General features: G+C 35.7%; 1 long non-coding RNA gene across 1 annotated transcript; it reads left to right on the forward strand.

Moving 5' to 3' along the window:
• The first annotated feature begins 27,064 nt into the window (after nt 1-27,064).
• On the forward strand, nt 27,065-28,189 carry LOC141665313 (uncharacterized). The gene is made up of 3 exons (XR_012552074.1): nt 27,065-27,437; nt 27,565-27,932; nt 28,000-28,189. It is a non-coding gene; the product is annotated as an uncharacterized LOC141665313 (long non-coding RNA).
• Nucleotides 28,190-72,089: the final 43,900 nt, after the last annotated feature.

The following is a 72,089-nucleotide window of genomic DNA, read 5'->3' on the forward strand; positions in this document are numbered from 1 at the left end:
CTGGTAAATGCTGATACTAAGAAAAAGGTGGTTAGACCATTACAGATTCCTAAGTCTGTAAAACAGATCCTGGTAAATGCTGATCCTGATACTTATAGATCTGTTTACTCTGATGTCCAACCAACTCCAAACACCCAAAATCCATCAACCTCAGTACCTACCACTCATACTACTCAACCTACCCTCAGAACTTATCTCAAATCCTATCTCTCCACTTCACAGACTGCTCAACCTTCTTCTTCAGCACCTACTGTGAAGCCTACATCCTCTAAGCCAAAGAGAACAAAGACTGTTCCTCAAACACCTCAAAAGAGGAGGAGAATTACTTTGAGAGATGAATCAGATTCTGAGGAACAGATTCCTTCTTCAGAACCTGTGGTAGATGAAGCCAAGAAAGCAACTTCTCAGAAGGATTCTGAAATTGGGGGTTCTGGGCTTCTCAAGAGGCTTAGACGAATGGTAGTTCCTGAAACTCCCAAGGAATCCAAATCAACACGGAAGTACAAGAAACAGAGGGCACAAAGGCCAGTTTCAGATGATGAGGAGGAAGCAGCTAAGGAAGGGGATCAGGAATCTTTGATCTCACAAGACAAGGAATTTGCTCCAGTCACTTCTTCTCCATCAACTCCATCTCAGGAAGCTGTATCTGACAAGGCTAACTCACCATCTGTGTCTCTTGTTGATCCAGGCACAAGTGCTGAAATTGATATTCAGAACCTGGTTGTGCCTGAAATACTTTTCTTAGAAGCTCCAACAGCAAATAATCCTTCCACAACACCTGTTACTGATGCTGTTCACACTCCAGAGTTATCAACAACACCTTCTCTGCATCAAGATGCTGATGATCAGATTTTAGGTGAGCATCAGGATATGGCTGTTGATCAGAACTTAGTATCAGATCAGCAATTAGAGGATGCTGAAGCCTCCATTGCTACTCACACTGTTGTCTTATCAGAAGATACTGATTCTTTAAGTTCTGATGCTGCAAATATTGGAGATACTGGTGAAGCTGTTCCAACTGTAGATGCTGATGAAGCAGGTCCTTTAGGACATACTCCTCCACTGACTCTTCCTAAGTCTGAACTGGTAAAGGAGTTTGTTATCAGGGATGCACCAGTGCCTTGGAGTGAAACTCCTGCAGGTCAGGAGTGGACTAAGGAATGGAACTCAGTTTCATGTGTTCCAAATGCTTTACATCTTGCTGAGCACTTGACTAAAGCTGATGAAATTTTAAATTCTGATGATTTTAAAACCCAGCTTAGAGTCACTGCATTGAGTACTAAACATCTACAAGGTCTTCATTCAACTACTCATGCAGAGCTACACAAGATTTAGGAGAACTTTATCAAACAGGAACAAGTTTGGAAAATTGATAAGAAAAAGTTCTTTCAACCTACCATTGACAGGATTGCTTATATTGAGAAAACTCAAGAGAAACAACAAGCTCAGATTGATCAAATTCTGACAAATCAAGCTTCTCAGCAATCGCAACTTACTGAAATCCAGACCTCAGTGGAACTACTTATCTCTCTTTTACTACCTGCTGATGCCAAAAAGGGGGAGAAGGTAATTAAGTCCAAATGCAAAACCAACAAGACACTGCAAGGAAAGGATGATGGAAAAGATGACCAAGGAAACTCTGGAATGGGTAGCGGTCATAGTCAAGGTAGAAGGTTTACATCAAGACAAGCTAGTCACAGAACAAGTTCTGATACTGGGAAAAGAATAAGTTCTGCTGCTGGTAAAAGGATAAGTTCTGATGAACTTCTAGATCTTGATGAGGAAATGTCAAGACAGTTATTTCTTCAAGAAAATCCAGGAATGGACTTGGAAAGTTTAAAGGAAGAAGAAGCCAGACTTAAATCAGAGAGAGTTACATCTAAATCTGAAGCTTCCGGTAAAAAGTCACTTCCAAAACTTAAAGGCATTGTGATCAAAGAAAGGACACATACTGAAGCAATATTGGCTAGATCACAACCACAGATAGATCCAAGATCCAAGGGTAAAGAAAAGGTTGGTGAACCTATCAAGGGTTATGTACCTCCTGAGGAAGAAGAAATTGCTGATGAAAAAGATGATCTTGCTCTGACTTCAAGAAAAGTTCTTAAAACAACCTCTGACATGGCTCAAGTTGTTCAGAGTCAAGAAATTGTAAGTTCTGATATTCAGAAGAAGCAAGTAACCTCTGACAGAGCTCAAGTTAACTTGATATCAGAAAATAGATCAAAGACACTCCTACCAGGATTCACTAAAGCAAAACAGACTCAATCTTTGAAGACTACTGCAAGTGGTTTTGAAGCAAGAGTAGTTACTGGAAAGGAAGCTAAAGATAAAACTGGATTGGGAAGTGCTGATGAAAGAAGAGTACACAACACTACCAATGATCCAACTTCCTTGAGTGAACCAGGTATTGGAGCAACTCCTGAGAGATTGAATCAACTGGAATCTGTACAGATGGTTTACCATACCTACTTGAAAGAATACATCATGTTGTATTTCATGACAGATGGTAGGGTTTATCATATAAGATAAAATGCCATTCCTTTGAAGTATTTTGAAGAATTGGAGCATGTACTTTTCTTACTTCAAGTGGATGACAGAATAACAGAGACTGCTGCAAACTACTTAAAAGAACAGATTCAGAGACAGAAAAGGCTTTATTCTGTTAAGTCTGACAGCATATATGTTCCAAAGTACAGAGATCACAATGGTGATATTGTTGATATGAAGCCTAATACTGCACAGATCAGAACGTATCTTGATATTAAGGGACTTGAATTCAATCTTGAGTCTGACAAAGCTTATGTCATAAGACTAGATCAGGAGTTGAGAAAAGCAAAGATTAATGATCTCAGAGCTGCAATCTTTCAAACTGGTAAAGATACTGCAGAGCTTAAAAATGTTAAAAGGAGAATGATTGATGAACTAAGATATGCTGAGAAATATTTGTTGAAGAACTATCTCAGAACAACTCATAACATCAGAGAGATTAGAAAATGAAGAAGCCAAGTCAAAGATCTACAACTGCTTAAATTCTGATATTTATACAGATTAAAGTTGTTATCAGAAGTTGAAATTGGTAAAAACTTTAAGGACTGTAAGTTGTAGTTATCTAGTCTATTTCTCATGCATTTGTACTTAATGTTTTTGACATCATCAAATATCTGTTAAACTTGTATATTTTGTTAATTTACAAGTTGGGGGAGATTGTTAGATATATTTGATAATGTCATGGCTAATATGTTTTATGTTTAGCTTTCAGATCTTACGTGAACAGGATAAATCAGTACTTAACTGTGGATCAGTACTTATACTGGAAGTCAGGACTTAAGGATATCAGTACTTATATTATCAGGAGATAATCATCAGAAGATAGATATCAGAACTTAAGTGCTGAAGGACAATCAGATAAGGACAGTAGCTGATTAAAGGAAAGAAGATCGAGATAAACATAAGAAGAGATATGCATGAAGAAGGAATTCCGTGAAGAATGGAATACTTGGAAGAAAAGATATCTGATTGATATATTTTAGGAAACAGAATTATATTCCATATCAATTAGCGATTATCTTGTAACTGTGTAGTATATAAAGACAGAAATAGGGTTTACACTATAAGTGTTATCATTATTAGAAAAGATTATTCATTGTAACCCTTGTAGCTCTCGTGATATTTGTTCATCACTGAGAGGTAACAGTTCCATACTGTAACAGAGTTTATTGTTTCAATAAAGTTTGTTTTCTGTTACTTAAGTTCTTAAAGTTCGATTTGAGTGTACTATACACTGTATTCACCCCCTCTACAGTGTGTGTGTGACCTAACATCTTCAAAGATGACTTTGGATAGTTTGCCCTTGGTTTATGAATTATCTCAGCCTTTTTAGTCTTAATGCAGGAAGATTGTCCTTTCTCCAGATAGTTCATGCTCATCTCATTCACATTGATTGGCTTGACATGAGAGTGATGGATGGATGACTGATCTGGTTCCTTGACTAATTGAAACTTTTTCTATATTTCCTCATCAATCTTTTTCCAGTTGATTAGAGTCAACTCTTCTTTATCAGCATCTTTCAAATTTGCTGCTGCTGCATTTATAAGATCTATACCATCTGCAACTGGTGGCTTGGAGATAGTAATTGAAGGTACAATTACTTTGTTGATTTGAACTAAAATGTTCTCCCCCTCAGTTGGTCCTTTCTCCCCCGTACTTGATTCTCTCTCCCCCTTTTTGTTATCATTAAGTAGAGGAGTTAGGCCTTGTGCTTTAGCCAGTTGCATGAGAAGATTTGTCTGAGTCTGTTGATTTTGAAGAAGTAGAGCCACTGAATTCTCAATAACTTGAACTCTGGTCTCCAGCTTGGCTATCTTCTTGTCAGAATCTGATTCTCTTCTCAACCTTAGTACTAGATCATGCATGGTACCATATGGCATTATTGAATCCAGCTTCTCAGAGTTGTATGTCTTTAAGTCAGCTATCTCCTTTTTCAATTCATCCACACTGATATTCTGTCTTGAGTGTTGGATCTTCATTAAGTGCAAAGAGTCTAGATGAGCTTTAAGAACAGCCTTGGTGCCAGCATCTGAAGCTTCCTGAAGGGCTTACTGAATAGCTGTTACTTGTTTTACCAAAGACACCTCAAATTGTCCTGGTGTAAATTCCTTTGCCCATGCCCATTCAGGTAAACTTAAAGCAGAACTTGGGCCTTCAGCTCCCCCTAAGTTCATGCTACCATTCAAAGAACTAGAGTCATCATCATCAGAATTTACTCCAAATTCTTCAGATGGCTCTCCAGCTTGAGGATGCATCATGTTTACAGCAGCTTTATCTCTTTGAAGAGATTCTTCGGTGTGCACTAAGTGTAAAGTCTGCTCTGCCTCCACATTGCCCTGAGCAGCCAACAGTTGATAGGGTGAAACAGGGTGAGTAAAAGTGTTAGCATCCAAGGAAATGTTATCAATTACAGCTTTGTAATGTTGCTGAAATTGTCTTTCCTTTTCAGCATCATCCACAATCATTGACTCACTAGCAATGGCTGGTTCCATCCTTATTTCTCCAGTACCTGCTTTTCTCTCATGTTCTCTCTTTTGTTGCATCAGGGTCTCACCTTGGCTCCCCACCCTCACACCCTCACCTTCACCTACTAAGGTGGGACTCCTCTCACTCACTTTTGCCAATCCTGAATGAATGGATTGCTGAGATTCACTCTTTTCCTCTCCTTTTTCCTGGGAGCAACCCAGCCTCTCACTCAATACACTCTCCTCTCTCAGTCCTAAGAGTGATTGTATTACCACCAAATCTTCTGCACTTGAAATTATTGAAGTTTGAAGTTGTGCAGAGACACTCGACGGATAAGTGATATCTGTCGGGTGAGTGGTAAAGCTATCCGACGGATAACTGCTGTTAAGCTTATCCGTCGGGATACAATCACTACTCGACGGATGAGCAATATCCATCAAGAGAGTGGAAATGAATGAGGTGGGAAGAGAAACTATTGTTGACTCTGTGTTGATTGAAGTTATTTGAGGCACAGATGTCACAATAGAATCAGAAAGAATTGGCAAGTGAGCCAACAAATCATCTAAAAGATGATGCTCACTAGCACTGGATTTTAGCTTCCCCAACAGAGTTAAAGAAGGGGAATCAGGAATTGAAGTGTTTATCATATCCACTTCCAGTGAGTTGGTTGGTGAGTATTGTGTTTCAGTGGCTTCTATAATGAGAGATTTTGGCTGTGACTCCACATTTATTGGAGCCACATCAATCTGAATTTGAGAAGGTGCGGGGACTGTGTCTTTAGCACCAGTTTGCACTAATTGTGTGCCCTGTGCATCCCCAGTTGTTTTGGATTTCTTCTTTCTAGTGTAAGTTTGGTGTGAGCTTGTGTCCCTAACCCTCTTGGCATGTGCTCTTGGATGAGAGCTTTGTTCAATAGCCACATCCTTTTGGGAGGATGCAGCTAGAGGTGAGCTTCTGTCCTTTTTAAGCACTGCAGTTTGTTGGGAAACTGCAGTGTGGCTAGGCTGGGATTCACTCATCTCTCCAACCTTATCCTTGGGGTTTCTTTGATGTTCACCCCTTCCCTCACCTATCTTACCCTCCTTCACACTCCCCTCTTTGGCTTTGGTAGATTTTTCAACTGGTACCTTTTGAGAGATACCAGAGGGGGTTTTCTTTGATTTGGATTTGGGAATTGCAGTTGTTTTGGCAGCTTTGGCAGGCAACTGTTTGGTCATTTTCACAGTTGCCATAGCTATGCCTGAAGTCAAAGAAATAGAAGAGATTGGAATAGTTGAGGGTATGGATAAACTTACCTTACTTACCTGAGGTGTCAGCATTACAGGAAAATAGAACATTGGCACATCCTTGTGATGGTTGGCTCTGTTCAAGTCTGCAATGATTCTTCTCTCTTGAACCCAACAAGCTAATTTGTTGTTTGGGTTCTCAAGTTCAATCTCTTGACAAAGATGGTTAGCCAAAAGCATAAAAAAAAATCTAGCATAGTAAATATTCTTTCCTCTTTTGGCTAAGTCACCTAATTTAAAACCTAACTCATACACAACAAGGTCACTGAAATTATAATATTTGTCTGTAACTAGCATGTATAGCATGTTAAGCATGGAAATGTTCACAGAATCAAAATTACTGATTTTTCCAGAAAAGACTTTAGTTACTACATCACACAAGTAACTCCATTCCTTCCTAAGACCTAGTCTTCTAATTTCACTTAGTTTTGCAGTAGGAAGTGCATAATGAATGGAATTAAGCATATTGACAATATCAGTGTCAGTGTGTGGTGCTGTTACATTATCATCAGGAATCTTGAAACATGCTTTTATTACATCACTATTGATACAGAAATCATTACCTTTGATGGTCAGAGTGATGGTTTTGTCAGTAGAGTTGTAGATTGCTGTTATCCACATTTCCTCAACAACTTCACAATAGATTGTGGGTGATTCCAGCATAGCAAAACTTAACTTGCAGTTCTTCACGAAGTCCATTATCTTATGATAGTCTTCAGATTGCTGAATCCCCTTATTGACCAAGGCAGTGAAGTTGTTCTTCTCATAGATGAACCCAGTCTGTGACATGATCTTTACTACGGGTGCCATTGTTAGAGAAGAAAAGCTTGAAGAGAAAGAGGATTTTTGCTTGAGAGAGAATGAAATAACACAGTTGAATTTGAGAATGATAAAAGAAAATGATTAGAATGAAATAGGCTTTTATACTTTGCTCAGACTCAACGGATGAAAATAATAAAGAGAAGTAAATTACCCAATAGAAATTGCCTAAAACGACCGTTTTAAAATAAGCTTTTAAAAATTCCACCCATTATCCGTCGTGTAATGCTTATAAACTGTAAGTATACTCGATGGATAATGTTCAGGGAATTAACGGTTCAGATTTAGATACTTCGACGGATGAGGATAAAATGTTATCCGTCGAGCTTTAAAATATTCCAGAAAAGTAATTGATTTTTATTTACAATTTTAATATCGACGGATGACTCAACCCGATGGATAATGGTCATCCGTCGAGATACAAATTTTGACTTAGCCAAAATTTCATCCAAGACTAAAAATCAACTAAATTTCTGGCTTCTTTTCAAATTGCAAGAATAATACAGATAAATTCAAGAGTAATTAAGCATACCTAACTCACTTACCAACCTAGAAAAGGTGGATTCATCCAGTGGCTTGGTAAAAATATCTGCAAGTTGCTTCTCACTTGGAACAAAATGTAACTCTATAGTACCATTCATTACATGTTCCCTTATGAAATGGCTATATGCTTTGTCCTTGAATGTTGCACTGGATTTTCAGTGATGGCAATTGCACTTGTGTTGTCACATAAAATAGGAATCCTTTCAACTTGCAAACTGTAGTCTAGCAATTGATTTTTCATCCATAAAATCTGTGCACAGCAACTGCCAGCAGCAATATATTCAGCTTCAGCTGTGGAAGTAGAAACTGAATTTTGCTTTTTACTGAACCAGGACACAAGCTTGTCTCCTAAAAATTGACAGGTTCCTGTTGTGCTTTTTCTATCAATTCTGCAACCTGCATAATCTGCATCTGAATAACCAGTTAGATCAAAACCAGAATCTCTAGGATACCAAATGCCAAGGTTTGGTGTTCCTTTGAGATATCTGAAAATTCTTTTAATAGCTATCAAATGAGACTCTCTAGGATCAGCCTGAATTCTAGCACACAAACATGTAGCAAACATTATATCTGGCCTACTGGCTGTTAAGTACAGAAGTGAGCCAACCATGCCTCTATAACTTGAAATGTCCACAGACTTTTCAGTAGTGTTTAGTTCAAGCTTAGTTGCAGTGGCCATGGGAGTTTTTGCAGATGTGCAATCCATTAGATCAAACTTCTTTAAAAGATCAAAAATATATTTAGTTTGACTAATGAATATTCCATCACTAACTTGCTTAACTTGTAAACCAAGAAAGTAAGTTAGTTCTCCCATCATACTCATTTCATACTTGCTTTGCATCAGTTTGGCAAACTTTTTACAAAGTTTCTCATCTGTAGAGCCAAAAATAATATCATCTACATAAATTTGAACAAGTATGTTAGAGCCATTCACATTTCTGAAAAATAAAGTTTCATCTACAGTACCTCTTGTGAAGTGACTTTCCAAAAGGAACTTTGATAAAGTGTCATACCAGGCTCTAGGTGCTTGCTTCAGTCCATAAAGTGCTTCCAGTAGATAATAGACATACTCTGGGAAATTTGGATCTTCAAAGCCAGGAGGTTGACTTACATACACTTCTTCCTCCAAATCTCCATTCAGAAAGGCACTTTTGACATCCATTTGATAGACTTTGAAATTGGCATGGGCTGCATAGGCTAAGAAGATTCTGATGGCTTCAAGTCTTGTAACAGGAGCAAATGTTTCATCAAAATCTATCCCTTCTTGCTGACAATAGCCTTTAGCAACCAATCTTGCTTTGTTCCTTACTACTATGCCATTTTCATCCATCTTGTTTCTGAATACCCATTTGGTGTCTATTGGATTCTTTCCTTTAGGCTTGGGTACCAGCTTCCATACTTTATTCCTTTCAAATTGGTTTAGCTCCTCTTGCATAGCTAAAATCCAATCAGGATCTAATAAGGCTTCTTCTACCTTCTTTGGTTCTTCCTTAGACAGGAAGCTGCTGTATAGACATTCTTCTTGAGTTGTTCTCCTGGTTTGAACTCTGGAAGAAACATCACCAATAATCAGTTCAAAGGGGTGATCTTTTGTCCATTTTCTTGGTTGAGGTAGATTAGCCCTAGATGAAGAGACCTCAATGTTGTCTTGATGTGTGATTGAGTTTTGATTGCTAGAAACTCCCCCTGAGTTTGTGGATCTTTGATTTGAGATTGGGGTGCTTTCTATGGGTGATCTGCCTTGACTTCCTGCTCCTTTTGATAACCCGACGGATGGTGAATTTTGAGTATCGACGGATGAGGCAGGTTGTCTTCCGACGGATAATACAGATTGCCTTCCGACGGATGAAGCATTATGTAACTCGACGGATGTTGAGTTTTGTGCTTCATTTGTAGTAGATTTGTCTGCATTATCCTTAGACACTTTTTCTTGATCACTCTCATCATCACTTTCATCACTGACCATCTCAACATTGTCGAATTTGAGGCTCTCATGGTAATCTCCATCTTTTAGTCCTTCAATCTTTTTATCATCAAACACAACATGTATAGATTCAACAACAATGTTGGTTCTTAGATTGTAGACTCTATATGCTTTACCAACAACATATCCAACAAAAATTCCTTCATCTGCTTTAGCATCAAACTTCCCATTTTGATCAGTTTGATTTCTCAGAATATAGCATTTACAGCCAAAGACATGAAGAAAGTTCAGAGTTGGCTTCTTGTTTTTGAACAATTGATAAGGTGTCTTACATTTTGCTTGATTAATCAGAGAGATGTTCTGAGTGTAGCATGCAGTGTTGACAGCTTCAGCCCAGAAATATGTTGGTAATTTTGATTCTTCAAGCATTGTCCTTGCAGCTTCAATAAGAGATCTATTCTTTCTTTCCACTACTCCATTCTGTTGTGGAGTCCTTGCTGCTGAAAACTCATGCAAGATCCCATTTTCCTCACAAAATGCTCTCATGACATAGTTCTTGAACTCAGTTCCATTGTCACTCATGATTCTTCTAACTTTGAAATCAGGATGATTGTTAACTTGCCTTATGTGATTGATGATGATTTCACTAGCTTCATCTTTGGACTTTAGGAAATAGGTCCAAGAGAACTTTGAGAAATCATCTACAATTACTAGGCAAAATCTTTTCTTTGAGATTGACAATACATTGACTGGTCCAAACAAATCCATGTGAAGCAGTTGCAGAGGTTCTTCAATTGCTGAATCAAGTTTCTTCCTGAAAGATGCTTTAATTTGCTTCCCTTTTTGGCAGGCATCACACAGTCCATCCTTTGTAAACTCCACCAGAGGAATGCCTCTAACCAGCTCTTTCTTTAACAGCTCATTCATGGTCTTGAAGTTCAAATGGGATAGCTTCTTGTGCCATAGCCAACTTTCATCTTGACTTGCTTTACTGAGAAGACAAGTTACAGATTCTGCTTTAGTTGAGTTGAAGTCAGCTAGATACACATTTCCTCTTCTCACACCAGTGAGAACCACTTTGTTGTTTTGATTATTAATCACAACACAGGTTTCTTTGTTGAAGGTTACTGAGTTGCCTTTATCATAAAGCTGGCTGATACTCAACAGATTATGTTTGAGACCATCCACTAAGGCAACCTCTTCAATGATGATATTGTCCTTTGAAATCAAGCCATATCCCACAGTATAACCTTTGCTGTCATCTCCAAAAGTGATACTTGGGCCAGCTCTCTCTTCAAACTCTGTGAGCAGGGTAGAATCACCAGTCATGTGTCTTGAACAACCACTATCCAAGTACCAAAGATTCCTTCTGTTTCCCTGCACACATCAAAATCAAATCAAGTTGATTTTGGTACCCAAGTTTCCTTGGGTCCTGCCTTGTTAGCTTTCTTCTTCTGTTTCTTAGGTCTTAACTCATTTGACTTAGGAATTTCAGATTCTTCCTTAGTCATTTGGGTTGGGCCTTTGAAACCACTAGATGCAACAAAATTATTATGCATGTTATGGCTAACAGGAAATGTCATGCTTGGTGCAAACATGTTATTCCAGTAAGGCATGCTAAATGGCATTTGAGGCATATTGTATGCAGCATAATATGGATTAGGTGCAAATGGCATGTTAGCAAACTGTGCATTCATGTTCTGTGTAGGCATAGCATTAACAGGTATAGGAGGCATGTCATTCATGTTAGAGAATTGAGGCTGAACAGACATGGGAGTAGGCATGGCAGATTTGCAATTATCAGACAAATGATTTACACTACCACATTTGACACAGATTTTTCTAGGAGCATATTTGTTAGGTGTTTAGTTATTATGTTTGTTAATCCCTACTTTACCATTCCTATTGTTTTTCCTTTTAGTCTCTGTTTTTACCTCTATCTTCTCAAGTCTGTCACTCAACTGTTTGACGGTCATGTGACCAACATTAGCCTTCTTCCCTTTCTTGGCTTGACTTGACTCCCCTGAAACAAAGTTCTTGGAAACAGACCCATACTTTTCATTTAGCTTGGTTAATTTGGCTTTGCTAATGGGTTTGCTCACAGCCGACGGATTAGGATTTTTATCATTCGACGGATAACATATTTTGTTATCCGACGGATAGTCCTCATCATCCGTGGAGACATCTGTCAGCAATCCATCTACCAAAATAGGTTCTAGTTTCTCCTTATTCTTTTTCCAGGCTTCATCGCAAAAGGACTCAATTCCTTGAACCTTGGTGATTTGAGCATGAACATCTCTGGATGTTTTCCATGCTTTAATCACCTCCTGTTCACGATCAAGCTACTTCTTTAAAATTTCTTCCTTTTTCAAGGACTCAGTTAATTCCTCCTTAGCAATTCTACACTCAATTTTTAGTTTCTCAAACTCAACAAACTGAGACTCAAGCACATTATTCCTCTCACTCAAAAACAAGTTATTTTCTTTGATTTTAGCATTTTCTTTAGTGAGGAACTTAAGTGTAACACGCAAATGATATAATTCTGTAGACATGTCATTTATTGCATCATTACACTCAGCTTTAGATAAATATGCAAGGTTTGTAGTAATTACCTGATTGCTTGAGGAACTTGTCTCTGTTTCATCAGATTTGGCCATAAGGGCTAGATTGACATAGCTGACATCCTCATCTTCATCCAAACCATCAGCTGCCCAGTAATTCTCTTGTGTAATAAAAGCCCTTTCCTTCTGTTTGAGTAGATCAAAGTATTTTTGCTTATAATCCACAGACTCAAATCTCTTCTTACTGGAATCTGACTTTCTACACTCATTTGCAAAATGCCCTGCCAAGCCACATTTGAAACACTTGAATTTTGACTTATCCACCATATTTCTATTTGGCTTGGCAGCTCCAAAGTTCTTCTTGAACTTGAGCTTGGCAAATCTTCTTGAAAGGAATGCTAGGTGCTCATCAATGTCCTCCATGTCATCTTGACTCAAAGAATCTTCACTTTCTGTAGCTAGCCCTTTACCCTTGCTTTCACAGGCCTTTGAAGTTGATTCCACAGCTTCCATCTTCACTTCCTTCTCCTTTTCCAGTTTAGCCACTAGTGCAATGGATCCTCCTTTCTTCTTTCCTCTCTCCATTCTTTCATCCTGCTCTATTTCAAGCTCATAGGTCTTCAGAATGCCATACAGTCTCTCCAAAGTAAACTCCTTATAATCTTGAGAGTTTCTCAATGAGACTGTCATTGGTTTCCATTCCTTTGGAAGAGATCTGAGAAATTTCAGATTGGAGTCTTTAGTCTGATAGACTCTTCCATGCAATTTAAGAGCATTTAGTAGCTTTTGGAATCTACTAAAAATGTCAGTGAGTGACTCACTTTCTTCATTGTGAAAATGCTCATATTGCTGAATCAGGAGCTGCATTTTATTTTCTCTTACTTGCTCAGTACCATCACAGATTATCTGTATTGTGTCCCAAACTTCCTTGGCAGTCTTGCAGTTGATGATGTTATCAAACATATCTGCATGAACACCATTGAACAGAATGTTCATGGCCTTTTTATCTTTCCTGACTTGTTCAAGATCAGGTTCAGACCATTCATGCCTTGGCTTTGGAACAGATGGTTCATTTCCTGTTGCAGCTCTCATTGGAACATGAGGGCCTCTTTCTATGCAGTCCACATAGGCCTCATCTTGAGAAAGCATATGAAGATGCATCTTTACCTTCCAATGATGGTAATTATCTTTATCAAGAAAAGGAATCTTGACTCCAACATCTTTCTTGTTCATCTTGCTGTATTGTTTTGATCTTTAAACTCTTTGTAGATTAAGAGCCTGCTCTGATACCAATTGTTAGTCCTTTAACAATATAGTAAGAATTACAGAAGGGGGGTTGAATGGAATTCTTGAACTTTTTCTTGAAATAAAAATGTTCAACTCGATTATAGATATATTTGTTTTGATTAGCACAATGCGGAATATAAACTTTAATGAATCAAAACAAGAGTAATTAAAAACAAGAGTCTTTAAAAACTTTCTGGTGGATTTAAACAATTCCACCAGAGATATATTTAATATATCGAGAGGACTCTGTGTGCAGAAATGCTCACAGCTGCTTATACAAAATAGAACTACTAAGAACACAGGAAATGCTAAAGATAGTGCTTACAAAGATTTCTCTGTGTTTGTTTCTTAGCTCTCTTAGTTGTTTTTCTATTTGCTACTCTCTTGGTTTATATATTACCAAGATTACAAAGTCAAAAGAACTGAATAAATATAAAATCTAACAGTCTTGATCTTTGCTGCTTTTCGTCCTCTATTACCCAGTTAATGGGCTTCCACAGTGTATTTGTATCCAACTCGACGGCTGTGTGTCAGCTTTCACTGTTCAACTGATGTTTGAATCTTGATATGATCATCTGTCGACTTTCAGATCATCTGTCGATGACTTACTTGATCATCCGTCGACTGCTATTTTAAACATCCGTTGAAAGTCATTTGATCATCCGTCGAAGCTTTGTTAAGCATCCGTTGATAGCTATTTTGGCACTTGACTTCATTTCACTTATACAGAATTACAAGACATTGCTTATGTACAGTTAATCAACCTATTCTGCATATCTAGTTAAAGTCAACATGACTTATATACTACTACAGATTCTATACAAAGGTGCATACAACACTGTGCTACAAACTTATTATTACATAAGCTACTCACTCGATGGATAATAAGTTACTCATCCGTCGGGACTAAAACGAGTTATCCGTCGGGACTATAATTCTTATCCGTCGAGTGCTACATTATTTCACTAAGTAAAATTTACTTAGATGTTTTGTTTAGGTAATCATCAAGTACACAACATATTCACAACAGCTTTGAATAAATCCTCGAGTAGAAGAGTCCACTTGGGAGTTAGATTCAGATATGCTTGACAAATATCCTCACTTGTATAGTTTGATCAGATTCTGAGGACATAATCTATTTAAGGGGGAAGGATATAACGACTCGTATATTTTTATTATTTAAATGTGTAATTATTGAATAATTAAATAAATAAAATAAGTTCATGGGTTCTATCAGCTGGATATTATTTTGTTATTAATTATGTGTGATCGTTGGTGTCCAAGGATCATTTGTGTAATTCGTCGTGGAGCTGTGTTATTTTGTTTTTATATTTAAAGGTGATTTTACTCAAGATTTATTTCCATAAATACTTGGGTTATCTCTAAAATTATTTTAATTGCTTTATAATTTTATATATTATTTTTAGGATTTTATTAAATTTAGAAATCAATATTTTATTAATTATTTACCCTTAAATAATTTTCTGACTGCATTTATTTGTAAAATAAATATTAAATTCAGAAATGCTTCAAAACTTACGAAACTCATATTTATTGAAGTTTGGAATATTCTGAGAATTTTAAAATTATTTTGGAAATTTTTGGGATTAAATTCACCCGCACGTTGGTTCGTTTAATCGTTAAATGCAGGTTCGAGTTGTGTTTTAAAAGTGATTTAAAAATTATGAAAACTTTATTTTATTAGTTTTTAATTATTCTGATAATTTTAATATTTATTTTGGTAAATTTTTCGGATATTATTTACTATGCGTGTATTCAGTAAAAATTTCAATTGCGGACTAGTGATCGAAATCCGGGACACGTATCTATTCATTTGATACGTGTCGAATTGTTATAAAAGGGCGATACACGTGTTGTACAGAGTTTGGCTGAAAAAAATATAAAATAAACAACCCCCACCCCCTTCCTTGTTATCTCCAGATCTTGTCTCTCTCTATTACTATCCATCTCACTTTAATCTCTTTGTCTCGACTTTCTGCTAAGCTCGATCGGTTTTTTTCTTTCCTCTTCTTGCCCGTGTGCCCTGAGGTTCCCGGTAATTATTTTATGGCCGCCCCTATCCTTTTTCCACTTCCTCCGCCGCCACCTTCCCTCGCTTTTTCGGCAAGGTGATTGTTGTGGCGCATGTGGTTTGCGTCTGTGCATATATATATGGTTGCTGTGTGTATCTTGTGTCTGTTTCCCCCTGTTTCTCTGTTTGTGGTGTTCGGATTTCGGCCGCTGTGTTGCCGTGATTCCGTTTCAGTTGTGTGTATGTTAATTCGGGTTTCTTGGATTTTACGGGAACTAATTGATTATTGAAATGAAATAAATTACGTGTAATTGGAATATTTTAATTGGCAAAATTCGCGTCGGAAACCCGATATAATCGGGTACCCGTGAATTTTTACCACCCTCGGCGATGAGCCTTGGCGAGCCGACGGTGGACTGTGATGACGCGATTCTGAGTCCTAATGTAAATAAATAATAAATGTAAAATTTAATTTATAAGTTCGAAGCGAAATAGTAGTTAAAAATTATTATTTGAGATTATTGGGATTGTGATTGTAATTGTTGGTTGGCGTTGTTGTGAATTAGGACGTCGATTTATATTTTGACGGGTAGTCCGATAAACAAGGGAGACGGTGCTCGATTTTTGGGAAATAATTCCAAAAGAATTCGGGAATGTATCCAGAAAAATATCGGGAATATCAGTCGAATGTGTCTAACTATATAATTATAAATATAACTATTTTACAATAGTGCTTGCGTGTTGTGATAAATGTATTGTAAAGATTCGTCAACCAAATCTTCTGAATCGATAGTTGTATATAATTATCAAAAAAGGTTATCTAACCAAGTTGTGAATGCGAACCTGATCTGTTATGTGTATTATAGTAATACGAATAAGTACGAGTCGAGATTGTTATCGTTTGGGTAGGATTGATAGCGAGGATATGTCAAGCATAAATGAATGTCTAATATAGAGTAGTTCGAGTCTGTAGGTTCTAATCGGAAGGCCTGAAAGTTGACGTCGGACTAAAGATAACCTAGTGATCAGTCGACAAGCGCATCGAAGTTCCAAGCGAAGGACCTGAGCGTTGAAGTCGGATCAGGATAATCTACTAATTAGGTGATAAAGCCCGAACGTCTGAGTCGATCCAAAATCAGTCAGTGATAGTAGTAAAGATCTGCAAGGCAAGTACTCCTGACCATACTCTTATGGTTCAGTATATATAAATGAAATATTGTTTTATTTTCGAACAGGAACAAAAATGTTTTAAGTTACGTATCTCATGTATTTGAAAAATGTTGTTTAAAATATGTTTTGGGGAGAAGTAACTTCTGAAAGTACCTATCTCTAAAAATGTGATAGAAATGGAAAAGAGGTATGAATAGTGTGCAGTTACAAAATTGTTTTTAACAAGAGCTAAGTATAAGTGATTTTGAAAACTGGATAAAATGAATCAGATATTGGATAATATTGCATAAGTGGCTAATTCGGTTGCGCACCCTATCTTCACCGATTAGTCCAACACAGTTAATCAGAGACCTAGCTAGTCTCTGCGGATCGGGTTAATTTTTGTGAAAGCCTAATCAGCTTTCCTAGACAATTTGTGTGATAGCCCGACTAACTATCCTAGATAACTTGTGTGGAGGCCTAATCAGCCGTCCCTAGATAACATCCAATACATATCTGATTACGGTTTGTGGTTCCCGTAATGGAACAAATGGTTTTGTGGTCCCCGTAACGGGACAGATGGGTTGTGGTTTCTATAATGGAACGGTGGTTATGGTAATGAAAATTAGCATGCTAAAATTTGACTATGGTATTTATATAAAGCACACGACTAATGATATTGTTTTACAGAGCATGCTATTTGTTAATATCCAATTTAAACATGTTTTACTTGTTTTCTAACAAGTTATGAATTCTATTCCTATAACTGTTTTGTCATAAAGTGTTTTACTTGTTATTCATATAGTGGTACTGCTGAGCAATTGATTGCTCACCCTTGCAGAATGTTTTGTATATATGTGTTACAGATTCTTAGGAGACTCTTCCTTCGTCGTCAGGGTAGAGTTCTATTTCTTTCCATTCCAGACTCCTCTAAGGTAGTTATGTCAGACCAAAGATGGTCTGTTGAGTTGCTGTACTAAGACAGTATTGTCAAGAGTGGTTGTAATAAGTTGCTCTGGTAGTAATTGTAACCTAGGTCATACTTAAACCTGGAAAAGATCTTGGTAAAAGGGTCGTGTTTATGTTCTATCATTGAAGTGAATTATATTATGTTTGTTATTGATGTTGTTGATTACGTTAACTCCTGACCCCGGGGTTGAAGCCGTCACATATATGAGTTAGAGTTTCTTAATTCTGAATTGATTTTGGAATTATTAGTACACTGATACAAGAATCATAAATGCTATAGATTTCATGCGTGTTTGCAAGTTCATAACATTATATTGCTATGCAATTAAATGATATGGCTACATAGGTGTGATCCTTCAAGATGGAACTTGATTATTTGGTGATTAATTTTTAATCATTGTTGAGTGATGATAAATCATCAATTATTATTGTTTAATCTTTAAAAATGGAGTTATATTACAAACTTATAATACTGGATAAATAGTGGCCCTACTACGTATCTATTTAATTGGAGAAAATAGTCTACAAGTATAGGTTTGTGACAATAAATGTGATGCAAACTATGTAGTTCTAAACATCTTATTTTAGTAGATTTATTTGTTAACAAAATGCTTTTAGTCTATATGGAGACTTTGGAAAGCTATTAAAGGAGGCATAAGTTGTTTTATTATGTAATGTGTCTCGTTAATTAACAATAGTTTGATTGAAAAAATTTGTTCTAGTATTCTCATTTGTGTTGCACCGGATATTATGAAATAATATGTTTGTTGTTAAACAATGTAACGAGTTATGCAGTTGAAGTGAACCAGATTTATAATTGCTCGGGATTCTCCACATTAAAAAAACTAATGGGCCTGGAGTAGAGGTTAAGGGTCGGCACATAAATTATATTTTTCTGGTTAAATTTTTCCTCCAGTTAGTAATTTCACGTATTGTTGTCGGTCTACTGTGGCAGTGAAACACGAGCCTATTATAGTGATCCATGTGATACTTAATACGACGAATATTGGTATCAGCTATTTATGCTGAACTTCAGAAAGAATCTGAAAAGTTGTTGACCATAACGCATCGCTTGATCAAGGATCACTGAATGTGAGTTTATTGAAAATTTATGTTCTTCCTTGGGCCTCTTCTGGTTGTACCAGTAGGTGAGCCAGAAATGTAGGTTCGTGTGAACCATGTAATTTTTTGAGAGAAATTCGGTAATTGAATTTTTAATGACAAGAACTACGGGAAGTTTCTTAAACATGATATTAAAACCTTATGGGTTTTTAATGAATGACATAAAACCTATTCAGATGAGAGGTAATGACACGATATGTGTTTACTTTCTGGTTTGGTAGTAAAACATTTGTCACTCGTACTTGTAATCGAGTCAATATTGAAGCTAAATAGAGAGATGTGTGCTCTATAAGCTCAAGGGTAAACCTAACTTAATACAAATAATTAAGATGGTAGTGAATAAATTTAATGATGAATAATCACCGGGGGAATTCTGTTTGCAACGTGAATATTCATGATGTCGTTGCACCTTACTCACATTAAATAAATGGAGTAGATGCAGGCTTGAGTTGCGCTCTGAGGGAGATGCAAAATGGTTTTGATAAGCTTAAACTATCACTGAATTTGAGGATATTAGTTACGAAGGGGTGATCGTTACTTAAACAAGATACCACGGAAGGAAATAATTAAATTTCCTATTAGTTTTGAAATGTTTCTGACATTCCGTGAAATATTAAAATTGTGGGGGTATATAGAATAGAAAATTATTGAATTTTCTATGAATAATGGAATGTAATGGAACATTCTTGAAAATAATTAAAATGTGGGGGTATCTCAAAACTTGATACCAATACCTCTCTTGGTAACATGAGATTCAAAATTAATTGAGATATTTTGGATGGATACATAGACAATGATTGAGTCTAATAATATCCGATATATGAATCTAATTTGTGAGATTCGTAAGAATACTATTACAGAGTTTACAAATGCGTATGCGATAAGCTAACAGTTCCTAGTAGATCTGTAATTAAAATTCATCTAAATGAATTTACGAGTTATTGGATGAATGTGAGGATGAACCTGTAGAGAGCAAAAGACTTGGGTAATTTCTAGTCCCGGATGTCTTGATAATTTGCTTGAAGGTAAACCTGTAAGTTTAATAGAAGCAATCCGCTTCTCATATAATTCCTTGATAAGTGAATATATCAAGAGAAAATGTGAATAATATTGAGAAGTCAATAAATCAAGATTTTCTAGCACGTGTACTAGAAAATGGATGTATGTTTTCTCTATGTCCTTTGGTGGGGAAAGGATATTAAGAAATGGTGAGAGTGATTCTGTTTGACATAATCTTGTTTAAAAATATATGGATCTTCTTACGAGATAGAAGCATTATCACCCAGATGAATTTTCAAATTGGGAAAATATATATGGGTCGGAAAGAAGTAAAAGGTCATACTGATAATAAAATATTATAGTCAAAAGTGATGACCTTATATACTTTATGAAATATTCTCGAGTTTTGAGAATAAGGTTCATTAAGATGATACTAAAATTATCGTATTATGAAATTTAAAAGTGTATCGATGAACATTGAGACAATATTTCTAAAGAGATATGTGGAGAAAGATCTATTTACGCGAACCTCGGGGTTGCTCTAGATAAAGCAAGAGTAGAAAGTCTGTATTTTCGGTGATCATGTTGAGTGAAACAACATAGACACGAAATAATGGCATATTAAATTTGTTATTACTGTGATAAGCAATGGCTTCCAATAAATGACATGGTTGCCATTTTGAGGACGCTCAAAATTGGTAACTATGTGAATAAGGATTTCCAGTTTAAGGACACTTAAACTCGGCAATGATGCAAACTGAAATGGCTGGTTTTTGGGATGCTAAAAGCTAGTAACATGAATAACAAGTGGAAGCCTTGAGTAATAACTGGTAAAGGTATTTCATAAATATGAAAATATATTAATAAGAGACGTCAAACTGATTCAAAATCAGAGAATCGACAAGTGTGCACGTGTTATTTACACATGATATACAAGTCATAATTGATTGCATGTGAGTGATCTGATCATTACGAGAAGTAATGACAAGAAGATCATCTCTGAAAATCTTGATGAGATTGAAATGTTTTGATTTGAAGATTACAATATTCGTGACTTTGAAAGTCTTAGATGATACATGTCACATGTTGGTGATGTGAATCTTGAAGAGATCAACGAAGCTAAAGTTGTCATAGTTAGAATGTATTTGTATTTGTCCAAGCGTAGATGAACAAGGATCTCTCAAGAAGGATTGCAAGTCTGTTGTACTTTTTAAAATTGTACAAAATCACATAGGCTACACAGTTGGTAAATTGAGTAGATGCACGAGTACAATTAAAATTATTCACTTGGAAGTGATTGCAATGGGATTTAAGGTGTATGATATGTGCTCGTGAGCTTGAACTGCGATACGAAAGATATCTAATTGTACTATGTGAATATAGTATGTAAATTAGATATTTGACTTTAAGAACTTAAAAGTCATTAGAGAATACATTTCACACTTAGCAGTCGTGTCATGGAAATCCTAAACATAACTCGATTCATGATGGAATACGAGTCTGGTGCATAAAATAAATGCAGTTAAAAGGCTGAATAGCCACTTTATAAGGATATTCCTAAATGACAAGGAAAACGTGTCTTCAATATGCATATATTGTGTAATTAATCTGCGAATTGGGAGATCACATTATTGTGTATGAAATGGTATATCTCACATCTGTGATGAGGACATAATACCATTAAACAACTATTCTCGACGAGACTTATCATGATTGACTATGTAAAGTCAAATGATAATGTTTGGATCCACTAACCAGATGGTTAAACGGAGTGCATCTGTTTAAGCCAAGGGAATCTAGTTAGACCGGGAGATAGTTGTAAAATCATCAGGAGGAATGGGCCTTGCCTATTGCTTAACGGCATCGTGGTAGACACCCAACCTTGCTGACTGGAGATCCTTATAACTTGGTTCAATGGGACAACTAAATCATGATGACCAAATCACTGTGGGGATAACCCCTGACCTATTTATATGATGATGAAACAGTGAGACCCGTAAAGTACGAGGTTAAGCTTTATGCTTTTAATGATCTTTGATGAATACATGGTTTCAAGTTTGAATATATAAAATTCGGTTGAGTAAACACGGGTTACTCTATAAGATAAAGATCACCTATGTGAGAAAGAAGTGAGGCCGCTTTAAAGGAGAATTGCGAGGCACAATTCTTTAGAAACTCTTGCAGAACCAGGACGATGTTCCAGGGCCAAAATGGACATAATCATGAGAACTAAATGAGGGAAAGATATAGTGATTAGTATATTATCGTTTCCACAAATGGTCGAACAGTTCAAGGACATCGCGTCATACTGTCTACCAGTAAAGTCGATATACTTATTCGAGCGAAGGTTCAAGGAGCATTCTCTACCGATCGTATACTATATTTGACCGCATGAACCATCACCAAGTCAAGCTCCGCGTTTGTCTGTATATGTGCTGCGTGCTACTGGACCATCAATCTCATTTGTGGGGTATTGTTGGAAAAACTTAGTATTTTAGACTAAGTTGTGAATTATTTTGAGACTCTATATGAGTGAGACACATTATGTGTCAGTGGTGTATATTTATTGGAACGTATTCTTCTCTTCAAGGGGATTCCAACGCATATTTACACACTCAAAATGAGTAAAAGGTGAACGAGAACTGATGTTCCAAAATGTGACCTTTTAATGTGAAAAGTGAGTTTTGTACCACATCGAGAGTAGCACAAATCTATTCCTTGATTTTTCTTTTAAATACCATGTACCACATCGAAAAGAAACACAAGTACTTTCAGGCCTCTTTTTATAAATAGAGTCTTAGGGTACCGGTTTTATTAAGTCAAAGAAAACAAGAGTCGTCTCTTTAATTCTCGGTCTCTTCAGTCTTAAATTTTCCAAATATTCTGGTGATAGTTCTCAGGCTCAGTTCAAGTTCGTTAAGAGTATTTTCGATTTATTGATTATACTGGTATCTCGTTTTATCCTGGGAAGCAGGTCGCTAACACACGGATGGTGCGGGGCGAAACTGCTTTAAGGAGACAGTTTTCTGGACTCGAGATTAAATTCAATCTCTGTTTATTTTCTCGAACCCTTCTCTTAATTTAATTGTGTTAATTCTTATATGCCTATGTGATTTAAGAATTAGCTATATTTTTTTGAATTAGTTATATATTCGATATATATAATAATGTCTATATCGTAAATGATTGATAACAATTCTTTAGTAGTGGTATTACCAAAATGTTCATAAAAAAAGCCAGTTGGTGGTAGCATTTCTTAGACGCCTTCTCCAGCCTTCGAGTACTTTCATTTGAAATAAATTTTGGAATCATATGGAAAGAATCAAATCAACCGAAAATCAGGGGCGGACCCAGGATGTTGAACTCGTTTGCGCTTAAAAACTTCAAGACTTCTGGCAAAAAAAAAAAAAAAACTTCAAGACTAGTGTAGAAAAAAATTTGATTGGCCTAAGAGCAAGTCACATACTATCTGTTCCTTACCTATATAATAAAATAATAAGTGTTTCAACACCAACAATAATTCTTATATACATTTATTATTATTATTATTATAATATATTTGTAAAGAATTGGACAAAAAGAAAAAGAAGAGAGAGAAAAGAAGACAAAAAAAGGGATAAATAAATTTTTTATTCATAAAAATAAAATAAAAGATGGTTAGTGGATCCTTATTAATAAGATATAAAATGTTACTCTTAATTTTTTAAGAGATTACATTTGTTGGAGGGAATTAAACATCTTTTCGAACAACCTGCTAATACATGTTCTTTTTCCTTTCTTCAAATTTATTTTTTTGCTAACTAAACTTTTAGTTATACATATATAATAATTTACTAAATATATTTAATTAAATTAATTTGTTTAGTTCTTACCTTTAATATTGTACTTTGAGAAGAAAAAAACGGTTTAAAATAGCTACATTTGGGCTTAGGATTTTTCATTTTAGTATTAATATTTAAATAATATAAATACTAAATTATGTTTCGTGCGTTATCATCTATAAGTTGTGAAAACATAAAATAAATTAATACATTATTATTACATGAAAAGTTGAACTATGAGAGAGAGAATAAATATAAAGCTACATTTTTTTAAATTTCTTTTTGAAGAATATAAAGTTTAAAACAATATTTGAAGAATATTGTGTCTAAAATATATCATTCTTATTATTAGGTTTATCATCCATCAATATAAAAAAAATTATTCAAAGTTCCTTTAATATAATCAATTTGAGATTCTTTTATTTTGGTAAATTAAGCCCAAAGAAATTATGCATATATAGAGCATTAGTATATGAATGGGTAAATTTGCAAAATCAATTTACACACAGTTAACTTCAGACTTTTGTAATTCACTCAACTAGATTTGCATTAAACACCAACTCTGTCATCGGTGAACACAAAGCACTGGGCTACAATCAAAAAATTAACGGGCCTAAACCTAAATTAAGGACCACATGTCTACAGTTGAATTGACCTGGGCTGGAGCCCACCAGAGCCCAGCCCACGGTCCGCCCGCTGAAATAAAAATACTGGACTTCTACGAACTATATTTGGTAATAGGCAAATACTAGATTATATTGCAAGTACCAGGCATATACTAGTTTATAGCCCGCACACGGCTATTTCAAAAATTATTTAATAAAATAAATAAATAAATTTATAATTAAAATTAAACAATATAATTATGAAAGATTAAGTTATTTATATAATAAGTGTATTGCATCTACATATTATGATAAATTTATTTAAGAACTAATTTCGTTACATATGTTATTTTTATGTTACATATTTTATGAAATTATTTCTATAAATAGATCTGTCAAAATTTAAAGTTTACTTCAAATTTGTATTAAAAACTTACCATAAGTAACACAATTCATATTTATAATTATATTGCAAAGTTTCTATAATTAAAATGGGTCATAATAAATATATGGATATTTTATAAATCAAATATGGATACCAAACCTAAAAATGAATAGTCCGCCGGGTCAAATTAAAATTAAAAATTATATTCTAGCCAAAATATGGATATCAAACCTTAGAAAAGAATTATCCAACAATTTATAATATATAGATTATATTAAAACACCAACCTGAAAGACAGTCCTTCGTGTGTCTTCTTTTTTTGAGATGAGTTCATAAAAACTATGGGTACACGTACGCCTTCACGGCTAGAGATGCACAAAAGGCCCACCGGGTCGGGCCTTGACCGGGACTTAAAAAGTCCGGGCTTTGACCGGGCCGGGCTTTTCGGGTTTTGACTTTGACCGGGCCGGGCCGGGCTTTCCGGAAATTTCAAAGCCCGTTTGGGCCCTCGAGGCGGGTCTAACCGGGCTTTTTTTCGGGCCGGATCGGATCGGGCCGGGCTTTTTTCTAATTTAAATCGGATCTAGTATTATTAGAGATTCCGAAGAATACATGTGTTAGCAACTAGATCATCGTAAAAAATGTATTAGTTTACATGGAATATTTTAGGAAAACATTACTTCGTTGAAAACATTTAAGTTCGGTAAAAAATAAACATGTTTATATGATATATTTTATCATTGTTATGATAACAATGATAACAATGATATCATTGTTATGATAACAATGATATCCAAATATTCATGACAATGATATCCAAATATATATAATGTACTTATTATATTTTCTTTCATTATTTATGCAACGAAGTATATAAATAATATTATTAATCACAAATATGTAAATATATATGTGTTTAAAGTATTATTTATATGTATAGTAAATGTGAATTTATAAATATATAAGAAAATATATTAGAATAATCAGATTATAACCGTGCTTTTTCGGGCTTTTAATCGGGCCGGGCTGGGCCGAAGCCCGGGCTTTTAACCGGGCCGGGCCGGGCCGGGCTTTGCCTAAAAATATAGGGCCCGTCGAGGCCCGAAGCCCGGACCGGGACCGGGCCGGGCTTGACCGGGCTTTGACCGGATCGGGCCGGGCCAGATTTTCGGGCCCGGACTTTTTGTTCATCTCTATTTACGGCTAATCTTCCATATCTACATTATTTTTTTTTTTTTATTTTTTTGCAAAGTTACATGTTGCAACGCGAGATTTTACAGTTGGATGTTACCTCACTCCAATATCTATGGTAATTAACAAAACTCCTTTTATCGGAAATTTAATTTATATTATTTATAATTTTTTAATATTAAAATCATTTTTTATAAAAATTTATTTGTAAAAATTCTGGAATTATATATATACACAGTTTTTTAATATTAATATTTTGTTGTTTTTATTGTTATATACATATTTTCATGAAATTTTATATTTTTCTAAATTTAAAATCTTCAAACTATATATATATACACACACACTATTTCAACCGCTCTAAATTTCAGCCCTCTAAATGTATTATATTATATGTAAATATTCTTTGTTTTCTTGTAAAAATTGTAAAATAATATTTTAAATTCCATTCACAATTTTTTTTTCTAAATTATCTCCAAATTAATAAATTTTTTTATTTATTTTTCATACAATTATAAGAATAATTGCTAGTTATACTTTTATAAGTATAATTAGAAATATGTCTGAATCTCGTTTATTTTTGCAAAATGATTCGCAAATTAAGAATATTTTTACACTATATCTAATACAATTAAAAAGAATAATAACTAATTATACATTTAAAAAGATTTAAAAATATTATTACTTATTTCTAAATTATTTAACTATCTAGAAATGTATTGAATATTTACATTTTTTCATATTAGTTTAAGGTTTATCAATATGTATCATGCTATGTATAGGCTTTGTTTTTTCGTTTCAAATTAAATTAGTGCTTTACCATGACGAGCAAATTATATCAACAAGACTCCCTTAGTTCAATTATATATAAGATATAATAAAGAAGACATTTTTTAGCTTTTCTTCTTTGATTCATGTCATTCACATTTTGCTATTCAATTGAATTCTACCATAGGTTTATCCTCCCAAATGTTCCTACTCCCAAGCAAAATAAAGATCTCAGAATTCTAATAATAGACAGACATTAAGGAATTTAATGAACAAACAAAACTCCATTGTAAGATAATTAAGATCAAAGCACTTGGTTAACAAAGATTAACAAGTCAAAGAACCACCTAACCATTTGATTGATAACCTAATGAAGCAAACTATCTGAACAAAGCAATGATGTTTAATTTATTAGGACTATCGAATGTCTAGAAAGTGAAGATCTGGGATCACATTTTAAGTATTGCTTACGAGGGATTGCTGATGACTCTACGGATACTTATATAAACTTTTTGAAGTTGTTAAACAACTTTGAAGTGCCTAACTTTGCATTATATGTGATTTGTCGCAAGGGCCAAGTTCTCATATAAACACAGTTTCACAGACGACTAGTGAGAAGTTAATTCGCATACATGAAACACTCCCCCTGTATGAATGTAGTTTTCCATTATGTATATTATAGAATGTGATAATAGAGTTTTATCCCCTGAGATTACAAAAATGGCTGCAGAGGCTGTGTTTTGTAGAAATCTTTCACGCTAATTATTGTTCTTCATGGGATGCAACCTTATATTAATATATTATGAAGAAGTAGTAACGCTTTGTTGATGAGGGCAGCGCTGAGAAGAGTAGGAGCAGGAGGAGTAGATATAAGGAAGGCTGAGCAGCTACGCAATGTGTATCATTGTACCTGGTGGAGAAAGTACCACTATGGCCAAGCTTGCTGAGTTGAATAATCTGGTTTTGACCTTAATTTACATAATGCTGACCTTTTGTTGCTGGGAGTTTGTTGTTTTGGTAATTGTTTGTGAATGACAATTTTATGCCCCTGCGTTTTAAGTTGTAAAACGTTTTACAATCATTTCAGGACAGAAATCAGGAGGCCAAGAACTGATTGGAGGATTTGCTTGCACGATTTACCAAAAACTTCTTCCTTGGTAGTACGGTAAAGGTTTCACTTTGAACATTTGAATACAGACGCTATGTAGCGGTAGTTTAGTTTCATATTATAGCCATTCCAAGCAGTTGCATGGATCGATATTATAAACTAAAATGTAATAGTGTAGTTCAGTGTTCTTGACTTGTAATTTCTAGTGAATAAATTAATGCGATCCTATAATTTATTTTTGTTCTGCATGAGGATGCTGGGTCTCCAAAGAAAGCAGTTGTGGCTCTGAAACGAATAAACATACTAGTAACTGCCTTCCATCCTGAGCTGAGTGCAGAAACTCGTTGGTAAATCCTACAAGTAAAAGTAATATAATTCGTAAACTTTAGTTTCTAAAACATGAATTCTATGCAGGTCTTGTTATTTCTGGAAAATAATGGAGGTTGATAATGCCGCCTCAATTGGACTATTCCCTGTGGAGGTCAGGGAAGCAATAAACAACCAAAAGTTGATCTTCGTGTCGTCGACCGTTATTAGCAAAAAAACACTGTGATACTGAACGGTATACAAATAGGTATCTTTGTCATAATCATAGTTTAATCTTTAACCCCACACACATTTTCACTTTGTTAGTTGCCTTTGATTATAATGGTGTTTGATTTCGCTGTAAAGTCATTCGGAATCTGACATGAACAGTTGGGTTAATTGCAGAGCATATATACTGCTTCTTACTATCCATGTTACCCGACTCGCTGTATCCTAATTGGACATGTATCTAAGCGTCAGATTAGGCAATGTTGTGAAATGCTTTGTATGTTTTTAACCCATAATATTGTGTCAAGTAGTTCACATAATTTTGTGACCTGATCTATAATGTATCCTGTCATAATAAATTTACCTTTATTATTCTTCTTCAAATCACAACTAGCACCAATTATTTCTTATAATTTGAGTTATATAAAGTGTGTTTCAATCCTGAATGCCTTTACATGTGACTCTATGCAACCTGTTTTCTGTGTACGCGCTAAAGATTTATTGATCGAGTAAGATGCATCATTAAGAATGGAAGGGCAAGAGTGCAACATGAGGTAAATTCTTATTTGCTTGTTTGTATAACCTTGAACATTTATAAAGAGTTCCTGAATTAGGTCCTCTTCTCCAGAGCATAATCCAGAATTATCTGATCTCATGCTTGTTGTCTATCATGATCTGTGTAAGATCTTGTGTATTAAATACCACTTAATGTTATTTATGGTTAATATACGTTTGTCAGCATGTAATTGTCTGTTTACTTCAATTTTAACTAGCTGATCTTAGTATCATGTTTATCAAGTTTACATAGACTTTTTGAGCTGAAGCATCATGTTTACGCAAGTTTAAATAGACTTTTTTCTGTATTACGTTGATGGAAGCTTCCTTTTCCTTCCCCTCTCACATCTGGCACCTTTAACAAGTCTACCTCCTGCATTGCTGCCATCAATTAATGCCAGGTTTTATATCCTTACTCCTGCTATTACCACTAAATATCTTTACTCCTTCTATTACCACTAAATGTCGATTCTTGTCCATATTATGTCAACCACTTACTAATCTCCATCACATATTAAACTGCAATATCATGCATTGGACAAATATATGGAGAGATTATTCTTTTTTGAAACTTGCTATTATTCTGTTGGACAAACTTAGTATTTTAGACTAAGTTGTGAATCATTTTGAGACTCTATATGAGTGAGACACATTATGTGTTAGTGGTGTGTATTTATTGGAACGTATTCTCCTCTTCGAGGAGATTCCAACGCATATTTACACGCTCAAAATGAGTAAAAGGTGAATGAGAACTGATGTTCCAAAGTTTTACCTTTTAATATGAAAAGTGGTTTTGTACAACATCGAGAGTAGCACAAACCTATTCCTTAGTTTTTCTTATAAATACCATGTACCACATTGAAAAAAAAACAAGTCCTTTCAAGCCTCTCTTTATAAATAGAGTCTTAGGGTACCAGTTTTATTATGTCGAGTAAATAAGAGTCATCTCTTTCATTTTCGGTCCCTTTAGTCTTTAATTTTTCCTATATCCCGGTGATAATTCTCGGGCTCAGTTCAAGTTCGCTGAGAGTATATTCGATCTATCGATTATACTAGTATCTCGTTTTATCCTGAGAAGCAGGTCGCTAAACACGGATGGTGCAGGGCGAAACTGCTTTAAGGAGACAGTTTTCTGGACTCGAGATTAAATCCAATCTCTGTTTGTTTTCTCAAACTCTTCTCTTAATTTAATTGTTAATTCTTATATGCTTATGTGATTTAAGAATTAGCAATGTTCTTGTGAATTATTTATATATTCAATATATATATATATAATGTCTTTATCGTACAAGATTGATAACAATCTTAATTAAAGCAGTTTTCTTCAATATTCATACTTTTTTGTGAGTAGACGCAAATGTCAATTTGATTGTTTAAATTGGATTTATTTATGGGTATATGAGTGGCCATTATTTGCCTCATTAATTAAATTAAATTTAGTGCGTTAATTTATTTGATCACTTGTTGCCATGTGCTTGAAATTAATATAAATTTGATTTTAAGTGGTGCTTTGTTTAAGTATAACAGGTACGAGGCAAAAGTAAACACAAAGTTGTTGGATAATTGGTTTCTTATAAGGCTATTGATGCTTTAATGGTTATTGATTTATGATCAACTTATATTCAAGTGTACATATTTGGTGACATATCTCTCGGGTTGATTATTATAAATTGGTAGATTAAACCCAAATTTATAATTTGTCCATGTTTTCGCTATTAATAAATAACTTACAGTATTATGTTTTGTTTAATTAACATGGTGATTGATAATATATATGAGCTAGAGTTTCTTATTTCTGAATTGATTTCGGAATTATTAGTATACTGATACAAGAATCATATATGCTATAGTTTACATGCGTGTTTGCAAGTTCATAACATGATATTGTTATGCAATTAAATGATATGGCTACATAAATGTGACCCTTCATGATGGAACTTGATTATTTGGTGATTAATTTTTAATCATTGTTGAGTGATGATAAGGCATCAATTATTATTGTTTAATATTTAATAATGGAGTTATATCACAAACTTGTATTACTGGATAAATAGAGGCCTTACCGCGTATCTATTTAATTGGAGAAAATAGATTACAAGCATAGGTTGGTGACAATAAACGTGATGCAAACTATGTAGTTCTAAACATCTTATTTTAATAGATTTATTTGTTAACAAAATGCTTTTAGTCTATATGGAGGCTTTGGAAAGCTATTAAAGGAGGCATAAGTTGTTTTATTATGTAACGTGTCTCATTAGTTAACATTAGTTTGACTGGAAAAATTTGTTCTAGTATTTCCACTTGTGCTGCACTGGATATAATGCAGTAATATGTTTGTTGTTAAACAATGTGACGAGTTGTGCAGCTGAAGTGAACCAGATTTACAATTACTCAGGATTCTCCACATTAAAAAACCTAATGGGCCTGGAGTACAGGTTATGGGTCGGCACATAAATTATAGTTTTCTGGTTGGATTTTTCCTCCAGTTAAATAGTAATTTCACGTGTTGGTGTCGGTCTGCTGCGGCAGTGACACACGAGCCTATTATAGTGATCCATGTGATACTTAATACGGTGAATATTGATATCAGTATTTATGCTGAACTTCAGAGAGAATCCGAAAAGTTGTTAACCCTAACGCATCAGTTGATCAAGGATCACTGAATGTTGATTTATTGAAAATTTATGTTCTTCCTTGGGCCTTTTCTGGTTGTACCATTAGGTGAGCCAGAAATGTAGGTTCGTGTGAACCATGTAAATATTTTAGAGAAATTCAGTAATTGAATTTTTAATGATAAGAACCACGGGAAGTTCTTTAAACATGATATTAAAATCTTATAGGTTTTAATGAATGACGTAAAACCTGCTCAGATGAGAGGTAGTGGCACGATATTTGTTTACTGTCTGGTTTGATAGTAAAATATTTGTCACTTGTACTCGTAGTCGAGTCAATATTGAAGCTAAATAGAGAGATGTGTGCTCTATAAACTCAAGGGTAAATCCAACTTAATACAGATAATTAAGATGGTAGTGAATAAATTTGATGATGAATAATCACCGGGAAAATTCTGTTTGCAACGTGAATATTCATGAGGTCGTTGCACCGTACTCGCATTAAATAAATGGAGTAGATGCAGGCTTGAGTTGCGCTCTGAGAGAGATGCAAAACGATTGTGATCAGCTCAGACTATCACTGAATTTGAGGATATTAGTTATGAAGGGCTAATCGTTCCTTAAACATGATACCATAGAAGGAAATAATTAAATTTCCTATTAGTTTTGGAATGTTTTCTAATATTTTGTAAAATATTAAAATTGTGGGGGTATCTAGAATAGAAAATTATTGAATTTTCTATGAATAGTGGAATGTAATGAAACATTCTTGAAAATAATTAAAATGTGAGGGTATCTCGAAATTTGATACCAATACCTCTGTTGGTAGCATGAGATCCAAAATCAATTGAGATATTTTGAATGGATACATAGACAATGGTTGAGTCTCATAATATCCGATATATGAATCTAATTTTTGAGATTCGTAAGAATACTATTACAGAGTTTAGGAATGCTTATGCGATAAGCTAGTAGATCCTAGTAGATTTGTAATTAAAAGTCATCTAAATGAACTTACGAGTTATTGGATGAATGTGAGGATGAACCTGCAGAGAGCAAAAGACTTGGATAATTGCTAGTCCCGAATGTCTTGATAATTTGCTTGAAGGTGAACTCGTAAATTTAATAGAAGCAATGTGCTTCTCGTATAATTCCTTGATAAGTGAATATATCAAGAGAAAATTTGACTATTACTGAGAGTCAATAAATCAAGATTTTCTAGCACGTGTACTAGAAAATGGATTGTATATGTTCTCTCTATGTCCTTTGTGGGGGAAAGGATGTTAAGAAATAGAGAGAGTGGTTCTGTTTGACAAAATCTTGTTTTAAAAAAAATATTTAGATCTTCTTACGAGATAGATGTATTATGACCCAAATGAATTTTCAAATTGGGAAAATATATGTGGGTCTGAAGGAAGTATAAGGTCAGATTGATAATAAAATATTACAGTCAAAAGTGATGACCTTATATAATTTATGAAATATTCTCGAGTTTTGAGAATAAGGTTCATTAAGATGATACTAAAATTATCGTATTGTGAAATTTAAAAGTGCATCAATGAACATTGAGACGGTCTTTCTAAATAGATATTTGGAGAAATATCTATTTACGTGAACCCGAGGGTTGCTCTAGATAAAGCAAGAGTAGAAAATCTGTATTTTCGGTGATCATGTTGAGTGAAACAACATTGAAACGGAATAATGGCATAATAAATTTGATATTGCTATGATAAGCAATGGCTTCAAATAAATGACATGGTTGCCATTTTGAGGACGCTCAAAATTGGTTGCTATGTGAATACGGATTGCCAGTTTAAGGACGCTTAAACTCGGTAATGATGCAAACTGAAATTGCTGGTTTTTTGGGACGCTAAAAGCTGGTAATATCAATAACAAGTGAAGCCTTAAGTAATAACTAGTAAAGTTATTTCATAAATGTGAAATATGTCAATATGAGATGTCAAACTGATTCAAAATCAGAGAATTGACAAGTGTGCATGTGTTATTTATACATGATATGCAAGTCATAATTGATTGTATGTGAGTGATCTGATCATTACGAGAAGTAATGACAAGAGGATCATCTCTGAAAATCTTGATGAGATTGAAAAATTTTGATTTGAAGATTACAATCTTCGTGACTTTAAAAGTTTTAGATGATACATGTCACATGTTGGTGATGTGAATTTTGAAGAGATCAACGAAGCTAAAGTTGTCATAGCTAGAATGGATTTATATTTATCTAAGCGTAGATGAACAAGGATCTCTCAAGAAGGATTGCAAGTTTGTTGTACTTTTAAAATTGTACAAAATTAGACATAGGCTACACAGTTGGTAAACTGGGTAGATGCACGAGTACAATGGAAATTGGTCACTTGGAAGTGATTGCAATGAGATTTAAGGTGTATGATATGTGCTCGTGAGCTTGGACTGCAATACGAAAGATATCTAATTGTACTATGTGAATATAGTATGTAAATTAGATATTTGACTTTAAGAACTTAAAAGTCATTGGAGAATACATTTCACACTTAGCAGCCGTGTCATGGAAATCCTAAACTTAGCTCGATTCATGATGGAATACGAGTCTGGTGCATAAAATAAATGCAGTTAAAATGTTGAATAGCCACTTTGTAAGGATATTCCTAAATGACAAGGAAAATGTGTCTTCAATATGCATATATCGTGTAATCAATATGCAAATTGGGAGATCACATTATTGTGTATGAAATGGTATGTCTCACATCTATGATGATGACATAATACCGTTAAATAACTATTCTCAACGAGAATTATCATGATTGACTATGTAAAGTCAAATGATAATGTTTGGATCCACTAACCAGATGGTTAAAATGAGCGAGTATGTCATCGTTTACACAAACGGTCGAACAGTTCAAGGACATCGTGTCATACTGTCTACCAGTAAAGTCGATATACTTATTCGAGCGAAGGTTCAAGGATCATTCTCTACCTATCGTATGCTATATCTGACCGCCGAAACTATCACCAAGTCAAGCTCCGCGTCTGTCTGTCTATGTGGTGCGTGCTGCTGGACCATCAATCTCATTTGTGGGGAATTGTTGGACAAACTTAGTATTTTAGACTAAGTTGTGAATTATTTTGAGACTCTATATGAGTCAGACACATTATGTGTTAGTGGTGTGTATTTATTGGAACGTATTCTCCTCTTCGAGGGGATTCCAACGCATATTTACACGCTCAAAATGAGTAAAAGGTGAATGAAAACTGATGTTCAAAAGTTTTACCTTTTAATATGAAAAGTGGTTTTGTACCACATCGAAAGTAGCACAAACCTATTCCTTAGTTTTTCTTATAAATATCATGTACCACATCGAAAAGAAAAACAAGTCCTTTCAAGCCTCTCTTTATAAATAGAGTGTCAGGGTACCAGTTTTATTAAGTCGAGTAAATAAGAGTCATCTCTTTCATTCTCGGTCTCTTTAGTCTTAAATTTTTCCAATATTCCGGTGATAGTTCTCGGGCTCAGTTCAAGTTCGCTGAGAGTATATTCGATCTATCGATTATACTAGTATCTCATTTTATCCTGGGAAGCAGGTCGCTAAACACGGATGGTTCGGGGCGAAACTGCTTTAAGGAGACAGTTTTCTGGACTCGAGATTAAATCCAATCTCTGTTTGTTTTCTCAAACTCTTCTCTTAATTTAATTGGTAATTCTTATATGCTTATGTGATTTAAGAATTAGCAATGTTCTTGCGAATTATTTATATATTCAATATATATATATAATGTCTCTATCGTACAAGATTGATAACATATTCTTGTTTTATGGTCCCGTTTAGAAGGTTCTTTCTGTTTACAGTCTACACAAGTATTCACTTTGTGCAATGATATTGCATCTACATGATTTGGTTGCTAGATTAATATTAATTATGTATATATGTGTTCATGTAGCTGCAGCGATTTAGATGCTCAAATTTCAATAGTATCAGCTGTGTTATAGTTTTGTGGTTGTGTGTGGAATTTGCCATACTTTATTTCTGCTCATTTCTCAATAATTCAGAGGCTTCAAGTTGCAACCCGATTCGCTGATATAGAGCTTTTGATGTCGAGATTATCATTTTTCTTAGAGTTTCATGCTCTTTTAAGTGGAACATAATATGGTTTCAGCATTCAAGTACAATATCATTGACTAGACAAGAGCCTTCAGAGTTTCAACTTTTAAGTGCGAACACTAATTAAAATGACTACAAAGTATTGTTGCATTACTTCTGTTTAACTTGAATTTTGTCACTTTTGTGTAAAGTTGCAAACCAATCTAGCCGGTCAAACTTTGGAATTACATTCAATTTGATGGAATAGAAATGGCAGAAAGCTAGTGGGCTTGAAGACAACGAGACGAAGCAACTAGCTGAACCTACCGCCTTCACCAGAAATGGCATGTTGACTAACACCAGTTACAGGCAGGGGATCAGGACCAAATCTTAAGCAAAGGGAATGAATTGAAGACCACAAAGCAAAATAACTAGGAAAGAAATGGACGATGGACAAAAATATAGAATGCATCATCAATTTCAATGCCATATATGCCAATATAAGCTAGTATGCCTGTGCTTTCTACTTGATATATGAATACGTAATATTTTCAGACTGTTATAGGGATAATTTTGTATAACAGTGTTTTGGAGGTTATTAGCAGATCAAGGATGGTGTTTGAGGGCGGTGCAAGGTTATGTATGGTCGTGGCTGAGGTTATATGTTAACTCTTTAAGAAAGAATATGATTTTGTGTTATTCTCTATCAAGTGTCGACTCATGTCTCATACAAGTGCCTACTTACCCTATTTATAGGGATCAAGCCTCACGTAGTTCTTGGGGAACAAGTCACATAGGCTAGGGTTAGGGTTCTTCAACCCATGCAGCCCAAGCCCATGATAAAGTAAGGCCTTCATCCAATTAGTCACGTAAATCTCGACCGGCTGCACACGCTTCCTACAATCTCGCGGCATCTCCGCATTTCTTCTCTTAATTGTAGGAATAACCCGTGTCGGCCCCAAAAATTTACGAGCAACTCAGTCATCTATGAGTCACTTTCCATGTTTCACACAAAGTCCTTTAATGCGGGCCAGCCTGGTCACCTAGGCCCGCACCGCCTTCCTTCACAATTAATAAATATGATGTTGGGCCCAGCTCGCATATGGTAGCCCACCAGCTCACATGTGAGAGCCTAGCTCACATATGTAACACCCCCAAATCCGGGGTCGGGGATCCGGGTTGTCACAAGTTCCATTTCCCTTAATAACACCCAATCTTAATACACAATCAACTACTCTGTACTGTGACCCCACAATAAACACACACACCACAAGTTATAGTCTCAGAGATGAATATCCAAAAATAATCACAAGTCGTTTTATTCCACAATTATATGTCAATACACCTTAAAAAGGTTTCTGAATAAATTTACATTTCTTTACCATTATTACAATTCATAATTATACATAAATCTGGTACATCATAAGTTGAAAACCTAGCCTATTGGTAGTTCCTACCTCAGCTACAACGACATCAACGCCTATAGGAAACTGCAGAACGTTTCCTAATCGCTTGCGAATCGGGAGCTTGGTCCTGTTCATCTTTTCTATCTGTTGTTGTGTGATGAAAGAAGAAAGCAAGGGTGAGCAGCAAGCCCACCAAAATAATATGTATAATGATTAACAATATATGAGCCTTCTCATAGTACTCATGAAAGTCTTGGTCAAAAGAAATGAACCAAGTTGATATCTTAATGCGATGAAGTCGCAAAATATTCAGTATATATATACATATATACTTTTCAAAATATGGGAAGTCCTCTTCCATGCATAATACACACAGAGTTCCAGTGTATAACTGTATAAAAATATCGTTGCAAGGTGATCTCATATATCTAACCTTGTCTCAACGTTTTTCTGAAAATCTTTGTCATGCATAAGATAATCATTTACTAGATATAAGTTTAATAGATGAAGTTACAAGACACTCCAATATACTTATATCTTTTCCAAATACTACTTGAACTACCACCGTTCAAGTTATAATTAGTTTCAAAAGTTCATCACACTGATGAGACTACAAGATAAGACTTGAATAGATTCAATCTTTAAAATATTTTGAAGGAAATGAAGTTATGATATACTTCATTAAGTCCCGATATATATATACACCTATATATATACATACGTTTCCTGAAAACCTCTGTCATGTAAAGTATGAACATAATTGCAATATCCAATAAATTTGGAAAGGAAAAGAATTTTGGCATAAACCCGATATCTTGCTGATCAGGCAAAGATACCAATAAGTAACCTTTTCTACTAGTAGATGGATGAATCCCCCACCGGTCATCACCCTGGCCACATAAGGACCTTGTGCTGGACCGCCACCCGGCCTCTTACGCATTGATGGACTGCCACCCAGCCACTTACACTTTGATAGACCGTACCTGTAACACCCCCAGATCCGGGGTCGGGGATCCGGGTCGTCACGAGTTCCACTTCCCTTAACAACACCCAATCTTATTAAACAATCAACTACTCTTTACTGTGACCCCGCAATATACACACACACACCACAAGTTATAGTCTCAGAGATGAATATCTAAAAATAATCACAAGTCGTTTTATTCCACAATTAAGTCAATACACCTTAAAAAGGTTTCTGAATAAATTTACATTTCTTTGCCATTATTACAATTCATAATATACATAAGTCTAGTACATTACTAGTTGAAAACTTAGCCTATTGGTAATTTCTACCTCAGCTACAGCGGCCTGAACGCTTCCGGAAAGCTGCGGAACGTTTCCTATCCGCTTGCGAATTGGGAGCTTGGTCCTGTTCATCTTATCTATCTGATGTTGTGTGATGAAAGAAGAAAGCAAGGGTGAGCAGCAAGCCCACCAAAATAATATGTATAATGATTAACAATATATGAGCCTACTCATAATACTCATGAAAGCCTTGGTCAAAAGAAATGAACCAAGTTTGATATCTTAATGCGATGAAGTCGCAAAATATTCAGTATATATACATATATACTTTTCAAAATATTGGAAGTCCTCTTCCATGCATAATATGCACAAAGTCCTAGTGTATAACTGTATAAAAAAAAATATCGGTGCAAGGTGATCTCATATATCTAACCTTGTCTCAACATTTTTTTTTTCTGAAAATCTTTGCCATGCATAAGATAATCATTTACTAGATATAAGTTTAAAAGATGAAGTTACAAGATACTCCAATATACTTATATCCTTTCCAAATACTACTTGAACTACCACCGTTCAAGTTATAATTAGTTCAAAAGTTCATCACATAGATGAGACTACAAGATAATACTTGAACAGATTCAACCTTTAAAATATCATCAAAATAAAATGAAGTTATGAGATACTTCATTTGATGCGAACATCATTTTGAAAACTTGACCCTGCCAACACTCAACAATCGCCCAACCGTAGCCTTTCTATCGAAGTGCTCTGGGTAGTGTTGCAGAAATATCCAATTGGATGATGAACTCATTACGGGAGTTTGCCGCGCCAGGAAGACCACTTACGATGATCAGTCGTAGTAGTGCAACCCCACCATTTTCTACATGTAGAGGAGAACCTGTCGGATTTACTTGTCAACCGAACACTGAACTCCTAAGGAATGGACCGCCTTAGCGGAACTTCCAGGCCATTTGGGCCAATATAATAAGGCTGGGCCGGCGCTACTCGGCCACTTACGCCACTCCTAGTTCAGATGAAATCCATGACTCTGAAACGTAAAGCTCGTCCCCACTTCCCCAAGTAGAAACTTGTTGATACGGCTCCACCAAGAAGTCGTATCTATTTGGAAAGGAGAACTCACCGATATTTCCCAGGCGATGCCTGTTAATGGATTAACTTGTTCCAAGAATTTTACTTCCCGAGTGTTGGGTAAGTAATCAATTCATTTATCAAAATAGCAACCTTGTTGCGAATATAAAACACACCACAGAGCCGGATCCCTCAGGTTTTGAGCGAGTATTTAAATCCCCTTCGAAAGGAGGATCTTAAATATAAAAATGAGTTTTGGGATCCGCTCTAACTTTTAAAAATCATTTTGAAGACTCGCAAAACATTTTCAAGAATGTTTGGAGTAATGCTGATTTAACAAAATAAATCAGTCCCAATATATTAGAAAATATCTGAATATTATTATTTAAATAATATTTCCATAAAGAATAATCTTTATAAAAATAATTGAAGTAGAAGTTTTGAAACTTATACTTGAAATGAATATTAAATATCCAAAGATATACCTATACGAAAGTACTATCTTTATTTGAATAATCAAAAGTGAGTTTGATTATCGACACCTTATTCTTTAATAAAATAAAGAATATATCTCAGAAAATAATCGGAGTCATAGATCCTCAAATGAATATTCAAATAATATTCAATAAATAAAATAAGCTGAGTCATAATACCTCGAATGAATATTATAAATAATATTCATTAAATAAAATAAAGGAGTCATACATCCTCAAATGAATGTCCAAGTAATATCCAATAAATAATATAAAGGAGTCATACGCCTTCGAATAATATTCGAAATAATATTTAATAATAAAATAAAGTTAAAGTTATCGAATAAACCTTATTCGATTAATAGTTTTAAAAATTATATCCATATATATATATATAAATAAATAAATATATATATATATATAATATACTCGGGAACATCGACTCCCGGTTTAGAAATATGTTCACCTTTTATCCCCTATACTAAGGGTATACGCAACTACTTGCTTATTTCTAGCATAGGTATTATGCAACTATAAGCATTGAAATCAACAGATAGATAACCAGATTACGAAACAGACATGCATATATACCATATTAGCATGCTCCAATATATCGCAAAATTTGCTAATAACAATCATGCAATATCACAAGATAATGCATATACATATATTTACATCACAACAACAGTATAACGGGTAGAAAACTTGCCTGAGCGACTGGGGGTTACGAATGGCTCGGGACGAGTCTGGTAACCTATAAACAACAAGTAAGTTGGAATTAAACCAAAGTCACTTGTACATCTATACTCTAACCAACTCAGACTCTAACGCTCGTTTTGCGCTCACTGATTTGCTTAAGTCACTCGGGTACCCTCGGCTCCACCATTTTTAATAATTTAACCTTTACGAGTTTTAAAGCGATTCCTTCGCGAGTGTCTTACCAACTGCCTAACACACTTACCATAAATGTTTCATACATTAATTAACCCTTTTTGGTCTTTAACCTATGTTTCAAAGTAAGGCGAGGGAAAAAGTTTCGTTCGCGAAACGCCGTTACTTGAAACGGTCGTTTCTCCTAAACCGTGCATCGGAATCGAACGAACTACATATCAAAACGAAGCTCGTAACATGAGCTATCTAAACATGGCAGTGGTCATAATCTAGCAGGGGGTTCTCGGGTCCTAATGCTATGCACAAAAACAGTCCAAAGAAAATCGGACGTTACGACGGCTATGTTTACGCAATTTCCCAATTTTAACCATTCAAAACCAACCACAAACCAACCTCAAATCCAACATACAACCAACATCCATCCTCATCACATCATAACAACCCCAACCAATTCAATTTAATCATCATACTTATGCCTAAACTTAACTTTAATCATACTTAAGTTCTTTTAATCAAAACCACAACATTTACCATTCCATTTCACTACCATTCCAAATCCCAAACTCTAAATCACAACAACAAGCTACAATATCATCCTACTAATAAAAATTATCTTATAATATATAGGAATCTAGGGTTTGGAGATGGTATACCTTCCTTGAAGTGGTGGGATGAGCTAGGAAGCCTTAAGAAGCTTTGAGAAGTCTTAGGAAAGCTTGGATCTTCAAGAAAAACAATAAAACTTCAAGTTAAAAAAACTTGAAAACACTATTCATAGTCTTCTTCTTTGATTAAATGAAGAAGATTGAGAAGGAATTGATGGCTTAAACTCATGGTATAGCCCTAACTAAGCATGAAGATGATTAGGGAATTTACTCACCAATTTAGGAAGCTTGGATCTTGAATTTTTGAAAATTCTTGCCTTATGAATAGTAAAAATCCGAGAGCTTCAAGAACAAAGCCTTGGTTGCTTTTTGATTTTTGATGAAATGATTTTTGCTTGGCTTGGTTGCTTGGTTTTTGTGCTTGCTTCAGTCAATTACCTTTTTGCCCTTGAATTTGTGTGGTTACAAAGCCACCACACCTCCTTCCTTCCCATGTCATGCCTATGTCATCCTCATGATGTCATCCTCCCTTCCTTGTCCTCTTTCTATTGGTTGGATGACATCATTCCCACTAATCCCTTTGATTAACTTCCTAATCGTTTGCCTAATGACCGCTGATCTGTTATACGGTTCGCTTAACTTTCGTTCTCGTTTATCGTTTGAAGGATCATACCCGGGATCTTATTACCTAGGTTCCCTTAACCTTTCTCAATACATTATATTCCTTTTTATGATCCTCTATTATAATCCTTTAATTTAAATCCTTTTTATCCTGTTACCTTATACTCAATTCTCTCCGTATCTTGTGGATTTCCGGGAAAAACCAAAGTGTTCGGAATTGGATTCTGACGATCTTTACATACACTTATATACTTCATAGAGTACTAATAATATCCCAGAATATCCATAACAGAACCCCTACATAGTGTGGCGTGAAAAGTTTTCTCATTCAGCTAAAACACTATTCACAAGGGTTACAAAAAGTTGAAAATTTTGGGGTTATTACAGTCTCCCCTCCTTAAAAGGATTCTGTCCCGGAATCAAACAGAAAACAAATGGGGGTACTTTTCTAGCATTGTGCTCTCTAGTTCCCAAGTTGATTCTTCCACATTATGATTCTGCCATAGTACTCTGACTAGCTTGATCACTTTGTTCCGAAGCACCTGCTCCTTCTTATCCATAATCCTTACTGGCTTCTCCACGTAAGTTAGATCTGGCTGCATATCCACCTGCTCGTACTCCACTATGTGCCTGGCATCCCGATGATACCTCCTTAGCATTGACACATGGAACACATTATGAACTTGTTGCAAATTAGGGGGTAGGGCTAGCTCGTAAGCTAACTTCCCAAACGTCTTAATATATCCAAGGGTCCAACAAATTGTAGACTTAGCTTTCCTTTCTTTCCGAACCTCATCAATCCTTTCCAAGGGATACCTATATCATTACTAGGTCCCCTATTTCATACTCTTTATCCTTTCGTGTCAAATCAACATACTTATCATGTCCATCTTGGGCTACTACCAGCCGTCCTCTGATTAGATCTATCATATCCTTGGTCCTTTGGACTACTGCGGGTCCGAGCATCTTGCGCTCTACAACTTCATCCTAACATAAGGGAGATCGACATTGTCTTCCCTCAAGGATCTCATAAGGCGACATCTCGATAATGACATATGATCTATTGTCGTAAGATAACTCAATCCGAATTAAGTGATCATTCCAAATTCTTTCAAGTCTATTGCACAGACTCTCGTTATTGCTTTTAGCATTAGAGCTTCTGCTTCTCAATACCCATTTTTTTCCAGTTCGTAATCGCTACTACCTTCCGTTCCTAATATTATACTGGTTATACTTTTGCTCGTTAGCGTTCTATAACCTTTTAATAACCACGTCAACCTTAGTATCACGAATGTGTTCCCATTCCGCATACTACCACCACTTTATTACTCCTTTTTCAGTTGTTTCTATTTTCCAAAATTTGATCAATCAAATAGAAGTAAAGGAATTTGTTGAGAGATCACTATGATCATGAACACTTGTTATATTGCATAGTTAGTACAGAAGGTGGCCAGCCTTTAGTACTTGACAAGCAATTAAACAATAGCTGGTATCCTACTCGGCTTCTATCACACAGATAGATAGTCATTCGGCAATACCTCCCCTTTTGGAAGGGTTGTTCTTCTCAGCTTACATGAAATGAAAAGAAGAGAAAAGAACGAACTGAAGAGAATTGTATATATGAAAAAAATATACTGCCACAAAATATCTGGCTTGGAACCTACCTCTGAACTATAGAGGTTTGTCATAGGAGAACAAAACATATACGTATTTATATCAGCATCAAGCATTATAGCCTCGTATTTCCCATGCCTAAATATTTTCGCTATCCCGTCCATCATTCTATGGACCCACACTCTTCCTTGAGCTTATACATAATCACCTTTGAAACTCCCTCGACATCGAAAATCGAATCTGGGATCTCATTCTATACATCATCGTTACTAGAATTCTATGCTTGCACCGCAACCTTCCTCGTATAATAATACGACTCTCTATTGATAAGAAAGAATAATTATTCACTAGGTAGATACTCTACTTAATTAGTCTATCAATGATAACTTATACACTACCACGACCCGATTAGTGGTACTCAATCTCAACACCCATTCCAATACAACTCTCACGGTTGTAATCAGCTCATTACTCACAGAATCATTGCTGCCTTACTATGGTCCACCACTGACCTACTGTAGTCATTCATTTTCCATGAAGTCTTAATAGCTAACCATACGGAGTCTATCCATGTCGTATCAAATCATTCTAAGGAGGTAACATAATCACCACTCCTGATTCATGAAGAACACTCCTGATCCTGACATACATACATGACATGAAGCAAATAAAAGTGCAGAAGAGTTTCAATCGAAGCAACGATAGCAGGTTAATACCATTCTTAATCATACGCCCTAAATAGAAGAATTAACTCAAGGGTTCATCTAGTCCTTTTTGAAACATGGTTCTGGCTTATCTCAAGATAGGACCTTATAAGATAGATAGCCCGTTCATGGCGATTACACGAATTAAACCTTTACCAACTACTATTACGGTTGGGTATTGTACAGTCATCAGGAGGAATGTCAATCTTCCAACCCATAATATAACCTTCACAGTTTTAACCATCATCACTGTATTCTTTTGGCACAAGCGCCTATAATTATCCTCTTACCTTTAAAGTGTCGGCCACCTCTTTAGCCTTTCCTGATAGTAAAATTTCCTTACAGTCAATGTCATTTTAACCACCTCCAAATATATTTTCTACCTTATTTCAATCACAGCTTATGTGAAGATGTTTTCCTTAAAATCTGATGAGTAAAAAAAAAATCACCATTTTTCCATAAGTTATTGCCTCAGTCTTTAGAGGTTAATCACTGTCATGACTGACGCTCAATCATAATTAGAACATCTTTTATCTTAAGTCCTAATTGCCCTGAACAATTTCGACCATTACTGGTTCGATCCATACTTTCTCGTGGTTTAGCACGTGCCTCACTTGGCAACATTATAATTACGTCATATTTCCTTTATCAACATTTCTATTCTTGAGAATTTTGAATATTACCTTTTTCCTTGTAAAACCTCTAAGGTTATCCTTCAATCGTTCCTCCTGTATTCCCTAGATACAGGGCATATCACAATACCATTTACTAATACTAGAACCATTGTCTATATTCTTCTGAAAAATTTCTCCACTGATTCTTAAAGGTTGTTGTTACCTTAACCCTTTCCCAATCATACTGTCAAAACTCATACTGTCCCTATTAAGGGTGACATGCCAACCTTTATGCAGTCCCCTAGGATTCATTTTAAGTTACCAATGTTCTATCCTTAATTCCACCTTTAAAAGGTACATGCGTCCTTCCATGGATAAATCAAGTCATATATCCTTGATAGATTATCTTATTCATCATTCCCACCTCGATAGTCTATACCTAACTTCATAATAGCATCCTTATTCAAATTGAGGTCAATCCATATGGCCTCCAAAAGATAACAATGGTCATCCGCTTTTCTTTCCTGATTTGGTAATGATAACATGGATGTTCTGGAAGATATTGGTCATGTTCAACGTGAACTTCTTCTTAATAATTCCTTATTTACTTTTGTTGTTTATCTCAACAGTCACCTCAATGTTGGGATACCTCCCATACCTGGCGTCTCCCTTTCTGGGTATCGAGCCACCGGTCTTACATTTCACATTATTGAAGGTCACTTCCTTCATCCAATTTTTCCTGATTTCTTACTTTCTTGTCTCCTCAGTCTATCCGTGTCTCAATATTTATCCTTCGAACTATCTCAAGGTTTCCTCGAATCCTCCCAACTTAAAGGGGGTACAATATATGTATCTCTTATGCCTTCAACCATCAATTTTAACTCATGGTGGATCATCATCCTGATGATTACATACTTTTCTATTTCTATTGCTATGAGTCTTTAGGGTTTCCTCATACCCAACTCCCTTATCATTCCTCAAACTCTATTGCCTTTATATTCCTTTCCACTTCAGTTTCTTTTTATTTTCCTTTCTCTTATCATTATTTCACAAATCAATCACAATATAAGCATTGATTTCAAACATCCCGTCATTCTGGATTCGTGTCCTCAGAACGAATCTTGACAACTTTTACAACTTAGATTCATAATTTATCATACTTGTCTGCCTTTGTTCTGGCTCTAAAGCTTTTACACTATCTCCTTATCTTTGGGAATTACTTTCCCGAAAACAATTGACTGGACTTAAATCAGTTTATTCTAACCTCTGGCTCCGTGCCTTTCTTGGTCTTTCACCAACGGGTGGTCTCTCTCTTAGGAGGGTAAGTGACAAAACAGTCTTTTGTGGTTCGTCAATCATTTAGAGTCTCAATGATTCATCTATTTCCTTTAGCCAGGCTCTTGCCTCGACTGGGTCAGCTTGTTCCTTGGAACTCTGAGAGCTTAGCGACTTAAAGGTCATGAAAGAATTTCCCACCGCACTGTCTCCTCAGGGTGGTGGTTGGGGATAATAGTCTAAGTTCTCTTTAGACAGGTCCATGAATTGCCGTATAGGGGTACCATCTCGGGTCTCCTTTCCTTACTCGACTTTTGATTCCTCAGTCTAAATATTTCTTCCTACTCCCCATAATTGGAGTCATCTTTTAATTTAAAATCTTCATTTTCCACTTTATTATATTCCGGGTTCTTTAAATTTTAATTGCAACCTCCCTGATTATTACGTTCCAGGTTTGCCCTTAATCTTTTTCCTTGTGGGGGCATATTACTTGGAAAATTTTGAGAATCTCCGGATATTTGTCTTACTTACTTTGCTTAAGTCTTCCCCTTCGTTTAGTCCTTGCACGATTGTAAATCATGAATTCTTAAGTTCGATAAACTTCATGACACTCTCTTAAGTGTTAATAGAGCAATTAACAATGTGATTTATCACAAACAAACTGACCTGAACTGAAATTAACGAATATATACATAACCATTTGTTCGAGGGTACAACAACTGAACATATTACAGAGGGTTACATCATTTGAACTTATCGCTCCTATCCCAAAAGTACTACCGTAGATAGTCATCTCATCATTAAAACTAATCATTCATCACTTAGGCTAATCCTCCAAAAGCGGTGCTACATGAAACCCTTGTTTGATTGCTCTGGCTCTACACACTACCATGGATTAAGAGATGCGAGCACGCACGACATCCCTAACCTGCTCCATCACAGAGGTGATGAGGTCTAAGATAGTCGCAAGTAGAGCCGGATCGACCTGACCCTCAAGATGGCCTCTAGCTGTAACACGGGTGGTAGCCTCAATCCTTTCCATGCTATACGCTAATCCTGCCGGAAGTATCCCGCCCTCAATCCTTGGTGCAGTAAGTCGATCCAACAGATCACTCCTAACATTACGGGCCTCAGACAGGCCACCCAAAGTCATATAATAATTGGCGATAAGAAAAGCCTGAGTGGTAGCATCTAGCAGTCCATGGGGTGTGGGTGGTGCAGACCCAGGAGATCCAAAGGGATAACCAAGCACGGTATCAGGTGACAATGGTTCAGGGGATAAAGGTGGCATTTCCTCAGTATGTGCTGGGCTCTGTACAGGGGATGGGACAGAAATTGGTGGAACCTCATGGATGTCTACAGGAGCCTCTGGAAGAGGGTCTGATACTGGTATAATTGGGGTCGTGGAAGGCCCCACTCCTTCTGCCCTCATTAACCTTTGTGCCCTTGGTAACTCTTCATCCTCTAGGGCCACCCTCGCGGCCATTCTTGCTCTGGTAGTCGCCCTGACTATGGTCATCAGTTCCTCAGCGGTCCTCTCTTCATTCTCATCAGGATCCTCCATGAGATCCTCCTCAGCCACAATACTTTCCGGAATAACATCCTCAACCGCAACATTCTCTATCTGAACCTCATCCGGTCCCTCATTAGGGTACTCCATCGGATTCACAATTTGATCTCCAACTTGTAATAAAACATCCTCATGTTGATGCTCCTGAACCTCAAGGTTCGGTGCTCCGCTGCCCTATACGAGAACGAACTACGTTACTATCACGATACTTATAAGGGTTCCCGTAAGGGTTTTATCTGTCAGTGCTACGTTAGGTAGCCCGACTATGAACTTGGAAAGAGTTCTTATTATCTTAGTGAACTTATTATCTTAACGTCCCATCATCTCTGAGGTTTATAACGCTTAGCTCTGATACTATTTCTGTAACACCCCCAGATCCGGGGTCGGGGATCCGGGTCGTCACGAGTTCCACTTCCCTTAACAACACCCAATCTTATTAAACAATCAACTACTCTTTACTGTGACCCCGCAATATACACACACACCACAAGTTATAGTCTCAGAGATGAATATCCAAAAATAATCACAAGTCGTTTTATTCCACAATTAAGTCAATACACCTTAAAAAGGTTTCTGAATAAATTTACATTTCTTTGCCATTATTACAATTCATAATATACATAAGTCTAGTACATTACTAGTTGAAAACTTAGCCTATTGGTAATTTCTACCTCAGCTACAGCGGCCTGAACGCTTCCGGAAAGCTGCGGAACGTTTCCTATCCGCTTGCGAATTGGGAGCTTGGTACTGATGTTGTGTGATGAAAGAAGAAAGCAAGGGTGAGCAGCAAGCCCACCAAAATAATATGTATAATGATTAACAATATATGAGCCTACTCATAATACTCATGAAAGTCTTGGTCAAAAGAAATGAACCAAGTTTGATATCTTAATGCGATGAAGTCACAAAATATTCAGTATATATACATATATACTTTTCAAAATATTGGAAGTCCCCTTCCATGCATAATATGCACAAAGTCCTAGTGTATAACTGTATAAAAAAAATATCGTTGCAAGGTGATCTCATATATCTAACCTTGTCTCAACGTTTTTTTTTTCTGAAAATCTTTGCCATGCATAAGATAATCATTTACTAGATATAAGTTTAAAAGATGAAGTTACAAGATACTCCAATATACTTATATCCTTTCCAAATACTACTTGAACTACCACCGTTCAAGTTATAATTAGTTCAAAAGTTCATCACATAGATGAGACTACAAGATAATACTTGAACAGATTCAACCTTTAAAATATCATCAAAATAAAATGAAGTTATGAGATACTTCATTTGATGCGAACATCATTTTGAAAACTTGACCCTGCCAACACTCAACAATCGCCCAACCGTAGCCTTTCTATCGAAGTGCTCTGGGTAGTGTTGCAGAAATATCCAATTGGATGATGAACTCATTACGGGAGTTTGCCGCGCCAGGAAGACCACTTACGATGATCAGTCGTAGTAGTGCAACCCCACCATTTTCTACATGTAGAGGAGAACCTGTTGGATTTACTTGTCAACCGAACACTGAACTCCTAAGGAATGGACCGCCTTAGCGGAACTTCCAGGCCATTTGGGCCAATATAATAAGGTTGGGCCGGCGCTACTCGGCCACTTACGCCACTCCTAGTTCAGATGAAATCCATGACTCTGAAACGTAAAGCTCGTCCCCACTTTCCCCAAGTAGAAACTTTTTGATACGGCTCCACCAAGAAGTCGTATCTATTTGGAAAGGAGAACTCACCGATATTTCCCAGGCGATGCCTGTTAATGGATTAACTTGTTCCAAGAATTTTACTTCCCGAGTGTTGGGTAAGTAATCAATTCATTTATCAAAATAGCAACCTTGTTGCGAATATAAAACACACCACAGAGCCGGATCCCTCAGGTTTTGAGCGAGTATTTAAATCCCCTTCGAAAGGAGGATCTTAAATATAAAAATGAGTTTTGGGATCCGCTCTAACTTTTAAAAATCATTTTGAAGACTCGCAAAACATTTTCAAGAATGTTTGGAGTAATGCTGATTTAACAAAATAAATCAGTCCCAATATATTAGAAAATATCTGAATATTATTATTTAAATAATATTTCCATAAAGAATAATCTTTATAAAAATAATTGAAGTAGAAGTTTTGAAACTTATACTTGAAATGAATATTAAATATCCAAAGATATACCTATACGAAAGTACTATCTTTATTTGAATAATCAAAAGTGAGTTTGATTATCGACACCTTATTCTTTAATAAAATAAAGAATATATCTCAGAAAATAATCGGAGTCATAGATCCTCAAATGAATATTCAAATAATATTCAATAAATAAAATAAGCTGAGTCATAATACCTCGAATGAATATTATAAATAATATTCATTAAATAAAATAAAGGAGTCATACATCCTCAAATGAATGTCCAAGTAATATCCAATAAATAATGTAAAGGAGTCATACGCCTTCGAATAATATTCGAAATAATATTTAATAATAAAATAAAGTTAAAGTTATCGAATAAACCTTATTCGATTAATAGTTTTAAAAATTATATCCATATATATATATATAAATAAATAAATATATATATATATATATATAATATACTCGGGAACATCGACTCCCGGTTTAGAAATATGTTCACCTTTTATCCCCTATACTGAGGGTATACGCAACTACTTGCTTATTTCTAGCATAGGTATTATGCAACTATAAGCATTGAAATCAACAGATAGATAACCAGATTACGAAACAGACATGCATATATACCATATTAGCATGCTCCAATATATCGCAAAATTTGCTAATAACAATCATGCAATATCACAAGATAATGCATATACATATATTTACATCACAACAACAGTATAACGGGTAGAAAACTTGCCTGAGCGACTGGGGGTTACGAATGGCTCGGGACGAGTCTGGTAACCTATAAACAACAAGTAAGTTGGAATTAAACCAAAGTCACTTGTACATCTATACTCTAACCAACTCAGACTCTAACGCTCGTTTTGCGCTCACTGATTTGCTTAAGTCACTCGGGTACCCTCGACTCCACCATTTTTAATAATTTAACCTTTACGAGTTTTAAAGCGATTCCTTCGCGAGTGTCTTACCAACTGCCTAACACACTTACCATAAATGTTTCATACATTAATTAACCCTTTTTGGTCTTTAACCTATGTTTCAAAGTAAGGCGAGGGAAAAAGTTTCGTTCGCGAAACGCCGTTACTTGAAACGGTCGTTTCTCCTAAACCGTGCATCGGAATCGAACGAACTACATATCAAAACGAAGCTCGTAACATGAGCTATCTAAACATGGCAGTGGTCATAATCTAGCAGGGGGTTCTCGGGTCCTAATGCTATGCACAAAAACAGTCCAAAGAAAATCGGACGTTACGACGGCTATGTTTACGCGATTTCCCAATTTTAACCATTCAAAACCAACCACAAACCAACCTCAAATCCAACATACAACCAACATCCATCCTCATCACATCATAACAACCCCAACCAATTCAATTTAATCATCATACTTATGCCTAAACTTAACTTTAATCATACTTAAGTTCTTTTAATCAAAACCACAACATTTACCATTCCATTTCACTACCATTCCAAATCCCAAACTCTAAATCACAACAACAAGCTACAATATCATCCTACTAATAAAAATTATCTTATAATATATAGGAATCTAGGGTTTGGAGATGGTATACCTTCCTTGAAGTGGTGGGATGAGCTAGGAAGCCTTAAGAAGCTTTGAGAAGTCTTAGGAAAGCTTGGATCTTCAAGAAAAACAATAAAACTTCAAGTTAAAAAAACTTGAAAACACTATTCATAGTCTTCTTCTTTGATTAAATGAAGAAGATTGAGAAGGAATTGATGGCTTAAACTCATGGTATAGCCCTAACTAAGCATGAAGATGATTAGGGAATTTACTCACCAATTTAGGAAGCTTGGATCTTGAATTTTTGAAAATTCTTGCCTTATGAATAGTAAAAATCCGAGAGCTTCAAGAACAAAGCCTTGGTTGCTTTTTGATTTTGGATGAAATGATTTTTGCTTGGCTTGGTTGCTTGGTTTTTGTGCTTGCTTCAGTCAATTACCTTTTTGCCCTTGAATTTGTGTGGTTACAAAGCCACCACACCTCCTTCCTTCCCATGTCATGCCTATGTCATCCTCATGATGTCATCCTCCCTTCCTTGTCCTCTTTCTATTGGTTGGATGACATCATTCCCACTAATCCCTTTGATTAACTTCCTAATCGTTTGCATAATGACCGCTGATCTGTTATACGGTTCGCTTAACTTTCGTTCTCGTTTATCGTTTGAAGGATCATACCCGGGATCTTATTACCTAGGTTCCCTTAACCTTTCTCAATACATTATATTCCTTTTTATGATCCTCTATTATAATCCTTTAATTTAAATCCTTTTTATCCTGTTACCTTATACTCAATTCTCTCCGTATCTTGTGGATTTCCGGGAAAAACCAAAGTGTTCGGAATTGGATTCTGACGATCTTTACATACACTTATATACTTCATAGAGTACTAATAATATCCCAGAATATCCATAACAGAACCCCTACATAGTGTGGCGTGAAAAGTTTTCTCATTCAGCTAAAACACTATTCACAAGAGTTACAAAAAGTTGAAAATTTTGGGGTTATTACAGTACCCCGGCCTGTCGCTTATGCCGACTCAATTTGATGGGCTTACTTCCCGAACGTTGGGTAAGCAATCAATTCATTTGTTTTCTCAAAACAGCAACCACGTTGCGAATGTAAAATGCACCACAGAGCTGGATCCCCCAGGTTTTGAGCGAGTATTTAAATCCCCTTTGAAAGGAAGATCTTAAATATAAAAAAATGAGTTTTGGGGTCCACTCTAACTTTAAAAATCATTTTGAAGACTCGAAAACATTTTTAAGAATGTTTGGAGTATTGCTGATTTATTAAAATAAATCAGTCCCGATATATTAGAAATTATCTGAATATTATTATTTAAATAATATTCTCATAAAGATAATCCTTATAAAAATAATCGAAGTAGAAGTTTTAAAACTTATACTTGAAATGGATATTAAAAAACCAAAGATATACTTATATGAAAGTACTATCTTTATTTGAATAATCGAAAATAAGTTTGATTATTGACACCTTATTCTTTAATAAAATAAAGAATATATTTCAGTAATAAGCAGAGTCATAATACCTCGAATGAATATTATAAATAATATTCATTAAATAAAATAAAGGAGTCATACATCCTCAAATGAATATTCAAATAATATTCAATTAATAAAATAAAAGGAGTCATAAGCCCTCGAATGAATATTCGAAATAATATTCAATAAATAATATAAAGTTATCGAATAACCCTTATTCGATTAATAGTTGGGAAAACTATAACCATATATATATCAATATATATATATATATATATATAAAATCTACTCGGGATCCTCGACTCCCGGTTTTAGAAAATGTTTTCACCTTTGGGTCCCTATACTAAGGGTATATGCAAATTACCGCTATCCTCTAGCATAGGTATTATCAACTGAACCAACAGATATATATGGCAAGAATACGAAACAGGCATGCATATGTACCATATCACATGCTACAATATATCGCAAGAATTTGCTAATAACAAATATGCATTTATCGCAAGATCATGCATATACACATATACATCACAACAACAGTTATAACGGGTAAAAAACTTGCCTGAGCGACTAGGGGTGATAAAAGGCTCGGGACGAGTCTGGTAACCTATAAACAACAAGTAAGTTGGAATTAAACCAAAGTCACTTGTAAATCTATACTTTAACTAACTTAGATTCTAACGCTTGTTTTGCGCTTACTGATTCTCTTAAGTCACTCGAGTACCCTCGGCTCCACCATTTTTAATAAATTAACCATTACGAGTTTTAAGGCGATTCTTTCGCGCGTGTCTTACCAACTGCCTAACACACTTACCATAATTGTTTCATACATTAATTAACCCTTTTTGGTCTTTAACCTATGTTTCAAAGTAAGGCGAGGGGAAAAGTTTCGTTCGCGAAACGCCGTTACTTGAAACGGTCGTTTCTCCTAAACCGTGCATCGGAATCGAACGAACTACATATCAAAACAAAGCTCATAACATGAGATATCTAAACATGGAAATGGTCAACATCTAGCAGGGGGTTCTCGGGTCCTAATGTTAGGAACAAAAGCAGTCTAAAGTAAATCGGACATTACGACGGCTATGTTTACGCGATTTCCCAATTTTAAACCATTCAAAAACCATCACAATTCAACCTCAATCCATTCATACAACCAAAATCCATCCTTATCACATCATGACAGCCCCAATCAATTCAATATTAACATTTATACTTATGCCTAAGCTTGAATTTAACTATACTTAAGTTCTTTTAACCAAAACAACAAGATTCACCATTCCATTTCACTACCACTCCAACCCACACTCTAAACCACAAGCATTAAGCTACTACATCACCATAATAATCAAAATCATCTTATAATACAAAGGAATCTAGGGTTTGGAGATGATATACCTTCCTTGAAGTGGTGGGAGTAGCTAGGAAGCCTTAAGAAGCCTTGAGGAGTCTTAGGAAAGCTTGGATCTTAAAGGAAAAACAAGAAAATCAAGTTAAAATTCTTGAAGTCACTATTCATTGTCTTCTTCATTGATTTATTGGAAGAGATTGTGAAGGAATTAGGAGCTTAAACTTATAGCATATCCATATCTATGTACAAGGAACCTTAGATAATTACCTTGTGATTTAACAATGCTTGGAACTTGATTTTTGGAAATTTCTTCTTTGAAAAAGAAGAAAAGCCGAGAGCAAGCTTGGAGAAAGAGAGATTTTTTGTGTTTTTGCTTTGATTTGATTCTTTGGTTGGTTGTTTTTGATTTGTTTTTGGGTAATGACCTTTCTAACTTTGACTTTGTGTGGTTATAAACCAACCACATCTCCTTCCTCCCTATGTCATGCTTATGTCATCATGTGATATCATCCTCCCCTCTTTGTCCTCTTCTCATTGGTTGGATGACATCATCCCCTCTAATCTCTTTGATTAACTTCCTAATTGTTTGCCTAATGACCGCTGATCTGTTATACGGTTCGCTTAACTTTCATTTTCGTTTATCGTTTGAGGGATCATACCCGGGATCTTATTACTTGGGTTTCCTTAACCTTTCTCAATACATTATAATCCTTTTATGATCCTCTCTTATAATCCTTTAATTTAAATCCTTTTATCCTGTTACCTTATACTCAATTCTTTCCGTATCTAGTGGTTTTTCGGGAAAAATGAAAGTGTTCGGAATTGGATTCTGACGATCTTTACATACACTTATATACCACATAGAGTACTAATAATATCCCAGATCAATAACAGAACCCCTACATAGTGTGGCTTGAAAAGTTTTCTCATTCAGCATAATCTGCAAAATCACTATTCATAAGGGTTTCAAAAATTTCCAAAAATTGGGGTTATTACAGTCTCCCCTCGTTAAAAGGATTCCGTCCCGGAATCAGATAGAAAATGAATAGGGATAATTTCTTAACATTGCACTTTCTAACTCTCGAGTAAATTTTCCCACATTGTGGTTCTTCCATCAAACTCTGACTAGTTTGATAACCCTTCTCCTAAGCACTTGTTCCTTTTCGATCTATAACCCTTTCTGGTTGCTCCCTATAGGTTATGTCTGGTCGCATGCCTATGCGCTCATATGCCCCTATTTATCTGGCATCCGAATTACACTTCCTTAACATTGATACGTGAAACACGTTATGACTTGCTACATGTTCAGAGGTAGGGCTAGCTCATATGCTAACTTCCCAAAACGTCTTAATATATCCAAGGGTCCAACAAATTGTAGACTTAGCTTTCCTTTCTTTCCGAACCTCATCGATCCTTTCCAAGGGTTTCCAAGGGGATACCTTTAACAACACTAGGTCCCCTACTTCCTATTCTTTGTCCTTTCGTGTCAAATCAACATACTTCTTATGTCCATCTTGGGCTACTACTAGCCGTCCTCTGATTAGATCTATCATATCCTTGGTCCTTTGGACCACTGCTGGTCCGAGCATCTTGCGCTCTACAACTTCATCCTAACATAAGGGAGATCGACATTGTCTTCCCTCAAGGATCTCATAAGGCGATATCTCAATACTGACATATGATCTATTGTCGTAAGAAAAATCAATCCGCGTTAAGTGATCATTCCAATTTCTTTCAAGTCTATTGCACAGACTCTCATTATAGCTTCTAGCATTATAGCTTTTGCTTCTCACTACCCATCCTTTTCCAGTTTGTAGTCGCTACTACCTTCCGTTCCTAATATTATACTTGTTATACTTTTGCTCGTTAGCGTTCTATAACCTTTTAATAACCACGTCAACCTTAGTATCACGAATGTGTTTCCATTCCGAATACCACAATAACTTTACTACTCCTTTTTCCGCTGTTTCTATTTTCCAAATTTGATCAATCATATAGAAGTAAAGGAATTTGTTGAGAGATCACTATGATCATGAACACTTGTTATATCGCATAGTTAGTACAGAAGGTGGCTAGCCTTTAGTACTTGACAAGCAATTAAACAACATGTGGTATCCTACTAGGCTTCTATCACAAAGATAGATAGTCATTCGGCAATACCTCCCCTTCTGGAAGGGTTGTTCTTCTCAGCTTACATGAAATGAAAAGAAGAGAAAAGAACGAATTGAAGAGAATTGTATATATGTAAAAAATATTGCCATAAAATATCTGGCTTGGAATCTACCTCTAAACTATAGAGGTTTGTCATAGGAGAACAAAACATATATGTATTTATATCAACATCAAGTATTATAGCATCGCATTTCACGTGCCTAAATATTTTGCTATTCCGTCCATCATTCTATGGACCCATGCTCTTCCTCGAGCTTATACACAATCACCTTTGAAACTCCCTCGATATCGAAAATCGAACCTGGGATCTCATTCTAGACATCATCGTTACTAGAATTCTATGCTTGCATCGCAACCTTCCTCGTATAGTAATACGACTCTCTATTGATAAGAAGGAATAAATATTCAATAGGTAGATACTCTACTTAATTAGTCTATCAATGATAACTTATACACTACCACGACCCGATTAGTGGTACTTAATCTCAACATCCATTCCACTACAACTCTCATGGTTGTAATCGACTCATTACTCGCAGAATCATTGCTGCACTACTATGGTCCACCACTGACTTACTGTCGTCATTCACGTTCCATGAAATCTTAATATCTAACCATACGGAGTCCATACATGTCGTATCAAATCCTTCTAAGGAGGTAACATAATCACCATTCCTGATTCATGAAGAACACTCCTGATCCTGACATACATACATGATATGAAGCAGATAAAATTACAGAAGAGTTTCAATCAAAGCAACGATAGCAGGCTAATACCATTCTAAATCATATGCCTTAAATAGAAGACTTAACTCGAAGGTTCGTTTAGTCCTTTTGAAACATGGTCCTGGATTATTCTCAAGATAGTACCTTCTGAGATAGATAGCCCGCTCATGGCGATTACACAAATTAAACCTTTACCAAACTACTATTACGGTTGGGTATTGCACAGTCATCAGAAGGAATGTCAATCTTCCAAACCATAATACAACCTTCATAGCTTTAACCATCATCACTGTATTCCTTTTGCACAAGCGCCTATAATTATCCTCTTACCTTTAAAGTGTCGGCCACCTCTTTGGCCTTTCCTGATAGTAAAATTTCCTTACAATCAATGTCATTTTAACCACCTCCAAATAAATTTTATACCTCATTTCAATCACAGCTTATGTGAAAATGTTTTCCTTAAAATCTGATGAGTAAAAAAAAAATATATCACCATTTTTCCATAACTTATTGCCTCAGTCTTTAGAGGTTAATCACTGTCACGACTAACTCTCAATCATACTTAGAATATCTTTTATCTTAGGTCCTAATTGCCCTAAACAATTTCGACCTTTACTGGTTCGATCCATACTTTCTCGTGGTTTAACACGTGCCCCAGTTGGCATCATTATAATTATGTCATATTTCCTTTATCAACATTTTTATTCTTGAGAATTTTGAATATTTCCTTTCTCCTTGTAAAACCTCTAAGGTTATCCTTGAATCGTTCCTCCTGTATTCCCTAGATACAGGGCATATCAAGATACCATTTATTAATACCAGAATCATTGCCTATATACTTCTGAAAAATTTCTCCACTGATCCTTAAAGGTTATTATTACCTTAATCCTTTCCAATTCATACTGTCAAAACTCATACTATCCCTATTAAGGGTGAAATGCCAACCTTTATGCATTCCCCTAGGATTCGTTTTAAGTTACCGATATTCTATCCTTAATTCCACCTTTAAAAAGGTACAGGCATCCTTCCATGGATAAATAAAGTCATATATCCCTGATAAGGGTATCTTATTCAATCATTTCCACCTCGATAGTCTATACCGAATTTCACAATAGCATCCTTATTCAAGTTAAGGTCAATCCACATGGCCTCCAAAAGATAAAAATGGTTATCCGCTTTTCTTTCCTGATTTGGTAATGATCACATGGATGATCTGGAAGATATTGGTCGTGTTCAACGTGAACTTCTTCTTAATAAATCCTTATTTACTTTTGTTGTTTATCTCAACAGTCATCTCAATGTTGGGATATCTTTCATACCTGGCGTCTCCCTTCCTGGGTATCAAGCCACCGGTCTTACACTTCACATTCTTGAAGGTCACTTCCTTCATCCAATTTTCCTAATTTCTTACTTCCTTGTCTCCTCAGTCTATCCGCGTCTCAATATTTATCCTTCGAACTATCTCAAGGTTTCCTCAAATCCTCCCAACTTACAGGGGATAAAATATATTTATCTCTTATGCCTTCAACCATCAATTTAACTCATGGTGAATCACCCTCATCCTGACGATTACATACTTTTCTATTTCTATTGCTACGAGTCTTTAGGGTTTCCTCATACCCAACTTCCTTATCATTCCTCAAACTCTATTGCCTTTATATTCCTTTCCACTTCAGTTTCTTTTTATTTTCCTTTCTCTTATCATTATTTCATGAACCAACACAAGATAAGCATTGATTTCAAATATCCCTTCATTCTGGATTCGTGTCCTCAGAACGAATCTTGATAACTTTTACAACTTAGATTCACAATTCATCATACTCATCCGCTTTTGTTCTAGCTCCAAAGCTTTTACACTACCTCCATAACCTTGGGAAGTACTTTCCCGAAAATAATTGTCTGAACTTAAATCAGTTTATTATAATCTCTTGCTCCGTGCCTTCCTTGGCCTTTCACCAGCGGGTGGCCTCTTTTTTAGGAGGGTAAGTGACAAAAACAGTCTTTTGTGACTCGTCCATCATTTAGAATCTCAAATGATTCCTATATTTTCTTTAGCCAGGCTCTCGCCTCTACTGGGTTCGCTTGTTCCTTGGAACTCTGAGAGCTTAGCGACTTAAAGGTCCTGAAAGAATTTCTGACCGCATTGTTTCCTCAGGGTGGTGGTTGGGGATAATAGTCTAAGTTCTGTCTAGACTGGTCCATAAATTGTCGTATAGGAGTACCATCTCGGGTCTCCTTTCCTTACTCGACTTTCTGTTTCCTTAGTATGAAATGTTTCAACCTTCTCCCATAATCGGGGTTATCTTATACATTAAAAACCTTGTTTTCCACTCTATTATGTTATGGGTTCTTTCTTTCTTGATGACAACCTCCCTGACTATCACATTCAGGGTTTGCCCTAAATCTTATTCCTCAAACTATGGCTCTCATCTAAGTTCTCATCCTTAAGCTCTTGAACTTTTGGAACCCAATTTCTGTAGGAACACCTCACTATCCCCTTATCATCTTTCTCGGTGTGGATCTCTTCTCCAGTCATTGACTCTCTGCCTTCATTCATCACTTTTTTTGGCACAATATGTTCTTTTCCAAAAATTCGGTCTGTATTGTAATCTCAAACAGCTTTTCGGTACCGACTCCGGTTACCTTCACTTCTATTTCCATTTTCTCAAAATCTCTTATAAACTCTCCAAAAGACATTATCATCTTGAGTCTCTCCTTTTTACTAAGGGCATCAGCCACCATATTGGCTTTCCCCGAATGATAAAGAATCTCCCAATCATAATTCTTGATTAGCTCTAACCGTCTCCTCTGGCGTATGTTGAGCTCTTTCTACGTAAAAATGTACTAGAGCTCCTATGGTTTGTGTAAATCCCGCACTTCTCTCTATACAAGTAGTGCCTCCAATCTTTAGGGTAAAACTATTGCCACGAGCCTAAGCTCATGGGCGGGGATATCGAATTTTTATATTCCCTTAAATTGTCTTGACACGGACACGATTATCTTGCTGTGCTGTATAAGAAGCACCCAAATTCCTTATGCGAAGCGTCACTACAAATCACAAAATCTCCTTTTTCCATCCGGTAACGCCAACATTGGGGCCATCACCAATCTTTGCTTCAGTTGTTAAAAGCTTTTCTCGTATTTCTCTGTCCATTCAAACTTCTCAGTCTTACGAGTAAGCCGCGTTAAAGGGGCTACTATCTTTACAAACTTGAACGAACCTCCGGTAGTGACCGGCCAATCCTACCTCTGGTAGTTTCCCTAACCATGGTCATCAATTCCTCAGTGGTCCTTTATTCATTCTTGTCAGGATCCTTCACGGGTTCCTCCTCAGCAACAATCCCTTCTAGGACAACATCCTCAACCGCTACATCCTCAATATCAACATCATCCGGTCCTGCGTTAGGACGCTCTATCGGATCCACAATCCGATCTCCAATTAGTAATAAAACATCACCGCGCTGTTACTCCTCAACCTCAGGGTTCGGAGTCCCGCTACCATATACGATAACGAACTACGCTTCTATCACGATATTTATAAGGGTTCCCATAAGGGTTTTAACTGTCAGTACTACGTTAGGTAGCCTGACTATGAACTTGGCAAGAGTTCTTATTATCTTAGTTATTATCTTAACGTCACATCATCTCTGAGGTTTATAACGCTTAGCTCTGATACCACTTCTGTAACACCCCCAAATCCGGGGTCGGGGATCCGGGGTGTCACGAGTTCCATTTCCCATAATAACACCCAATCTTAATATACAATCAACTACTCTGTACTGTGACCCCACAATAAACACACACACCACAAGTTATAGTCTCAGAGATGAATATCCAAAAATAATCACAAGTCGTTTTATTCCACAATTATATGTCAATACACCTTAAAAAGGTTTCTGAATAAATTTACATTTCTTTGCCATTATTACAATTCATAATTATACATAAGTCTGGTACATCATAAGTTGAAAACCTAGCCTATTGGTAGTTCCTACCTCAGCTACAGCGACATCAATCCCCTATAGGAAACTGTGGAACGTTTCCTAATCGCTTGCGAATCGGGAGCTTGGTCCTGTTCATCTTTTCTATCTGTTGTTGTGTGATGAAAGAAGAAAGCAAGGGTGAGCAGCAAGCCCACCAAAATAATATGTATAATGATTAACAATATATGAGCCTTCTCATAGTACTCATGAAAGTCTTGGTCAAAAGAAATGAACCAAGTTGATATCTTAATGCGATGAAGTCGCAAAATATTCAGTATATATATACATATATACTTTTCAAAATATGGGAAGTCCTCTTCCATGCATAATACACACAGAGTTCCAGTGTATAACTGTATAAAAATATCGTTGCAAGGTGATGTCATATATCTAACCTTGTCTCAACGTTTTTCTGAAAATCTTTGTCATGCATAAGATAATCATTTACTAGATATAAGTTTAACAGATGAAGTTACAAGATACTCCAATATACTTATATCTTTTCCAAATACTACATGAACTACCACCGTTCAAGTTATAATTAGTTTCAAAAGTTCATCACACTGATGAGACTACAAGATAAGACTTGAATAGATTCAGTCTTTGAAATATTTTGAAGGAAATGAAGTTATGATATACTTCATTAAGTCCCGATATATATATACACCTATATATATACATACGTTTCCTGAAAACCTCTGTCATGTAAAGTATGAACAGAATTGCAATATCCAATAAATTTGAAAAGGAAAAGAATTTTGGCATAAACCCGATATCTTGCTGATCAGGCAAAGATACCAATAAGTAACCTTTTCTACTAGTAGATGGATGAATCCCCCACCGGTCATCACCCTGGCCACATAAGGACCTTGTGGTGGACCGCCACCCGGCCTCTTACGCGTTGATGGACTGCCACCCAGCCACTTACACTTTGATAGACCGTACCCCGGCCTGTCGCTTATGCCGACTCAATTAGATGGGCTTACTTCCCGAATGTTGGGTAAGTAATCAATTCATTTATTTTCTCAAAACAGCAACCACGTTGCGAATGTAAAATGCACCACAGAGCTGGATCCCCCAGGTTTTGAGCGAGTATTTAAATCCCCTTTGAAAGGAAGATCTTAAATATAAAAAAATGAGTTTTGGGGTCCACTCTAACTTTAAAAATCATTTTGAAGACTCGAAAACATTTTTAAGAATGTTTGGAGTACTGCTGATTTATTAAAATAAATCAGTCCCGATATATTAGAAATATCTGAATATTATTATTTAAATAATATTCTCATAAAGATAATCCTTATAAAAATAATCGAAGTAGAAGTTTTAAAACTTATACTTGAAATGGATATTAAATAACCAAAGATATACTTATATGAAAGTACTATCTTTATTTGAATAATCGAAATAAGTTTGATTATTGACACCTTATTCTTTAATAAAATAAAGAATATATTTCAGCAATAAGCGGAGTCATAATACCTCGAATGAATATTATAAATAATATTCATTAAATAAAATAAAGGAGTCAATCAACCTCAAATGAGTATTCAAATAATATTCAATTAATAAAATAAAATGAGTCATAAGCCCTCGAATGAATATTCGAAATAATATTCAATAAATAATATAATATATCAATAAATAATATAAAGTTATCGAATAACCCTTATTCGATTAATAGTTGGGAAAACTATAACCATATATATATCAATATATATATATAAAATCTACTCGGGATCCTCGACTCCCGGTTTTAGAAAATGTTTTCACCTTTGGGTCCCTATACTAAGGGTATATGCAAATTACCGCTATCCTCTAGCATAGGTATTATCAACTGAACCAGCAGATATATATGGCAAGAATACGAAACAGGCATGCATATGTACCATATCACATGCTACAATATATCGCAAGAATTTGCTAATAAAAAATATGCATTTATCGCAAGATCATGCATATACACATATACATCACAACAACAGTTATAACGGGTAGAAAAACTTGCCTGAGCGACTGGGGGTGATAAAAGGCTCGGGACGAGTCTGGTAACCTATAAACAACAAGTAAGTTGGAATTAAACCAAAGTCACTTGTAAATCTATACTTTAACTAACTTAGATTCTAACGCTTGTTTTGCGCTTACTGATTCTCTTAAGTCACTCGACTACCCTCGGCTCCACCATTTTTAATAAATTAACCATTACGAGTTTTAAGGCGATTCTTTCGCGGGTGTCTTACCAACTGCCTAACACACTTACCATAATTGTTTCATACATTAATTAACCCTTTTTGGTCTTTAACCTATGTTTCAAAGTAAGACGAGGGGAAAAGTTTCGTTCGCGAAACGCCGTTACTTGAAACGGTCGTTTCTCCTAAACCGTGCATCGGAATCGAACGAACTACATATCAAAACGAAGCTCGTAACATGAGCTATCTAAAAATGGCAATGGTCAACATCTAGAAGCGGGTTCTCGGGTCCTAATGTTATGAACAAAAGCAATATAAAGTAAATCGGACATTACGACGGCTATGTTGACGCGATTTCCCAATTTTAAACCATTCAAAAACCATCACAATTCAACCTCAATCCATTCATACAACCAAAGTCCATCCTTATCACATCATAACAGCCCCAATCAATTCAATATTAACATTTATACTTATGCCTAAGCTTGAATTTACCTATACTTAAGTTCTTTTAACCAAAACAACAAGATTCACCATTCCATTTCACTACCACTCCAACCCACACTCTAAACCACAAGCATTAAGCTACTACATCACCATAATAATCAAAATCATCTTATAATACAAAGGAATCTAGGGTTTGGAGATGATATACCTTCCTTGAAGTGGTGGGAGTAGCTAGGAGCCTTAAGAATCCTTGAGGAGTCTTAGGAAAGCTTGGATCTTAAAGGAAAAACAAGAAAATCAAGTTAAAATTCTTGAAGTAACTATTCATTGTCTTCTTCATTGATTTATTGGAAGAGATTGTGAAGGAATTAGGAGCTTAAACTTATAGCATATCCATATCTATGTACAAGGAACCTTAGATAATTACCTTGTGATTTAACAATGCTTGGAACTTGATTTTTGGAAATTTCTTCTTTGAAAAAGAAGAAAAGCCGAGAGCAAGCTTGGAGAAAGAGAGATTTTTTGTGTTTTTGCTTTGATTTGATTCTTTGGTTGGTTGTTTTTGATTTGTTTTTGGGTAATTACCTTTCTAACCTTGACTTTGTGTGGTTATAAACCAACCACATCTCCTTCCTCCCTATGTCATGCTTATGTCATCATGTGATGTCATCCTCCCCTCTTTGTCCTCTTCTCATTGGTTGGATGACATCATCCCCTCTAATCTCTTTAATTAACTTCCTAATTGTTTGCCTAATGACCGCTGATCTGTTATACGGTTCGCTTAACTTTCGTTTTCGTTTATCGTTTGAGGGATCATACCCGGGATTTTATTACTTGGGTTTCCTTAACCTTTCTCAATACATTATAATCCTTTTATGATCCTCTCTTATAATCCTTTAATTTAAATCCTTTTTATCCTGTTACCTTATACTCAATTCTTTCCGTATCTAGTGGATTTCCGGGAAAAATCAAAGTGTTCGGAATTGGATTCTGACGATCTTTACATACACTTATATACCACATAGAGTACTAATAATATCCCAGAAGATCAATAACAGAACCCCTACATAGTGTGGCTTGAAAAGTTTTCTCATTCAGCATAATCTGCAAAATCACTATTCATAAGGGTTTCAAAAATTTCCAAAAATTGGGGTTATTACAGTTTTTCTTGTGTTTTTGCATTTCAGGGTATAACTTGCGTATGTTGGAAGAATTCATCAGAAATAAGCCTAGGGAAGTGCTTGGCATTGGTTATGGGAAGTTAGGAGCAGAACGCAGCAGAAATCGGGAGCAGAATGAGAAATTTTCCAGTAGCCTGCTGGGCGCCCGCTCAGGAATGTTGGGCGGCTGCTCAGGAGCTTGGGCGCCCGCTCAGGAATGCTGGGCGGCCGCTTAGGTCGAGAATTTTAAATACTGATTTTTATAATCCTTATTTTGTTGGACTTCTGAGACGGCTGGTTCTTGTGGGCTTCTATATAAGTAGTTTTCAGAGACGTTTCACAGAAGCGTGGTATCAAGCAAGGAGCAAGGAGAGAAGGATGAAGACCGTGTTAGCACATCGCAATGAAGAAGATGAAGCATATATTTTCTTGTGATTCTTTTATTCGTTGTATCAGTGGATGCTAGTTTTCTTTACTTTGAACCTTATTACTCTTGTGACGTACTGTGGTTTTAATAAGTATTTTTATTAGTTTATATTGTGTGTTATCATCATGTTTTCATATTAACCCATGGTGATGATGAGTTCTGTCATGGGCTAATCGTGATCATGGGGTCGTAACGGATTTACTATGGATTTATTTAGTTAGTTGTTTAATACCTTAGTGTGTGATGATTGTATGATATCTAGCATAGGTTGCGCTTATTCATCTTATGTGCATCGCGAAAATATAAGATAGTCTGTTAATTCTTATGAAGTGATGCTGGATCTTGAGGTTTAGAACTTACCATGCTAGTATAGGTTCATGTATATGTATGCATGAATAGTGGGTAACTCTAACCGTTTTACTTGCCCTGTGTAATTATAAAGAATAACTTGTGCTTAAATCGTTATGTTGTCAAATTCTGTAGACATATAGGGTCTCAACATAATTGATGCCTATTCAACTTCTATCTTAATTGTGGATGTTTGGTAGAATGGTATTAGTACAACGAAAGTTGGCTTTTATCAGTTTCGTGTTGTTCGATTAATATCATCACCGTTTCATGCTAAGGGTAATAATGATAACTATTGAAGGAAGTAGTAATGAAGTTATGATCTCATGTGTGTTTAATATTGTTAATTCAAGTACCAATTAAGTGTTTAATTCTCATAGTTAATTGTAGTTAATAATTAGTTAATCAAATTTAAGTGTTATTGTCTTGACATTGAGAAGTAATCATATATTGGTGAGTAAGTGTTAATTGAACATAATTAGTCTGAATTTCTATGGGAATGAACTAGAAATTATTCTATATTACTTGCGAACGTGTATACTTGTGTGAATTATTAGCATGTGTTTGTTCCTAACAACCACAGCAGTGTACAACTCAAAGGATAAAACTATTGCCTTCTCTCTGAAAGGTAATAGTTACTGCATAAATAGTGATAAAATTCAAGCATATTTGCAATTACCTGATAATAACACACTTGATCCACGCATAGACACAGATTTAAGTGACATGCTCACTTCTATAGGCTATTCTTTTAACCTCACCAAGCTAGGTGAGGTTAGGAGGAAAGGCCTTAGAAAGGAATGGAGCTTTCTCTGTGATTAATTCGTTAAAGTGTTTTCGGGTAAAATAAGCAACTTTGATGTTGTGACTTACTCACTTGTTAACATGCTCTATATGCTACTTATTGATAAGTATTATAATTTTAGTGAGTCTGTCTTGTATGAGTTAGGTTATAAATTAGGAGATATTAAGAAAAGAAATAAAAACATCTATTATGCTAGATTGTTTATGATGTTGGCTAACCATGTTTCTAAAGATCTTCCTATTGAGAACCCAACAAACAAGTTAGATTGTTGGGTACAAGAGAGGAGAGTTATTGCTGATTTGAACATGGAAAATAATCTCAGTGAGGTTCCTCTCTACTTGCCAAACATGGAGGGGCCTCAGGTAAGTGAGGTAAGTTCCACTGTCTCCACTACTTCTCTACCACAAACTTCTTCGCAGACAAGTGTGGCTATGGAATCTGTGAGTTTGATCCAACAGATGCCTACCCAAGCCACTAAAATAAAAGTTTCTAAATCCAAGTCTCAAAGACCCCACTCTAGTTCCTCTCAAAAGGGACTAGTTTCAAAAACTACCAAAACTATAGAGGGGAGTGTGAAGGGAAGTGAGGCTGGTGAGGGACAGGGTGAACATCAGCGAAGCCCTAAGAATGAGAGAGAGAGAGGTGTGTAACCAAGCCTAGCCACACTACAGTTTCCAAAGAAATTTAGTGATTAATAAGAAATCAAGCCCATTACTAGTTGCATCCTCCCAAAAGGATATGACTATTGAACAAAGCTCTCAGCCAATAGCACAGGACAAAAGGGTTAGGGACACATACCAACCTCAAACTTACGTAAGAAAGAAGAAATTTAAACATATTGGGGATACATAGGGTGCACACACTGTGCAAACTGCAGTCAAAGAATCAGTTATAGCACATTCTCAAATTCAGATTGATGGGGCTCCAATAAATGTGGAGTCATAGCCAAAATCTATTACTATAGAAGCACCTCACGCACAAAACTCACCCACTAACTCTTTGGATGTGGATATGATTCACACATCATTTCCTGATTCTCTAACTTTAACTCTCTTGGAGGAGCCAAAATATCAAGCAAGTGGGCATCATCTTTTAGATGATTTATTGGATCACTTGCCATTTCTTTCTGAAAATACTAAGATATTTGTGGACAATCTGAAATCAATCACCACAGATTCTACAATAATTTTGAACTCCAAACTCATTTATTTCAACTATTTTAAAGGATATTGTTCATCCGTCGACTAGTGATTGTATCTCGACGGATGTGCTTAACAACAATTATCCATTGAATTTCTCAAATCCTACTTCGACGGATGTTACTCATCCGTTGAAAGTCACTACACCACTTTAAATTTCCAAAAATGTTACAAGTGCAAATGATATAGTAGTTGTACAATCACTATTAGGATTAAAGGAAGGGAGTGAACGGAGTGAGAGGCTGAGTTGCTTTCAGGAAAAAGGAGAGGAAAGGGTGAACAAATGCAAACTATTTCTTCCAGCTTGGCAAAAGAGAATGAGAGGAGTCCCACCTTAGATGGTGAAGGTGAGGGTGTGAGGGTGAGAAGCCAAGGGGAGCCCTTAATACAACAAAAGAGAGAAAATGAGAGAAATGTAGGTACAAATGAAGAATGGGAAGAGCCCATTGTTAGTGAGTTAAGGGATGTCAATGAGGCTAAAAAGAAGCAATTATTTCAGCAAGAATATCAAGCTGTCTTAAACTCTGTTTCTTATGAAGCTGAGGCATTTACTCACCCTGTTCAAGTTTATCAAGTTTTCGCTGAGGAGGACAATGAGGCTGCTGAGACGACAATGAACTTGGTGCATACAACAGCTTTCATCCTAAGGGCCAAAGAGGCAATCAACTCACTTTCTTCCACAACGGGTGAGGATTTTGAGTATAATGTTGCAGCCTCTAGTGATTCTTTTGGTGGTGATTTTCTTGGAGAGGCTCATGAAGACATAGGCATGAACATAGGGGAGAGATTGAAACTCCATAATGGATGTTTTCCAAAGAATGCAATCTTCATCATTTTAAGTCCATCTTGTTCAAGTTAGTTCATGAAACTCAAACTGCCATTCAGAACACCAACAACACCAGTACCAATACACTTCTTTAAACCCATCTGGAGTCTCTACAGTTGTATAGAATTCAAGCTCTTTAGCATCATCAAAGTATGGATATACTGAAACATGATTTGTCTCAAGTCAAGGAGGATCTCTACAAGAAATTGGATGCTAAGCTTACAGAAGCAACCATGCTAGAAATAGTCCAGCAACTAATAAGGGAAGCTGATTTGAATAGAAAAGTTAAGGCCATGGATTCAAGACTCACAAATGTGAAGAAATCAATGGCCAAGATACTTGCAAATCAGCAAGCTCAGATAAGTCTGCTACAGTAATTGGTGGCTGCAAAAACCTCAAATCATGCTCAACTTGATGTTAACAAAAAGGGGGAGAATAATGCAATCATTCCCGTTAGTAAGGGGGAATGTGCATATTTAAGTCAGTAAGGTGATTGTTCCAGAAATTACCTTCACAAAGCCACCAATGATAGACAGCATTGACCTGATACAGATAGCAGCAGCTGAACTAGAGTCGAAAGAGAAATGCAAAAAGATTGATGAGAAGATTGAGAAGAATTATGGTCCAATTGCAAAACCTAATAAATTAGTAAACACTTTACTCAATTGAGACCAATTTCAATCAATGAAATGAGCTTAGGGAATTTGGAAAAAGGTCAACCCTCAGCAAGAAGAATTCTACATGCCAATGTGATTTTACAGCCAAATAAAAACTACTCAAAGAATTCAAGCAAAAATCCATTGGACCTAATCTATGCAACTCCCAAGCCTAATGAAGAGAAGCTGTTTGGTAGATCTATTGCTTATCACAAAGATCTAAGAGACTCAGTCTTGAAGAAAAGAATTGTTAAAGTCTACAGGCATGGCAAATTGATCTGTGTGATGGCTAGACATCCATAATTTGCAGAAGCTAAGAAAGAAGAAAATGTGAGGCTCAAAAAATAGAAAAGGCAAGCTGCCTTAGATTCCAAGAACCAAGCTAAGAAGCCTGCAACCGCAGAAATTGAAATGCCTACTGTGATAGCTAAGTCTGTGAATGAAGAAAAGCAAGAGGAACCAAAGCAGATAAATGTACCAAGACAGAAATTTAGAGAAAAGAGGAAGCTGTATTTTGATGAAGAAAAGGAAGAGTACATGTCAACCCAATCTACCACTACAAGTCAACCAACCATGCCCATAATGGAGCAGGTTGAATTCAAGGTTTATTCTGATATAAATTTCCATGGTGAACCCATAATTCCCAAGGATGAAAATATAGATTGGGAAAGCCTACCAATCCCTGATCTAAACATCCCAATCCCAACCAAACCAAGGAAAACAAAGAAAAGAGTAGTCAAACAAGCCAAACCTGTCAGACTTCAATCCAAAGCCTTAGCCAAACTTAAACCAACTGTCAACAAGGGAGATCAACTCTACATCTGTGACATCAAGGAGTATTCAGACCTCAATCTCTATCTAGATGAGCTAGATGAAGTAAGAGCTATTGATGCTCACAAGAAGCTTCTAGAGAGGTTGGTATTCAGGTACAAGGGTGCAAAAGTGCTAGCTTGGCCTCTTCACAGAATTCTCAATGAAGGCTATTTTGTCTTAGTGAAGATATTCTCCTCAATAAAGAAGAACTTTGGGTTTAATATTGTTGCCAAAAGGGAGATACTGAACAAAATTGAGAAGATAAGAAATAGCTAGAGAGACCCAAATGCACTCCCAAGAGTCTTAACTATTCCCTAAATGGAGATAGAGTGCATTTGAGGCCATACTGGATGATGGAGTTCAAGGATGAGAAGAACACCAGAAGATTCTTCAGATTAGAAGATCAGCTAAAGATTTCAAGAATTGAAACTCTCATGAAGATTCAAAAGATGCTAGATCATACTAATGAAGATGAATCTGAATTCTACAGGAAATCTCAACACCATATTAAAGAGAACAATGAGAAACTGGGAAAGAAGACTAGACATTCAAGGAAATAAGATAAATTTGCTCAGTCTAAAGGAGCACCTTGAAAATGGCTTATGATATTTTCTATGAACCTTCCTCTGTATAATTTTTAATAAATTGCAGCACTTATCATTTTTATCTACTATTAAGCAGTCTGTATTTATAAGGTGTTTTTTTATCATTAAGTTTCTCTTAATTTATGCCTACAGTTCTAGTAGACATAAATTGGGGGAGATTATTAGGAATATGTCATAGACTTGATGATAATTTCACCAAAACACCTTAGTAGATTTAATTTAGTGTTTCTATAGCTCTCAACGGATGATTTACTTTAACATCCGTTGAGAGGGTAGCTTATGTCTTAATAAGTTTTGTAACACATTTCTGCATATTACAATACCTTAGAGATCTAGAAGTTGTAGGATATTCAAAGTCATGTTGACTATTAGATTGATATGCAAAATAAGTTGGCCAATTGTATATATTAGATGCCTTATAATTTTGCATAAGTGAAATGGAGTTAACTGTTATGGATGACTTTCAACGGATAATTCTACAAGGTTTCAACGGATGATCCAAGTCACATTCAATGGATGATCTAATGAAGTTTGAACGGATGATCCAACACAGCTTCAACGGATGATCCAATGAAGTTAAACAGATGTTCAATTTTCAAATTGCAGTTGATAGTGACTTGATAGTCACATGGGTTGATTATATGCAAATGGAATGTGGCAGCCTATATACTTATTTTACAGAAAAAAGAAGCATTTCCATTTTCATGCTTACTTGAATAAAATCAAAGATACTGGATGGAGAAATGAAGATGCATGTGATTAGACAAAGACACGTTTTGTTTTATTAGTTTTTCTTATTCACTTGTATCTTGGTAATATATAAACCAAGAGTAGCTAGTAGTAAATAAAGCAATCAACAAGAGAAATAGAAAAAGTTGTATCTGTGAAGAATTTCTCTGTTCCTTGTAATTATACTTGTAAGCAGCTGTGTACAAACCTTGTATCACAGAGTTCTCAATCTTATATATATCTCTGGTGGAAAAGTTCAATCAACCAGAAAGTTTTTAAATACTTGCGTTTAATTACTTTGTGTTTGATTACATCAATATTTTCATTCCGCACTTTTGCTTAATCAAACACTGTTATATATTGAGATAGAGTAGTTCTTAAAATCGAAAAAGAATGTTGCCCAGTAGTAATACAATTGTTTAAGGGGGGTTGGATACATTTGTATAGATGTTTCGAACAGGTATAAAAATATAACAGTTCTTTATATTTCTGATAAAAACTGTTATAAACTCTCTCAAGAAATACTGATGTTCTTGAGAGCTTCTAGGTCGTATAATACTCGAGTTAATCACTATGTGATGACCTAAACTGTGTTTATATATTACACAGCTGCTACAAATCAATCTATGATATGCATTATCAAATACTAATAGAAAATGATATATATCTTTAACTGATTACACAAAGTCCTATCATTCAAAATATAACAGATATATATCCCTCAAATAAGGAACATAATCAATCTTCATAACAGACTACCTTCGGATGCTGATGACATGTAAATACTATGATGCATCAAATCCTGACGACACATCAAATACTGGACATCTAAACACGGTCATATCCTGAGCTTCTTCTGATCATTGAGAATCAGCACGTAACAATCTCCCTCAATTTATGCTTAATGTAATGAAGCACCAATTCCATTCTCAATGATTCCAAAACCAATTAAAAAATGTACAAGGAGTAAAGCTTACTTCATTATCCTAAGAAAACTGATAGTTATTTCCAGAAAG

The sequence above is a fragment of the Apium graveolens genome, chromosome 6 (assembly GCF_009905375.1).
Source record: "Apium graveolens cultivar Ventura chromosome 6, ASM990537v1, whole genome shotgun sequence".
NCBI classification, from domain to species: domain Eukaryota; kingdom Viridiplantae; phylum Streptophyta; class Magnoliopsida; order Apiales; family Apiaceae; genus Apium; species Apium graveolens.